The following is a 61,969-nucleotide window of genomic DNA, read 5'->3' as shown; positions in this document are numbered from 1 at the left end:
AGTTCCTATTGTAAGTCTACCATGACCATTTTTTTTTTCTTTTTCTTGCCTTTTGTCTTTTTTGGCATCTTCTGCTGCTGACAGTATCTCACTCCTTACCTGATTGTCTCCACCTGCTCTGCTCCGTCACTTTCTTTCAAACTCTTTTTTTTCCTCATGTCTTTAGACTGTCTCATTGATTTTTAAATGTTCTTGATCACTAAACCACCCAAGGCCAGGGTTCAATTGTGCTTTGTGTAGTTTTTTTTTTTTCATATTCAGTGATGTCACATATACACACAGCACTAGCATTGGTGACCCACCACCAAAAATACTAATACCATGAATCCAGTATTTTATTTTATTTTCTCTTGGCTTTGCCCTTTATTGCTGGGATGAAGAGCCATATTTTGCTAGCTTGAATTTTTCATTATTTTGTCAGTCTATCATATTAGATAATATTGACTTAATGCACGTTCTTTAGTGGCATGGAAAAGCCCTGTGCCTTCAGATTTTTAATTTAAAAAAGTAATTTCAGCAGTGGAACACAGCCATGGTGTTTCAGATAAAGAAAACTTTTATATATGTCTACAAGTATGCCTTTAAAAAACACAAAAACTAAAATACAATGTAATTTATCTGTCAAAACACAAGACAATGTCATATGAAAAGCAAGCTGAACGTGTGATTTCCGCTGTGTGTGTGAGACACTGATAAATGATTGACTATTACACTCTCTATTTTGCATGTTAGACACACTATTTTGCAGTGTGCACACACTTCAGCTTCAGCACCATGACATCTTTACCACTTCCTCTCTGCTTTGTTATCTCATCTGAACCAATTTCAGTTATTCCCGCACTGCTGCTAGATGCATTATTTTTCTATTTTGTCATTTGTGTGCAGAGCTAAATAATGATTCCATGTCATGCCTTAATCCACTTCGAAATATCTACTGGGGCAAAATACGGTTAATTTAACACAAATTTGTTATCATTTGTGGTGCATAAAAAATAAGTTGATAATGAACTCAGCGTAACATTTGATAACATGTTTACATTATCTCTGTATGTTATCTCCTCAGGATAGCATGTGCAAGTGTTTGCACCTCAACGTGTCAGAGGTAAGTGGAGAATGTTTTCGTATGTGAGATGATTATCGTTAATAACGTAATGGAAGAAAAATTTTTGCCCGCTAGTCAGGAATGGAAAACAATCCTGATACTGGGTGCTTATATATTCCATAGCGTAGGGTTAAAATGTTTTTTTGTTCCCCAAACGTGTTAACTGTGTGACATTTCATAAAAGCTTACCCACAATCAGATGAGCAGATGGATTGTTTTGGTTATTCTAACAAAGCTAAAGGTAAACTAACAAAGGTATCAGTTCCTGCTACTGAAGATTGTGTGATATAACAACATGTTTTCACTCCCAGCTCATCAAATTTGGCAGCTTTTGTCAGTGGCTAGGCTTCAAAGGGTAAAAAAATTTCTACATTTATAAATGTATAAATTCATAGATTTATGAAAGGATAATGGTTTTGCACAAAAATAAATAGGTTAGTTACATAATTTAACACAAGTTAACATATGTAATGATGGTCAGGTTTAAGAAAAGATAATGGTTTGGGGTAAAAAAACAAACATTTTAGTCAGTGTAATTTAATGTAATGTTACTTATTTAAGCAGCATTTTCCATGAAGTAACACCAAAGTTTGTGTATTTTAAATGCCATTTTTGTCCAAAGTTGAAGTTTGACTCAACTGTTGGAGTGGCTGAACTGCACAGCTGCTTCCCAGCTTCCTCAACACTGTCGTCAAAAGTAACGTTACATTAAAAGTACACATAAAATTAGAAAATTGTAAACTTCTTATGACGACTCGCATTCATTCGCGCTCATATTGTAGGGAGATGCCGCTGCAGCAATGGCAGCTTTATAACTTCTGGTACTACAGTGGTATATACAGTGTCATAGTTCGAAGCATAGGGGTGTTGACCAAGCTGCTGTATTTGATGCACTGGGAGTGAGAACAGATTGGACACAATCGAAAGTCCAGAAACTTTTTTAACTTTTGAGCGTTAAAAACAGTAGACGAACAGTTTATTTGCACTAGGCTAAACACAGCGGACAGTATCAAGGTTTTGTTTTTTCTTTTTTTTCCCCTTTTTTTCCCCCATACTGCACTCATTAAGTTAAAGCCCCACCCTCACATATTTTTATTTGAGTCGAGTCTGTCCAGAAACAAAACTGTTATCAGCTAAATGACACTGTACATGCGGGATTGTGTCTTTTTAAATAAAACCACACAGTAACCAAATGGTATTATCAGTGAAATACTTCTGCCATTCCTAAAGTGTATTAGTGTGTGCTAACTTTGTTATTTCTGTCCCTCGTCAGACATGCAACTTTCCTAAGTATTTCATAGATGGCCTGAACTCCCTGCCCGAAAGTACTTCAAGTCAGACGCAAATCCAAAAACTGTTGATGAGGTTGAAGGCAATGAAGACAATGAAGATCTGTGTGGTAAGTGATTGTGTTTGTGTGTAAATATAATAAAGACGACTGTGTTGTTGGCATTGAACTGTGGTTACAGTTTTTTGTCAGTTCATCTAGTATATCAGAGACTGAATGAGGCTGTAGTTATTAATTGGCAAAAGGCAGTTGCAGACATTATAACATATTGTTATAGGTCTGTATTATTAATACTCTGTAAATTCAGCTGAAACATCCAACTGATGTCTCAATTTCACGTTTTTCAAGTTGCTCTGGTGCCCACAAAAACATTGAAATGTTTTTTTCAGGAGGAATTAGTAAAAAGTATTAGAATCAACATGTCGTCATACCTAAACAGAATAGCTTGATTGCCAATGAATTCTGAAATTACATAAAATTATGTTTGGAGACAGGCGTACCGGACCTCACAGTGGCGGACTCAGAGTGTCTGAGCCGCAGGGGCGAAAATATTGAAAGGCTACCAGTGCGCCAAAAGTAGTGATGCATTTATGGTGAAACAGTTCCACCTTAGAGGGCACGTCATCACATTTTGTCCATTTAATGGGTTAACAATGTGCAACGGCAGCGGTTTGGTCAGGTCTAAGCACCAAAACTACTTGGTTAGGATTAGGTAAAGATCATGGTTTGGGTTAAAGTACGTTATGTGTGTCATAATGTCAAGTGCATAACATAAGTAGCTTAAAACACTGACCATTGGTTTCACATGGAACTCAAATACTGGTCTCCTGGGTGAAAGTCCTGTGTTTGTTATCCATCAGCTCCTGCCTAACAATAAATGTAAATATTTAAGCTGCTTGTACAGGCAACCTTTACACCCGTGGGCTTGTTTCTATGTGGGCACCTGACCAGTAACACAGGACCTTCGCACAAGCTTCTAGCGTTCGGTTCTCATGTGAGACAAATAGTCAGTGTTGATTGTTTTAAAGGAAATAGGAGGTTTGGTGCTTTAACCTAACCAAGCTGTGCACGTCACCTGAAATGTCTCTTCATTGTATTATTGGTAACCTGACCGCAAAATGAGCACAACGGTGGATAATACATTAGTTAGAGAGTTGTACTGAGTGTCATGAAAAACATGAAAGATTTTGGGAGCAGCTTGACTGTATGTGCAACACTGATGTCCGTGTGTTTCTCCCTTTAGAACATCAGCTGTTCGCTGACTTTGACGTACGACCCCGTCATTTCACCGAAAAACTTCTCCAAGAAACTGGTACTCCTGAAAGAGCAGATCAACAATCGAATGAACAGCTAACCGTGAACTTGCATCAACAACATGTTTTCGGCAATGCTTCAAATCATATGTCTCATTTCTTGTCATTATTTTGAAATGTGTGAGAAAATTTTGTAGGCTTTATCAGGAATGAGACTCGACAATTCTGAAATGTTTAGTGGATTTTCATTCACAGAAAGACTAATTTTGACATTGGAAGTAAAGACAGACTGTAGTTTCTTTTTAAAAAGTCAGAAAAAGGGAATCAGCTAATCACTTTCCACTTGAATTTTGTTTTCCTGGGACGGTCCTTGGTCAGTTTTTCAAATGACTTATAAGAATGAGCTATGAACAGTTTGCCAGAATATCTTAACTTGCGGTCCATTCACTAGCGTTTTCCTGGCAAACATAAAAAATAAATAGGAGGAGACATTGTGTCAACAAAGGATAGAGAAAGAAAAAACATGAACAATCAAAACCAACAAAAACAAAAGGTTGCTGGCCCTTTGGCTGATGATATCTTCAATACAATGATTTTACTTCTAAAGGGAGACTAACAAACAAACAAAAAAAAAAAAAAACTGAATCACTGCTAGACTTGAAAGATTTTTGGATATTTAGTCAAGTTAAATGAATAAATAAATGAAATATCTTCAGAAATCATATGTTTTATCAATAATCACTGGTAGATGCACTATATTATCAATAATCAAATACATCAGTCAGACCAATCAGTAGTTATTGAAACCCAAAAATAAAAGCTATCACTTAATATGGTATGTTGTATTTATATGTTTGACAGAAGATGATTTGGTAACGATAGTATTGATGCTCAACTTGAAACAGATGTATGTTTACTGATGTATTGTTTTAGACCTATTATTTATTTTATTTATTACTAAATGTATTAATTTATCATTTTGTTAAGGATGAATGTTAACTGATTTACCTATTCAGTATTATTTGTCTTCATATGAGTGTTGAACGATGCATCATGTACAGTATTTAATAATGATAACTGGTGAATAAAGACTCAACAGTTATGTATACTGATCGGATTCTGCTGCGATCTGAAGACTGGTTTGTCTTTGTTTACTCTTCTGTGACCGTAACTCTGTTTCACTTTGTCAACTCTTCTTACTGCCACACAAATAAAATTTTACTTCTTGTTGATCCAGTTTGTTGGTTTTATAATTTCTTGCCTTAACAAGCATGTTAAAGCCAATCTCAGAATGCATTGATTAATATCACCATTTTGTGGAGCAAAAAAAAATCCTCAGATTAAAGCTACTACATGAGCATGTTAATGAAATTATTCAGGTTTTAACAATGATGTTCATTCTGATGGTTCATGATGGTGTGAACTGTCAGTTTTTCAAATTGCTCACATAATTTGGAGGCTGACAATAAACTCACCATTTTGAGCAGGATGATATGGTACACATGTATTTGACAGAAAATATCAATTTTAAAATTATTTTAAGGGGTTTGGCAGTGGTGACCTGCTCGCTGTACATGATCCTGATAGTTACATGGTTATCTACCAAATAAAATCAATAATTTGCCACAAAATATACATTTTAAAATGATTTTAGCGATTTAACAATGATTTTATTGCTCCTGTAGAGTCTATGATCAGAACTGTGTCCATAGCAACAGTCTGTCCTTCATAACAACAGTTTGTTATACATAACAGCGTTCTATTATACAGAAATAACAGATCTTATAAAGCTGTAAGTGACCTATCAGAATCAAGCATTTAACAAAGCCATGTAATAAAATGAAAATATCACATACTCCTAAAATCTATACTCATGTAAAAGTACAAGTAGTCTGGTGATTTTTTTTCTTTCACCAGACTACTTGTACTTTTACTCAAGTAAAAGTTTTTAAAAAAATGACATTTGAGGAATGTACTTGATAAATTACCCAAAGCATCTTTCCACTGAATAGAACAGCTTGAATTGACTCTACTTGCTTTTAGTGCTTCTACGTTGTATTTCCACTGCAAATACACTATAAAACCAAATTAATTAAAAATTAATTAATTAATTGTACTAAGTACTAAACTTTTTCTAATTTTTTTTCTACTAACTTAAAAATGTAGAGGTGCGAAAGAATTTTCCTTCCTTTATGTTTATCAAATGCATAATCTTCCGAACATGAAATAATGGATTTTTATACTTAAAATTGTTAAGTTCTGCCAACTTATTGCAATAAGAGGGATGAATGAAAGTTGCATTCACTGAAAATATTCAAGTTGGGTTAATCAATAATTTCAGTTTAAAGGCAGAGTCAGTAGGATTTGTCTGAGCTGTCTGTAAACTCATCAGGACATTAAACAGTAACGTTTTGGTTTGGAGAAACGTCCTGAGCCGGGCAAAAAAATGAGAAAAAATATGGAAATACAGGCCAAGGGAAGGGTGTATACAGATACAGTGACCACCACAGACTATAGTATAATATAATATAATATAATAGAATTATATATACATAAATAAATGTTACAGATTACAGCTTTAACTGTAATCAGATAGCACATCACTGCAAATATTTAAGCTCTGATAACCTCAAACTTTCAAATTTATGAACTTAAAAAAAAAAAAAAAATGTGGCCACTGATTACACCAATGTTTTTGAGCACTGCTAACTTATTTGGTTTTACAGTGTACTTTTCCCTCAGGATAACTGATCGTCATTTCAACGCTGCTCCAGCGGTTGGTAAACAAGACACACGTGAGTCTTGATGTTGAGAAGCTGCAGCAGTACGTTTACTGCCAGACTGACAACTTCTCTGCTTCCTCTGTTATGCTGCATTCAAATGAAGGGATGATGTTCTTGATGCATCTGCACATCTGCACCCTGTGGTTTTGTGGGCTGCAAAAAATTGTGGTTGTTATTGATGGTAGCTTGGATATTTTAAAATGCTGATTGTTTCGGCATCCAGATCTGAAACTCATGGGTTGAGTACACTTTTAGCAAGATGATACCATGGTTTAAGGCTGCTAAACACTAGAACAGCCAAGGCAGTCGCTTTGATCATTTACAAATTTATTTGTGCAATGACCCAACTTGTTAAAAAATAAAATTCTGCGGGTCCTGACTTTTTTTTTTTTTAATGTGTCTGTATTTTCATTTTTTATATAAATTACACAAAAGGCAAAGAAAATGTGATCATTTTGATCACATGGAAACTGATGTTATATTGTTACTTTTTGCACAGGTGGAGATGCATGTTGGTTGCCTAGCAACTATCATCGTCTCTGTCAATAAAACTTCACTACTGGTCTTGATTTTCAACTGCATGATTTTTAAGGCCTTATTAGTTACTGTAGAGAGTTTTATATTTAAAATTTATGATAACTTATTTTTTTCTTGGACCTATTTGATTAAATGTATGTGGTTTGGATTTCACAAACATAAATTTGATCATGTTTATTTAACATATTCAGGTCTCATTTGGCCTCTCCAGTTATGGAGGGTAACTCTGGCAGCTGAAATAAAGCTTGTTGGGGCAAAGGCTGGTTTAGAAATCACAATCTGTCCCCCAAAAGACAAAGTTGAATTGATTCAGACACAGGGATGCCTAACCACTCTTGTATTGTTTTAATAATCTCTCGCCAGAAAGGCAGAACTAGAGGGCAGGCCCACACTGCATGAATAAAAGAAGCTTCATGCTTCCAGCAAAAATTATTTTCAAGTAAACGAGAGATTATTTTTACCCAAGAGCCTTTGTCAGTGTATGAATTCAAATCCCTCTGCCAGAAAAGTCTGAGGTTCTCACAGTGGCCATATACTGCTGAAGCTGAATGACAATTAATTTCAAATAGAGCTGTACAAAATTATCCCCCCTTGCAGTTGCTTAATTACACTCCCCAAGCTACTGCTTGTTTGCAAATGCTTCCAATAATCTTATCTTTTATCTCTTATCTTTCAGGTTAAACAATATTGTAGTGTGCTTAAAAACCCATTGATAATTTTGTCCCACGTGGGGCATGTGATGGGTCGCAGACTGACAACAACTACCTATTTAAGATGGCTTCTCACTGACACAAACTGTTCGCCTGATGAAGGTCTAGCACCAAAACACCACAAATAAATGTTACATTGCAAGTTAGACAGTGTGCGAGAGTCCCTTTGCAACTTTTCGGCCTACTCGCCCCTCTCTTACTCACCTGTCTTATATAATATATCTGCAAAGTGTTCCTTTGTTCTAGTTTCCCAACAACAAATAATCAGTTAATGAGACTCAATTAAAAAAATAAAGTAGGGGAGGCCGGGGACAGCTGTAACACTTTTTGTCTCAGCACCTTTAACTCACTGAATTTTTGTGTTAAAGCTCTCAAATTTTGAAACAAAGTACTGTTACTTATTACAAATATCAGTGTTTTTTGGTTTTATTTTGTACTCGTTGTGATGGTTTTAGGTGGAAATTTGTCATTTTTAATGTTAAAATAACATGTTTCTAATCTTATACAATACATTTTCGGAGTAACTCTAGATTAATCTAAATTTGACAAATTATTCGAAAATGAAAATGATGAAATGAAAATAATCATTACAGGAAAGACTTGAAAAATCACAAATGTGATTGTGACAGGATTAATTAATTGATTCATTGTTTTTGTCCTTTTAAAAATAAACAAATAAAAAGATTCTCTGATTTCAGCTTCTTAAATGTTAACATTTTCTGTTCTTTACTCCTCTCTGAGAGTAAACTGAACATCTTTGAGCTGTGGACAAAACAAGATGTTTGAGGACGTCATTTTGGATGTTTTTCACCATTTTCCGGCATTTTATGGACCTAACAGGTAATCTATTAATTGAGAAAATATCGATTAATCAATGATGAAAATAGTATGACCAAATAATAACAAATAATTATTAGTTGCAGCCCTAAAAACTCTATATTAGGCTAAACAGTTTCACCAAATTTTATACTGACGTGACCCAAAAGTAACAGAAAGTAATCAAGTTACATTACTTTGATACTTGGATTACATTACTGACTACATTTTTTTAACAGGTAATGAGTAACCGTATCGATAAGACTATATAAATGTATGTACACGTTATCACATTTGATTATTTTTGGTTAAAGTAGCCTAGTAACGTAATAATGAATAAGTAGCCTCTGAAAGAAAACATAAACAGATCTTAACAGCAGTGTTTTCACATTATAAAACATGATTAGTTTGTGCATTTTGCACAATAAAGAAACAACACGTATAAATTTTCATCATTGATTAATCGGTCAATTATTTTCTCAGTTAATCAAAACGTCAGAAAACGGAGTAAAATGTTGATCAAAGTCCAAGACGACGTCCTCAGGTGTCTTGTTTTGTCCGCAACTCAAAAATAGAGAAGAACAGAAAACCAGAAAATATTAACATGTAAGAAGCTGAAATCAGACAGTTTTGACTTTTTTTTTTTTTTAATTAAAAACCGATCCTCAAAATAGATGCACATAAATTTAATAGATGATTAATAATACAAGTGTTTTATGTTCATTGTTTGGTTGATTGATTGATTTAAATACAAAAAATGTTGAAATTTCCACCCAGTAAAGTATGTATTCACCACAGGTCATGATAATCATGTGCACCCTGTGCTTGTTCTGTTCAAGACAAGGTGGTGCTTAATTTTTTTTTTTTAATTTTTGGTTTCTTTCTTTTTGAACTTGTGATCTGTTTGTTTGTTGTTTAAAGACTCTGCTGCCCTCTGCAGGGTGTCTTCAGGACAGCACCACTGAGGGACAGAGAGAGAGAGAGAGAGAGAGAGGGAGACAGAGGGAGAGAGGTACAGAGAGAGAGAGAGAGGGGGACGTACAGAGAGTTGCACATGTGCGTACAGTGTGTGAGCATATTGAGGAAGTAGGAACTAACACAATAACAGAAACAATAACGGATACTATCAGCATCAAGCCATGCAGCCACCACCCAGAAAGGTACGGTAACACAGGGAAAAGAGTTGACATTGATTAAAAGATTGTGTTACTGCTCACTCACACTTTGTGTCTGTTACTCCACTGCTGTAAAATAGTTTTTAAGCCAACGTGGCATTTCAAATTAAAATTTATAGATCATGTCAGTACAAATGGACCCAGGTGAGGTAGGTTTATACAGCATTTATTTTATTATTTATTTTGAATTATGCATTTTCTTAATTCTGTGTTATAGTCTGCCAGCACTAAAAATGCAATATGGCTCATTGTGAGAATGCAATTCATACTTTTCCTCATAAATGTACAGTACAAGATCATTTAGTGTGTATATTGTAAGCTATGTGAGACTCTTGAGACATCACATCTTGTACTGCAGTCAAAGTTGGACTTTAAATCATTCCTTTAAGATCAAGCCTTTTCCATCACTCATTTTACATTTTATTGTTATGACTGGAAAACATTTGTCATTTAGCTGCAAAGTGTTTGATTCTGTGGGACAGTCAGAAATTCAAAGCTGGCAGTCCACCTGGTCGTGTTACTGGTGACCAGTTTCAGTCTCAGCTCAGGCAGATGTCAACTTTTCACAACTTCAGCAGCTGGAATCCTCCAAACTTTTTGCATACACCTTTTTTTTTGCAATGCATCCTGGAATTTAGGTTTTTAAATATGATATAACTGTTATGTTGTACGTCTGGCAGGTTTTTATAGTGCTCAGTCAATCAAGACATTTAACTCATGGTGCCACATACTTGATATCATTCACCAACTAAACAACATTACAGTAGGGCAAAATAAGTTGCACATATACAAGCTAATAGTGTATTGATTCATACCTGTCACATTTCTAAAGTAAGTTCAAACAAGGATTAATGAACGATTTGATGTTCAAAGATGTCCAAAGTATGTCCACGTGGAATTTTAGGTTATTGCAATTATGAACGTGCGCAAAATAAAAGCAGAGAGGTTTGCTGGTGAGATGTTAAGACAGCAAATGAGCGAGAAAGGAGCAATGGAGTACAAACACAAAACCGTGTTTCAGGAGCAAAAATTAAACCAAGCAGATGAGACAGAAAAAGCAGCTTCATAAAGTTTCTGTCAGTGCTGTAAGTAGAGCCTGTTCATTTGACAAAAAATCAATCTGCACACTGTTGTTTTTGCACAGGTAGGATAATGCCTTCCTGCAGACATGAATAATGTTGTCAGTGTGAAGGTGCGCTGTCACAATTACATTTTCATCAGTGTTTAGATGTACTGTAACCTCACTGTATTTTCATTAGTGAGCAGGTCTGATGTCACCAGTTAGTTTTTATACGTGTGATGGTGTCACCGATTATGTTTTTATCTGTTATGGTTCTCCAACACCACATTTTGTCGGCTAAATTAATAGAGTAGTTTGGCACTATCTTGGCCTTGATATTATGTAATGTAACATAACTTTCACTTCTTCCATCCATTGCTGACATTAGATCGTACAGCGCTGACTGTGATGGTCAGGACTTGGTTTGAAAATCTTTCACTGGGGGCCTGGCGCCTCGTTACGCCATTGTCTCAATCTATAGTTTCGTCCCAGTTCTCAAGAATGAGTGATGTTTTGTATCATAAATTATAAATGCATATATTGAACTGTCTCTGTGTGTCTGTGTGTGTGTTTCTGTGTGCAGGTGAAGGAGAGTCAGCAGGTGAAACTGGTGTTCTCAGAGCAGCTCAGCAGACTACAGACCAAACAACACCAGGACACTGAACTGCTGGAGGAGATCAGGTATAGGACCCTCTGTGCGCCTCACCAGACTGCAGACAGCTGCAGGAACGTATATGTTCCCAGTCTCCTGAGAGCACATATGTAGAACTGGGGAATACTGTAGGACCCCGGGAGCATGTTCTATGAGCAGGGTTCTTATGGGTGCTGAAAATCCTTGAAAACACTTGAGTTCAACTTTTGAAAAGTTTTTGAATTTTGGATAAAGTGCTTGAAACTGCTTGAAATTGTAATCACATTGCTTTCAAAATAAATTGCTCTCTGACTGCTTTTTAAAATTAAAAATATATAAGCCAGAGAGCCTAATTTTCTATAATTTTTCTTTGAAACATGAAACTTTGTTGTGTTTTCCTTTAATATGTCACCCCTCTGTAGAAGTCTATCACAAAACATTATTTTGGTTCTTTATATACTGTAAAAGTTGAGACAAGTCGGCACCTTGTTTCAATACATTTTTGAGTTTTGAAATAAACTAAACTTTCCATTATTCCCTTTCACTTCAGTGAATTCACTCAATAATTTTTGACAAACAACTTTTTGGCAGTTTATCTAAAGAAGAAAAGTAAATTATACAAAAAAGATTATTAGTTGGTAAAACTTTTTTTGTTTTGAGACCATGTCTGCATGAAATCCTCCCCTTGGATTCAGAGAGACGGAGGGTGAGACAGGGGGTCAGAGGTTGAGGGGCAGAGAGTTCAACACAGACACGCAGAGTGAAATCTTGTAAAATCACACGTCTGTTCATGTTATTGATGTCGTGCGTCTCTGTGTTCCCCAAGGTCCTTCAGTAAGCAGCGAGCAGCTATAGAGAAAGAGTACGCTCAGGTGAGTACACACAAGCTATTCTGGTCCACTACCAGACCTCTTACTGGAACCTTCAGTTTTTACTGGAATGGCTCATCCTTTATTGATTTGAGGTCACATATCAGCACCTGAGTGCTGTGCTGTTGTTGTTTGCTGCCTCCTGTCACCCTGTGTGTACAGTATGTGTGTGTGTCAGTGTGTTTAAACACACTGTTACAATCAGGCTTGGACAGTAACACATACATGGACACAAAACAAATGGTAACTGTAACATTAGTTACAGATAAAGAGATGTACATTTAGTACACATGTAGTAAAAAATGGGGATTATTAGTAGGATTACAATTTAAAAATAAAAAAAAAAGGTAACAGCAGGTAATCAGTAACTGTATCCAAGTACATTTTTAAAGTAACCCTCCCAAACATGGTTATAATACGGTTTTAAGTGGCCTCTCTCTCACCACATGTTTGAGTTTCCACCTTTTCGTGAAATCTCCGGAGAGATCTTTATGTGTTTTTTGCACCATGGTGGAGAATGTATCACGTATATGTGTCCACACTGACGCTGACAAATGCATTTATAGGAGAGGAATAAGGAAGGGACGGAAAAATATCATGGCGTTTCCTGAAAAACTGTATTTAATTATTGTGTTGGTTGGTACTGAAATCCTTGTTATCACATCATTGTGACCTAAATTAGCTCCTTTCGTGAAGAAGCTCAGTGAGTGTGTTGTTTATCACACTAGTCATTAGCAGAGATGGACAGCCACAGAGTACAAGTACTTAGTTACTATACTTAAGTAGATTTTTCAGGTATTCACTTGAATATTTCATTTGCTGACAACCTTTTACCCTGCTCCCTACATTTAAACACAAATATCTGTAGTTTCTGCTCCTTACACTTTCAAAACTGGTTTGTAACTTTAGTATTAATGCATTTAAGGGGAATCATTGATTATTTTTATTTTGCATCATTGTGTGCCGCATCCAACATCAAGACTGATTACAACAACTTAAAGAGATTATACACATAACAAGACAAAATGACTTAAAAGACATAACAAGACAAAAACAATGGAAAAGACAAAACCAGACAAACACAGCAGAAGACAAAACTACACAACAGAACAACAAAAACAGTATAAAGGGCATCACAAGATGAAAACAATACAAGACTAAACAGACAGAGAGGGACACTTTTCACTTTTAGTACACTGAGTGCATTTCAGAGTCTGAACTTTTTCACTTTTTCTTGAGTAAAGAAGTTGAATCAGTCCTTCTACTGCTACTACTTCTATTCTCAGTCTAAGCACCGTAACTGCGTCTTCAGCAAACTACCTTTGACTGCCTTTTCTTGGGGTTGTAATCTTGTTAATGTGCATTTTCAGGCTCTTCAGAGGTTAGCCATCCAGTACCAGAAGAGAGACTGGCAAAGAGGAAATACAGATGCTATCACTTCTGGGTAACTATTCACACATGTTCTATCTACCTTTTTTATCAAGCAACCACTGGACCACAGCTGAAGTCCGTCTCCAGCAGACTTTCTAATGTTTCCATCTGATACATATTAAAACAAGAATCCTGTGAAAACGTATTAATGTAAAGTTACTTAACAGCCGCAAACATAAGATAATGTCATTGCCAAAAGACTGAAGCTAAACCTAATTTACATCTCAGCAAACACTGGACAGACGGGGAAATATGACAAGTACGTATATGTATGTGATGGACAACAAGCTGGCTAACCTGGACTTAAGGGAACAAGCCAGAGATGCATCGTTGTCAGTCCACGTTGAGTTTGGCTGATACATTACTGCAGCTAGTAAGTGAGTGTTAGTTAGCAGGACATGCTAACATTCACTGCAAACAGTTGAGCAGTTAAAGACAAAGTTTAATCCATTCCACCTGTGCTCTTGTGTTTTGCATTTTTTGAAAGACTACAAAAAACACCACTGTCCATCTTCATGAAACAGAGTATCACTCTCTTTATGGCCTCATGCTCACCGCCTCAACATGTATAGATATGCAAAGTTTGACAGTCCTGCAGTGCCTTAATTATGGTTGCTAATCTATGATTGGACAGTTACTGTTCACAGGAGGTTCTCAGTCACTTGTGTGTGTGTGTTTTCAGGAGTGTGTTTGGCGTGTGGCGGTCAGTGGTAGATGCTACGGCTCAGTCTGCCGCATCACGACTTGCTGCTGCAGAGGAATACCGCCGACTGATTGGACAGGCCTCCAAAATTCTTCGCAACGCAAAGGACATCCGAACCAAGAAAGTGAGAGAGCTGCACACAGCACACACTCACACACACACCGTGAAATATCTACCACGGGACACTGAGGGATGAATGAATCATTTTCAGGGCTTGGAGCAGCTCCAGAGGGTCCAGGGGGAGGTGGTGGACGCTCTGCGGGAGCTGCACAGGATCAAGAAGAGCTACCACCAACTCAGTCACATCGCCAATGTTGCCAGAGAGAAAGCTGCTGATGCACAGACCAGGTCAGGGTGTGTGTGTGTGTGTGTGTGAGACAGAAGAAACAAACACACAAATTAAAAAATGATGACGCTCAACCATAAAAAAGATCAATGGCTTAATGAAGAGGAACATCTTACAAACTGCATATACAAGCAATATTTGAGCCGATATGTCTGTCTGTTGAATAAATCTTCAGGGAGCGTTAAAGAGGTCTGGTGTTTGGCGTTATTCTCTCTGTCTTTTGCTATTTTATGTCTTGAATGTTATCAATTTTTTAAAATTTTGTCTTCCAGAGCCAGAAAGAGTGAACATGGGATTTTCCACTTTAAAGCAGGACTACATAAGATGGCCACTAAGGTATGAATCAAATTAAACTACACTAGGTTATAATAGATCGTATAATAACATTTCCCACGTAATGGACATTGGCTGTTGATACACAGCAAAGTAAGAAATCATGTTTTTTGGACATTTGTCCTCTTTTTTCCTGTTAATCTGGGAGAAGCATACAGAAGGGGAAACTAGGGAACTCGATAGCTTGGCTCTGTTGCTAACAGGACAATTAGGTTCATTTTATTCAATAGACGTATTTTTACAGTTTTGAGCAGTTTTTGTCCAACAGAGGAGGTTAAATGAAAGCAAATGATGCTAAAATGCTACGATTCCTTACTCCATTTTGGACACTCCCTCAAACATCTCCACTGTCAAGACTGCTGTTAGTCAAGGGTGCAAATTTGTAGCCCTTTTTACACAGAGATCTTACAATATCACCACAACAAGGGCTCGCCTTGAAGCAGCGGCAACACAAAGTCGCCCCAGTGTGTCCTTACGGGTCACACGGGTCAACGAGTGATTCTGCTCGTTAATAATCACACACAGAGTTGATAACCTCATGGATTCATAACATGAAACTTTTTTATATGTTCCTGGATAAATGTTACCACACTTCCTCTGCTACAGATAAGTTTCAAAGTGTAATGATCGTTTTGTTCGTAATTTAAAGAACACAGTCACAAACAGCAGTGAACTCGACAGCGTCCTGACCCGCCGTGCCGGCTTATCCTTTAACACAGACATCGATCTGCTCTGTTACTACGTCCCTTGGCAGATCAGAGGCAGAAAACACACTGTAACAACAAAAAAGTTAAGCAAACTCAAAATTACAAGGTTACTTACTGCAATACATTTTTGAGTTTTGAGAACAACTCAAATTTTTTTTCAAAGTTTTGAAAAAGTTTTATGAACTAAATCTTTTGTTGAGATAATTTACTTTATTTCTTTAGAAGAACTTGACTTGAAAAAACAGTTGCACTTCAAAAACAGATTGCATTGTTTAACTGAATTTGTCATTATTTGTGTGCCTGAAAATTAAATGGTTTTAATTGAAAATATTAAAATACTGACAATTATTTACTCTCACTTCAATGACTTTACTAAATTGTTTAAATGCATTTTTAAGGAAGTTTCTCAAAGGTTCAAGTTTATGTAAACAAGACAAGTAAATTATCTCATTAAAAGATTTTGTGGGTAAAACTTTCAAAACAAAGTCACTAATTGAAGTGAAAGTGAATAATGGTTTTATTGTTTTCAGTTAATTGGATTTTTAGGCATCTGAATAATGACACATATACTTCACAGCTCACTGTGACCAGCTTTTGAAATACCATTCCTTTTTTGAGTTTCTAAAACTCAAAGATTCAAATCCATCTAAAGAAGAAAAGTAAATTTTCTTACCTATGGATTATAGGTCTGCAATATAAAATCCTGGTGTGTCCTGGCCTTTAAAGGTCCAGTGTGTCAGATTTAGTGGAATCTATTGACAGAATGTGGCAGAATTGTAATCTGTAAAACGTTCAGAGACAACTACGTTTAAATTCTGGTTATTTATCTTAGCGTAGCATATTTTTTCCATCATCAATAATCTTAAACCAAGACTCAGGACTTCAGTAACCTTAAGTCATTAATACAGTTTAAAGAAAGACTGTTTAGTTTAGTTTCAGTGGTTTAAACTTGTCTACAATATATTAAAAAACTAAATATTTGTTCATTTTCTTTTTTCGTCTTAAAGTTTGTGGTGTCACTTGAGCTAAAACATAATTTTCTGTGTGTGTGTGTGTGTGTGCAGCTCAGCGCCAGGTTGAGAGAGTGTGAGGACCGTTTGACTGAAGTTCGTAATGAGTATCTGCTGGCGTTAGCAGCAGTCAACGCCCACCACCAACACTACTACACAAATGACTTACCACAAATTATGGAGGTAAGCTTACACCTGCCGCGTTCTTAAACGAATCTATTTCTTTTAATAATTTTATTGGCTTCCATGTCCCCGTTACACTTATTAAAAGTGCTGCCTTCTTAACTAAACCTTAGGGAGGCTGGTCCCCACAATGAGTGTGTAACCAGACGTATGTTGCCACACCTTGAACACAAAAACCACGTGAAACGTACTGACACACGCAAACTGGGGAAAAGGAAGCTAAAAAACATAGTTGTGATAACACACTGACCTCATCATTTCCTGATGTACTGCAGGCTCTCGCTCTGTCGAGTTTGCTCTGCAAAGTGCACAGAAAGTCTACGTTCCTCTTTTACACTCAGTCTGTGAAGTTATGTTGCAAAAATATAATTCCTGTCATCATCACCACCTGCTTGATGTTAAATTTACCAAAAAGGAAGGAAGAAAGAGAAAAGAAATGCCCACCCCATCCTCTGGTTTCGTGAAAAGCTCAGGAGCTGACTGATGTTGATTCAGTCTAACTCCAAAGGGAAATTCACTTGCAGTTAGCAGGTTTACCAAACTTTTGAGAGTTCTGGTCTAAATGGCAACACAGACAATAAAAACAACACTATGGAAAATGCAATAAAAAAAACCACCCAGAGGTGTTAAAGGACTAGATCCAATTGCAAAGTTTAGCCATTTCAACTCCTGATTCCATTCACTTGGAAAATTCCATTTGTTTTTTCATAGTTCAGTCTTTTGGTTTCTGCTTTTGTTGTAAGGATTGTGTTTGTTTGAGTCAGCTTACTAAACCCAGACTTCAGACTGTTCACTGTTTCCACTGAAAGCTGAACTAAAAGTTCAAAACAAACCTAAAGCAAACCTGAATTTTCTACGTGAGATACTGGAAAGGGGAGCCTTGAAACAGCTAGAGACTGTTTTCGCATGACAGTGATATATATATATATAAAAAATTTCCGTCTGGGTTCAGAAGTTCAGAGAATGAGCACGAAGAAAAAAAGAAAGTTTCTGTTCTTGTTCTTCTCGATTTAAGTTCTGTGTTCGATAACACTGACTGTGAGATACTTTTAAACAGACTGGAAAGCCTATTGGAAAACCCACCTCACTAATAGAAACTGCTTTGTCAGTCTCGGTGCGTTTGTCTCTTAGAAGCGTTGCTTTCTCCGTGGTCTTCCTCAGGGCTCGACCCTTACTCCTTTGTTGCTCTCCTTGTACATGTTCCCACTTGGAGAAACCATACATGACCACAGTGTTCATTTTTAACTGCTTTGCTGATGACACCCAGATGTAAATTGCATTTCTAGTATTGTGCAGTGGATGAGTGGCGGCCTCCTCTAATTAAATAACGACAAAAGTGAAGTCCTTATCATTAGCACAGACGTCCAAACAAGAGATGGAACAATAAGTTGACTCAGAAATCTGGCCCCACAGGTTAGATTAAAAGTGAAAAACCTGGGTGTTGGATTGATTTTGATCTCAATTTTGAGATTTATGTAGCATTAGTATATTGATACATCTCATTAGAACATGCAGATGTTTCATTTTTGGCATCAGGGAGCTGCCGCTGTAACTTTCCTCCGTTTTCTCTCTCCTCCTGCCTCTGCCTCTGCCTGCACCGCTCTCGCTGGACATCTGTTACTGCGCTCACACAAAACAAGCGCCCCCTCCTCCCTCTCCTGTGTCTCCTCTTCATTTCCTCAAAACAGACCGCGCTAAAAACAATGACAGAAGTGACATTATACCACGTTGCACCACCAAACTCTCATAACACGCAAGTTTAAGGAATAAGTTTTGGGTTTTATAAGAAAGATGAGAAACACTGCTGCAAATTATTTATGCAAAACGTGTCTGACTGCAGAGTACAGAGAGACAAATGAAAAGTGAGAAGTTTGGTGATGCAGCCAGTGATGGCCATTTGATGGAGTAACTTTTTGTGGTCACGGACCCTCACGCCTTGGTTTCAGGTGGAACCTTGTAGAGAATATACGTAGTCGACTGAGGTCTGCAGGTGGAGGATAAGAAATTAGGGGTTCAGTAGGGGTGTCAAATATCTCCATCCAGTCACGCACAGTTTGAACTAATGAAAAGTGACTCTTGTGCTCTTTTCCCCCCCTCAGCAAATGGACGGGGATGTTTATGAGGATCTGAAAAGCCATTTTATCGTGCTGTGTGGGACAGAGATGGACGCCTGTCTGTCCACACACAAACAGTACAGCAGGATATGGGAGAGTGTTGCTAAGGTATGTGTGTACATTCTGTTGTGTTGTGTATACATTATATAGATTTTTACAGAGGTGGCAAAAGTACACACATTCTTACATTTTCATCTTGTTACATCGCCTTTGTGTAGTTCAGGCTTGTTATGTTGGTTACGTCTTGTTGCATTTTTTTGTCTTGTTACAGCCTATTTGTCTTTAGTATTTTACATTGTTTTGATTTTGTTATATCCTTTACGTATTGTTACGTCTTTTACGTCGTTTGTTTTGTTTTCTTCATACATCATTTTTGTCTTGTTACATTGTTTTTATCTTGTTACCTCCTCCAAAGATATTAGATTGGAGACAGACCTTTAAAAATCAATGTCTATCCAAACTTTTTTATTTAGTATCTGAGTTTTATACATGCAAAGTATCCCAGAGTGGTTCCTAAGAGAGCAGACATAAGACATTTCTCACCTTGTTTCTAGAACGGGGGGCAGAGGGGTTACAGGGAGGTCAGCAGACGGAGAGACAGCAGGAATGCTGAATGTACAAAATTAAGAAACATATTAGAAAAAAAGGAAGAATAAGAAGACCATGTTTGACAGCAAAGGATACCCAAAATATACTTTTAGAATAGGAAGAGACTGGGGACAAAAGTAAAAATACGTACTGGTAAAACTACTGCAGGTTTGAGAGTGAGCAGAAGTTTACTAATGGGCTTTCAACGCAGAGACAAAATGTCTGAACTAAAGTCACAACTGAGTGAAATCTGAAGGGAGACACTGCAGGAGTTGTTCCCTGCCAAATGTGAGTTTGTAGAAAACATTTTAACACCTGAGTCTGCATCTTTTGTGTTGATGCAAGACTGGCACAGGGGAAAGCACTAGGTTTGAATGGACTCTAAGTGCAGGTGTTAATGCACCCAAGATGCATTGAGATCTGATGACTCAGACCACTTTTGGAGATGATCTGACCACATTGTGTTCTCTGTGCTGTTAAGCCACCGGTTAAAACCAACAACTAACCCTAACCCTGCTTTAGTGCCTTCAGGAGGACGTCTCCCTATATTGCCCAAGCACACATTTCCAACCCTCTCAGTTTTTTCTTGATTCTGTGTTTTTTGTTCTTCTTTGTTCACTGATTGGTTGCTGCATTGTCAGGTGACCAGAGAGAGAAATGTTCTGCAGTTTCTTCAAGAATCTGTCTCCTTCAGCAAAACACCTGAGTTCATCTTCCAGCCTGCTCCACGAGACAAGGTGGGTTTGTGGGTTTGTGCAGGAGCCAGTCATTTCACGGATAAAAACATTTTAAGTCAGTAACTAAAAACTGAAGGAAAAGCTGAGAAGACAAAAGCCAAAACAAGAAATAGGCATGCTTGCATGTGCAGGGGAGCACATAGTAACACTAATAATATAACCCTATAATATAATGTAGTCCAGTGCCAAAGCCTTAAACTGCAGCTTCTGCAGCTGTATGAAGAATTATGCTGATGTGTAGAAGAGACATAATGTAACTTGATTACTATATGTTATTTTTGGATTACCACAGTATAACATTCAGTGAAATTTTTTAGCCTAATATTGTGTTTTTAGAGCTGCAACTCGTGATTATTTTCATCATTAATTAACTGGTTCAATTAAATCAAAGAATTTTGACTTTTTTAAATTTAAAAAAATGACAGTTTGACAATTTAATAGTCGATTAATAATGGATCAGTCATTGCAGTGCAGTGTTTTATGTGCATTGTTAGGTTCATTAGTTTGTCCAACTGTCTTTTCCTCTGTTGTGTGTAATTTATTTATTTAAAGACAAAAAATGCTGAAATTTGGCTAGCTGTGTGCACTGTGCATGGTAGTATATCATTCTTTATTTTAAAATGGTAATCCTACTAATAATCTCCATTTTTACTAAATGTATCTGTAATCTGATTACGTTTTTTTCTTTAATCTGTAACTCTAATGGAATACATTTCGCGTTTTTTTGTACTCAGATTACGTAATCCCATACCATGTAATCTGTAACTCCCCGAGGCTGGAGAGGTCAGAACTGAAGAACAGAGGGATGTTTGTCTGTCTTCTGTGCAGGTGTCTGCTCTGCAGGAGGTCTGTGCTTCAGAAGCAGAGGGATGTCTCGTTAAGGAGGCCAAGAAATGGGCTGCAAAAGCTGCTAAAGACTATAAGATCATCACCCACGGAGAGAGGGTGAGACTTACTGATACTCCTGAACCAAGGAATTCTTGACGCAGTGAAAATGTTAACACTGGTTGGCAATTTTGATTGTGTTACTTTACTTCTGAATCTTGAAAGGCATGAAATAGTTAGCAGCAACGCCGAGTGTCGATTTGGATAAATTAGCACCTCTGCATTATTGTTGATGCAGTTTGCTGATGTGTTGCTGCAGCATTTAGGGTCAGTTGCACCAACAAGGATTAATTTTTAAACCCGTTTAAATCTTGGCTTGACTTTACCTTCTTAAAACTACGAAAGATTGAATTTAAACCTCTCTTTTAACCTCAGTTTTGTTTTTACTCTAAACCTAGATTAAATTTAAGCCTGCTTTAAATCGTTAATTCTTCTGGTATTGACTTTAAATGCACACTTGAGGAGGTTAAACCTTTTAAAATGGCTGCCTTTTTGAGGTGGATTTAGTAAAATAATCAAGTTCCTCAAAGAAAGTGAATGAACAAACTTAACCCAACTGAGTTTTATGATGCATCTTTTCTTTCTGACAGTCTGTCGGTTGCTGCCAGTCAGGATTTTTTCACTTTTAGAACAAATTTTTGATTGTTTTTTAGCGCATCCCAGTTCTACAAATTTCACAACCGATGAAATATTTAGAATTCTGTTCAGACTTTGTATGTTTATGTGTTTTATGAATGGATCAGATAAAACTATAAACTGTGGAATACACATTTGTTTTGTTTTTCCTATTCAGCCATACTAGCAACAAAAGTATCTATTAACATTATTTGAAGTAAGTGATAAAAGTGTTGTTTCAGCTGCCACTCTAGTAAGGAATGTATTGTGTATCTCTGTCCATGTTTCTTCCTTCAGGGCCTGCAGACATTAGAGAGTCGGTTGAAGCTGTTGTCAGGAGAGACGGGGCTCAGTGTGATGCAGAAGGTAGCTGAGGTGCAGGACAGCGTGAGGAAAGCCAAGGTACTTGTGTTTGATTGGTTTTTAAACATATTCTCTCTCTCCGTCTTTCATTTCTAGAAAATGTATCACATAACAATATAAACAACATAACGAGGCATAACTAGACAAAGATGATGTAATCTTAAAAAATGACGTAACAAGACTTTAAAGACTCATCAAGACGAAAATTACGTAAAAGATATAATGATGAAACAGACAAGAGAGGGAAGCTCAGAAGGCTTAGCTTCAGTTTTGCAGCTTTGCACAGAAACAGCTGGTAGAAATGTCATTCAGAGGGCGAGTTTTTTATTTTTATACTTCGAATACATTTCAGAGCCTGTACTTTTTCACTTTTACTTGAATAAAGAAGTGGAATCAGTACTTTTACTTTTACCAGAGTCTGTTTTTACTCAAGTATCTGTACTTCTGCTTGAGTACCGAATATGTGTTCAGTCTGCCAATCATATCAATGTAACTTCCTGCAACATGTTTGACACAGCAACATTTGGTCAAATAAAGAGTGCCTGTTATCTATCATTAACACAGTGAGAGAAAGGATAAAAAATCTACTGGTGGTACGTATGAGGACTCGTGATTCTTCTTTAGGTCAAATTGCGTTTGTCCTAGTTTACTGAAAGGCCACATTCAGATTTGGAATTAATTAAATGACAAAAATCAACACCACAAACTAATATTGAGAACAAAACCCAGCTGCTGTTTGTCTGTCTGTCCGTGTGTCTTGTTTCCCTTCGCTCTCAGCTCAGCAGGGTGAAGGCTGAGGCCCGTCTGACTCTGCTGTCGGACAGCGTCACCGGAGTCAAACCGTGGCTGCACGACGCCATGAAGCAGGCAGAGGAGGAGCTGGAGAGAGACAGACGCCTCAGCGAACAGAGGAGGTCTACTGAGGACTTCTCAGTATGTATACGTGCACACACACACACACACACACACGCCACACACAGCTGACATGGTTGTTCATACACTGTACAGTTAGAGGAGCTCCAGTGGGACACTGATGGCCCAGTAATGTACAAAGGAGCTGAGATGAGGAGCTCTCCTGCCTGCCAACTTTGTCTTGACTCTCAGTCTAATGAGAGGCATAAACTCAGATTTTCAGAAAAATGGGTCAGATGTGATCAGACTGATATATTGAACTGATGTTATCACCCCAATATTGTCCTATTACAGTTATATCAGTCTAAAGAGAGCCTACGTCAGATCTGATCCTGTCTAAAACTGAGACAGATAACATTTAAAGGATTAACCATATTAATAAGACTCATATTGTATTTTTTCTTTAGATATACTTATGTCACACCACTGTGTTTATTGTCCTTTTTTTTAGGAGGATGAGTTTGAGCTGACTGACTTTGAGGACTATGATGATGAGAATGGAGACATCTTTGCGGATCCAGTGTCAGCATCAGGAGTGTGTGTTTACCCTGCAGCCTGCAGAGTCGTCTACAGCTATCAGGTAAGATGTTTCGCTGTCGTCAGTCAAAGTGTTACGGCATGTGTGAACATCTCGACTTGACGCCTCTCTGACAGCTGCGGTCGTGACAGTTTTGGGAAGTAAAGTGAAGTCACAGACCAGAACATGTTGAGAAACCACACTGACAAACCAACAAGGAGGAAGAGGAAGGAGATAAAATCCTGTTTTTCTGTGTAAATAAATGATCTAGATTAGTGATTGTCAAAGTGTGAACCCCAGCCCACTGGTGGGCCTTGGAGGCCCTATAGGGGGGCCTTGAGAGGTCATGAAAACTCGAATAAATAAGTTTTTTTATTTTAAATTTTCTAAGTTTGAAGTTACCATGAAATAGTTGATTAATTTAAAAAAGTGATCTGACTAATGCAGGGGTCTGCAACCTTTATGATCAAAAGAGCCATTCTGGCCAAAGAAAGAAAAATAAATCTGTCTGGAGATGCAACTATTAAAATCTCTCTTTTCCCTGGAAACTTTTTCTTTAGTTTGACATAAAGCTAGCTAATGACGACTCAATAAGACATGGCAACAGTAAAATATTACAGGAAAAGGCACTGAGCTATAGATGCAGGCAGTAACACATTTTAGACATTTCTTTTTGTTTTTTTAAATTTGGTGTATAGGCTGCATATTTTTATGGCTAAAGAAGAAAGGTAAATTATCGCAACCAAAGTTTAATAGTTGGTAAAACTTTTTCAAAACTTAAGAATTTGATTTGGGCTCAAAACTAAAAAAGTCTTTTGTAGGTTGTTGCCTTGAAAGTTTGAGTTTTTTCATAGACCCACAACAATGAGAGCTGAAAATTAAAATGTTAAAAATAATAACCATTATTAATTTCTATATAATATTTTGCCAAAGACTGGAGAGGAGCTAAAGAGCCGCAGGTTGCAGACCCCCAGAATAATGAAACAGGTTGCCGACCTACGAAACTGATGAAACAAAGCCGTGGGATTTCCATCACGTGTTATTTTTCATTTATCTGACCCAGTTTAACAGGTGTTACACAATATTTGGTGACCTGACACATTAACGCTGGAAGGTATCTTATATCTTCTTACTGATTCGATTTCTCTTGCGTGTTGATCAGAGTTGTGATTAAAGGTTTGTGAGGGCATCAGCAGATTTTCAGATTTCAAAGTGGTCTATGGCATTCTGAGGTGTGGAAATGGCTGATCTAGATAACTAGATGAAGTATTTCCAATGTGGTTAATGCATGTTTAAAGTCACACTTATGCCACACAGTAATTATGAACAGTAATTTTCCGCTATTATTCAGAATATAACAGTATTTAAATTTGATACAGCTCAACTAAATGGCATATTCAGTTTGTATATTCTGACATAGGCCTCATTCTGAATGAAGCATTTTATGATTAAAACACTCTCATTTGGCCACCTTTTCAAGAGTTTGTCACGATAACAAAAGCACATTACTTCCTGTAGGCCAGCCAATCAGACGAGCTGTCTATCATGGAAGGGGAGGAGCTTCAGGTGATCGAGGATGGAGACATGGAGGACTGGCTGAAGGTAACAGCTGCTCTGCTATTTGTTCGCACACAGTGTCAGAACAATATGAGCCTTTAAGAAAAGTGTGTGTGTTCTCTAGTGTCTCATCTGCATCTGCGTCCACCTGTCTCCGTCTGTGTCCAGGTGTGTAACTCGTGTGGTCAGGTGGGGTACGTTCCTGAGCGGTATGTGCAGTTCCTGTGTCTCCCAGCAGAGGACAGCACTCAGCTGGACAGTTCATTCAGCTCCACCTCATCCACTGGGAACCAAGAGAGGACAGCGAGCAGAGGTCAGCAGTGTGTGCATGTGTGTGAGTGTTATTTACAGTACAGCTGAATACATCAATACTTACATTCAGTCACATGTAAACATGTAATGTGTGTGTACAAAGTAAGGTGGTGATGTGGTGTTAATAATGAGTCTGTGTCAGGTGTAGCCAGAGCTCTGTACTCCTACCAGGCCCAGAGTGCAGAGGAGCTGTCCTTCCAGGAGGGGGCGCTGATCCACCTGATACGCTGTCGTCACGGAGAGGTGTGTGCGTGTGTTTTGTGGACCAATTTAGGGGATGAAGCCTAATATCTGTACTTTCTACTCCATACAGGCTCGTTACTTTACTTTTAATGCATTTGGGAATTACCGATTACTTTTATTTTGCATCAACAAAACAGATGTAATAAGATGAAAAATACATAAGTCAAAAAACAACTTACTTAAGTAAATACGTTCAATGTGTACTCAGCCAATGCAGAGCCAGGAGCAAAACCTAGCAGGAAAACCACCTTGGTATTATATTCCCTGCAGAACTGACCACTGTTGGTCTCAGAGGCTGTGTTCAGCCTCGGAAGGGTCAGGCCATGTTCTCTCAGATCTCCAAGTCTAGCCAGAGTCAGCTCCCTAGCTGAATGCCGGGGGATCAGTATGGAGCATGTGCAAATATCAACAGAGATGAGAAGGAAGCAACATGTCCTGCATGTTCCCTACTTACATCATCAGCTCTGGAAAAGTGTTGAAATGTACTAAATTCAGATAGTTTTTTTCTTTTTAATTTTATCATCTTCTTGATGCAGTCTGTTTTTTTTTTCTATAAAGCCTTAATCAAGTCATGGATGATCTAAAACAGCAACATGTTTCCCCCAGGGCACTTTGTAAAAGACCCTTGAAGGTATTCAAAGAGGGGAGTGCTTATAAGGTTATGGTATTCTGCAGCTCGTTCCATGCCCAGTGCATAAAAGGAGAAAGCAGTTTGACGAAGTTTTGAGTGCCCCCCCTGGGGACATTTAGACAAATTCCATTAGTAGATCTAGTACTATTGTAGCTGGTATGAATGGCTGGAGATATAAGCACGCAACCAAACAAAGTGTGTGTTTTTCTCCTCTGGCAAAGAGACGATCATCCTAAAGATTCAAAGAAATTTGCTCCACCAGCAGATGTGGTCTGCTCTCAGGTGTCATGGAATTCATTCAGTTGTCATCAAATGACAGAAGTATCACAGCTGAGTAAACTGATCGCTGATGTGGTTATGGTGAGATGTGGTTGAAAGCCTAGACCTGTGTCCTCAGCAATATAGCTGCCAAGTATGAAGTCGATCAGATGAACAGTTCTCGAGATATGGGAAGAACAGTCATACTCACATACATATTGTACATACAGACTTACAGATTCCTTCCTTAATAGTTAGATGATGTTGCTACAGCACCACCTGTTGGCCAGATGGCACCAAATCATTCAAGGTCATGTCATGGCAGTTGAAGAAACTCTGACAGCCAGCTCAATTGGAAAATGCAAATTGCCATGGCTTATATATTTCTCCCAAAATCCAGAAGAAAAAAAGATTCTGATACTTAAAAAAGTCATGGTTAATAAGTCATAGTCAAACTTAATAAGCACTATTTCCACTTTAGATCTTGTACCCCCAAATGCATCGTTAACTGTTAGTAAGTGCATAATAAAGGCTTAATTAACCTGCATAGGAATTGTTCACGTTTTAGATATGATCCCCCAAATGCATAGTTTACTGTTAGTAAGTGCATAATAAGGGATTAATTAATCTTAATCAGAACTGTTCACACTTTTGATCCATTAGCCCCAAGTTCATAGTTAAGTGTTATTAGGTCCATAATAAAGGGTTAATAAATCTTCATAAACACTTTAACTCTGGTGCCCCTAAATGCATAGTTAACTGTTAATAAGTGCATAATAATGGATTAATTAACCTTAATAAGCATTGTTCACACTTAAGATTCGGTACACCCAAAATGCATAGTTAACTGCTAATAAATGCATAATTTAGGATGTAGAAATCTTAATAAAGCAACACCAAAACCTTGGCAAAGGTTTAACAATGACTTAAGTAGTAATGCTATCATAAATAATTATAAGAATCTCACAAGGCTTTTATTATTCTTAAGCAGTGTATGAACTGTTGATCATCTGATTTTTTCTTACTTTTTAATTTCATGTTAATTTCTTTACATTGTCTATGTGGTTGTGTTGTCTCGCAGGTGGACGATGGTTTTTGGGAGGGGGAGCTGAATGGACGGATCGGTTTCTTCCCGTCGCTGGTGGTAGAGCTCGTACATGATGAAGGGGAGGAGGAGGAAGAGGAAGAGGAGGTGAGATTACATTCTACACACAAGACGCTTAAACCCTCATCGAACCTACCCTCTGATGTCTGTCCAGCTCATCCTTTTGGTTGTTTTCTGACTGACTTTGTTGCTCCTCTGATATTTATTTTTTCTCCAGCCTCTCCCCACTCCAACCATGCCTCCGTTCTCTCCCCCAATCCCAGTCCCTTCCGATCCTGGCTGTGGTTCAGCGGTCAGTGCTGCTACTCCCCCCGGCTGCGTGGAGGACAAACCGCTGGTCTTTCCTCCAAGGCTGACAGATGACACAGCAGGCGAGTGGTGTCAAACTTTACTTCAGCATTTTTGTCTTATCTATTTCATTTTGTAATTTGCTTTTTTCCTACATGAAATGTGTTAGTTAAAGGGATAGATTGTATGAGGTATGTATCCAGAGTCAGTGTTTTAGTTACAGTAGATGGCAGTTGACACACCCCCAGTTTGGAAAAGCAGCAGGAGTACTGGTGTAGGAAGCTAAGCAATGTTCTGCTGTGGACAGACAAATATATTTTCTTAATAAATCAGTATCAGTTAAACAGGTTTTATGGCAGTCCTATCTGAATTATATTGGACCTGACCTCTCCTCTGCAACAAGTGAATAATTTTAAGATGTGACTGAATGTTATTTATGACCTTGTATCTAAAATCCCTACGTATTTAAGATTTTTAAAGGCCTAAAATTAAAATTTTTAAATCTAAGATTGTGCAAAAAAAAAAAAAAAACAGTTACATCAGAAAATGACAACAGCTGTCCTTTTTGTTTTTGATTGCATTTCTATGCTGAAGTTTTTATAGGTGTTTCTATAGGCTTTGTGTAGCAGAGTGGTTCTACAAGCAAGTCAGTGCATCATTAGATGGTTTCAGAGAGTTACAAGCTTCTGTAAATGCATCATGAAAACAATACAGCAAGTATTGATATTAAAAAAAGTACTGTACGTCTACTTGAGTACAAAATGTGTGGACTTTTTCCACCTCTGCCACCAACTCCAATGTTCTGCAAGGTAAAATTACTTGTCTTGTCAAAGCAGTCTGATTTCCTTGGAGAGCGTGATATACCAGCTTCAGTCTCCCTTCAGAAAAGGCTGTCTGACAGCAAGGTAAAGTGATGAAAACATTTTGAAAATACAGCATACACTTAAACTGACATTGATCTTTTCAGGTGTTTAAAATATATTTTGCTGCTGACCCTGTCCACAGCAGTACATTGCTTTGCTTCCCACGTCGGTCCTCCTGCTGCTTCTCTAAGCAGGAGGTGGGTCGGCCGCCATCTACTGTAGCTAATACAATGACCATAAATACCTCATACAACCACTTCAAACACCTGAACTATCCGTTTAAGGTGATAATGGTTGTCTGTGTGTCTGTTGTCCCATCAGAGACTGCAAACAGCAGCCACAATTCTCCAGATCTCTCCACCGGTCGACTAAGACCAGTACGTGATGTTTTCTGTATTTCTGACCATATTTTAGGGAATAATATAATTTGGTCTTAGTGAACCAAGAGGGATCAGTGATAACGAACGCATGTCTCTCCTTCCTCTGGACTGTTTCAGTGTCGGGCACCTCCTCCTCCTCCAACACAGAAGGCTTCACCTCAGCCATGAGATGAAGACTGGAGTCCACTTGTTAGGACTAAAGAGTGCTGCTTTTTGTGCCTTTTATTGTAGCATGGAACAAAGAACTTGTATTTATCAAACCTGCGAACTCAGAAGAGATGAAAAAGGTGGCATGTTGGTAAACCAGTCCCCTGTAGGGGGTCTAGGGGCATCCTTCCCCAGAAGAAACGTTTTTTGATTTTAACATGTAAACAAAAAAATCTGGTGCATCCTCTGTTTGTGTTTTCTGCAGACATTATTACTTTTACTTTTAGTTACTTGAAGTATTTTTTACTGTGTGGCAGGATCTGAGTACATTTTCTATCGCTGCAGGTCACAGAATCTGACGGGTCACCAAATACAATGTAACACCGTCAGGAGCACTTCCACTCATTTTGCTGAGTCACCAGTTAACACGGTCACTCATTAAACCGGAACACCAGTATGTTTTTTTTTTTGTTTTCATTACATTTGTTTTTATTTCCCTTGTATCTAATGACAATGATGGACATTATAATGGGATAACCATACGGATGCAGTGGGCGTTAGCCTTAACTCTGCAAAATTTGGTGGTTATTTCACATGCTCTTGTGCCAATGAGCCTCAACTTTACTGGCAACTGAGGTTTTATTATGTTAGCTTGTTTTGTTACACATGATACCACAGACAGTTTATTGTGCAGGTAGATTACCGGTCAAAGTAAACACAGTACTGTACAGTACAGTGTGAGAATATATTTTATTTATATTCAGTCTCTACAGAGATAGAAGTATTATTTTGAATTTTAGTCAAAGTTAACTGTATTTAATCATTTGCAAAAAATTATTTAATTTTGTCCCAGTTTTGTGTAACTGTTGTTGTACTGTACTATCATTATGGTTTTAATTAAATTAATTAGATGGGGGTTCAGTATCAGGGTTGGAGGGTTATTTTAAAAGAGTGTTCTGATATAGTCAGTAATTACCTATTAAAAAATGTAGTCAGTAACGTAATCCAAGTATCACAATATTAAAGTAATGTAAGTTGATTCATTTCCATTTTTTTATTACTTCAGTATAACATGGTAAAATTGTTTAGCCTAGTAAAGTGTTTTATGGCTGCAACTAACAATTATTTTCATCACCAATCATTATTCGGTTGATTAGTTTCTCAATTAATTGATGAGTTGTTTTGTTCATGAAATGGCAGAAAATGGAGAAAAATGTTGATAAAGTTGAAGATCACGTCCTCAAGTGTTCTGTTTTGTCCACAACTAAAAAATATTCAGTTTACTGTCAGAGAGGAGTAAAGAAACCAGAAAAAATGACTTGGAACAATTAATCATTTTTCGCAATAAATGCAGATTAATTTTAGAGTTGATTAATAATTGATTAATTGTTGCAGCTGTAAGTATTTATGTTCATTGTTAGGTTTATTAGTTTGTTTAGTTGTTCCTTCCTTTGTAGTGTGCCATTTATTGATTGTTTGATTGATTTTCAAGCAAAAAATGGTGAAACATTTTTTCACTAGAGGCCATGATAAAGAATTGACAGCTGTGTGTGCATTGTGCATGGTTGTGTATGTTCTTTATTTTAAAATGACCCTTTTTTGTATCCAGATTACATAACCCTAACCTGCATTATACCAATTTTATGGCTGCTTGTTACTATGAGTCACTGACTGATGTCATGTTGTGATGTCATCAAGCTCAACAAGGGAAAAAAAAACCACAGGGACAGGTTTGAAAAGCGTAGTTATTTTACTTTATTTCATTAGAGTCAATTATGATACATCTGTACATTTACAAGTGAGTTGATCACACTGATCAGCTCTGAGGACTTATAGTAATTATTTCGAATAATGAGTTTAGAGGCTTTTTAGCGTTTGTTGTCTCCGTGGTGCTTCAGTAAGTGTAGTTCAGTAGCTGCTGACGTGTGTAATGTTTGATGTCTCACACAAATTTATTGCAATTATAATAAACTATTTCTTTACATCATGGGGCAGCAACATGGTGCACAGGTAGCAAGCTGTATTTATTACTGGTCCCACTATCAAAATAAAACAACACAAAACATCAAGTATTTTCATGGACCACACAGAGTGTTGGTGTTTATATGTGTGTGTGTGTGTGTGTGTGTGTGTGTGTGTGTAGAAATGAAAACAAGCAAGTGAATCTGTACAGAAAACAGCACACTGAGCTGTCCTTGTTAATATTCATTGATTTATTCTGCTGCTGGTGAGTAAACCTTTGGGCTGATTGTGACTTTAAGAGGCAGTTTTCCTGCAAAAGACAGTTTTGAAATACTGTCAATAACATTCAGATACTAAACTTCCATTTGATTTCCACCCGTATACATTTAGCTGATAAATACGGAGTCATATAAGTGCCATAAAAAGAATAACTCTGAAAAAGAATAAGAAAATAAGTGAGGAAATCTAACTGGCAACCCCAAGTTCCACCCCATTATCATCATCCTCAAGTATGATTGGTTGTCTGTTCAGTGAGAGGCAGGACCTTAGTTTAAACTGTTTGAGTATTTTCGAATGTGAGTTGTTTAGCCCACTTACTAAATAATTTAAATACTAAATGATAAGAATAAAAGTAGTTTCCATGATGAAACACGGAGGTTGACTTTTTTGTGCATGCCACCCCTGCATAGGTCAGTGCCCCTGTCAAAACAAGCTTTTTTTATGGCACTTTTATGACTCCATGTCTCCACTTTGCTTTATTTTTGTAACTCAAGCGCCTCCTATTGAGTACTAATATCTCCTGACTCCTGGACCCCAATTCCCTTCAAAGGACATAATTTATTTCTGAGACAGCTGTGCTGTTGTTTTACACTCGAATTATCAGACGCAGTGTCATAACTCTTCTGTGTCCGCATCAGGCATGTTAGTTTATTGATCGTCCTTGGTTTAAGTTGATTTACAATCACATAATAATCTAGCATTGTATCTTAAAATGTTGTCTTCCTTTAAAAACAAGTTTTAACATAAATACATATTTTTTTCCACTGCAAATCAGCTTGTATCAAACATTTTCTTAAACCAAACGACTGAAACATCTTGATCCATACGTTCTTCCATACACACATTGAGAAAATGCCTTCAGGAACAAAATGACTAGATGGATATTTTGCAGCGCAGTCACCAGTTTCGTTTTACATTTACAGGCTTATTACTTGATGTGGATAGTTGCTTTGTGTTTTGGTGACTGTGTGCAACAGGCAGGACGACCTCTGACCTCAACTGTTTAAATGAATTCAATGCAAACTGCTGTTTAGTGGAAGAAAGAGAATCAACGCACAGACCGTCACAGTGTTCACTGTGTTGAATAATATGTCTGCTGATAGCCGCACCATTAAGACACTTCATATATTTTTACACACAACTCTATATTTGCAGTGCATTGTACATATATGACACAGTTAGTTAGTTGTTGATATAGTGCATAAGTCCAAAACAAAGAAAACAACATGGTCCTCTTTATACATACTTCTTTTTAGCGGTGTAATTTACAAGATTTTTATGTATAACTTTTCAACAGTTTAACAGCCTGTTGTCAATAGAATAAATATGATGAGGATGACACAGCAGCTATGGAGCATATTTACTGAAGTGACGAAGAAATACACTTCGTCGTGTGTGATGTGTTTAGTGACCAGCAGAGGGTGATACACAATCGTGAACACACTTCACAATAAGAACACATTAACAGATCATGAAAGAAATGGTCTGGATAAAGATACAGGGTTCTCACACATGCTGAAGATCCTTGAAAACATTTGAATTTTAATGTAGGAGGTTGAACTGCTTGAAATTGTAACTGCATTCCTTCCACAATAGTTGAAATCAGAGAATATGGACCTTTTTTCTTGAAGAATTACTCACACAAACTGTTCAATTATCAAAAATAGCTGACAATAAATGTAATAATTGATTAATAACAGATTAATGGATTAACTCTTGTAGTTCTAATAAGATTAGATTAAGATAAGAAGCTTTGTTTTCCTTTAAATTGTCCCCTTTCTGTAGAATTCTGTCATGAAACATCATTTTGTTTGTTTATAGCACAGTAACATCTGATTGAAACATTTTGAGCATGTATATGTATATAAATATGTAATTTACCACAGCTGTAAGTTGCTTGAAAAACTTGAAAATGCACCTTGAAAATGCTGGAAAAGTGAATCAATTTGACTTTGGAAAAGGTGGAGGTACCCTGAAGATATTTTCAACTTGAACAGTTTTAGATTTCTTTGGATGAAGACATTTTGTCCACTTGTCAGTTTGAGAAAAAGAAAAAAAAAAAGGGCACACAGCCAAACAGAAGATTCTTTGGGGCCAAAAGAAAGACACAGAGCGAGAGGAAAACTGGGCCAGCAGACTAAAGGCGTACTGGTTGGTTTCCCATAAAGTCCAGGAAATGATGCTGAGCTCTGACCTGAACTTTGAACTTTGTCTGGTAAACTCCCTCTGCTCCAACCAGAGCGAGTCTCCAGAGCCAGAGGCTCTGATGATAACTGGGCTGAAAGCCAGGAAACAAAAATCCTAACAAATAAAAAAAGAATGCATAAAATCCAAACTATGTGTAAGTGATACATCAGAGTTTATATTTTTTGTTTTGAATGGCCAAACAAACCTTTTAAACAGGATTTTAAGATCCACACAGCAGTATAGAGCTGCTCTTAGGAATAAAAACATTTTAAGAATGATCTTTGTTTTGCAATTTTAATCACCATTCCTATGATAGATTTTATTATTTAGATGAGTGACCAGTCAATCATACAGGCTTTAAACAAAAACAAATTTTTGTGAAACAGGGTTCATTCATTTGTTCATTTTTTCAGAAAAAAAAAATACATTCCCTTCAGCTACTGTGAAAGTAATACCATTACAATTTCAAGCAGTTTCAAGCACTTTATCCAAAATTAAAGCACTTTTCAAACCTTGAAAAATATGCAAGCATTTTCAAGGATTTCCAGCACCTAAAAACACAGTTTGTGCAATTAACAAATCTGTCTCCAGGTTTTATCATTTCAGTCTGTGATCAGTCCGGTCTTATCATTGTAGTAGTTTTGTATTAAGAGACTATAGTGAAATACTGTACAGTAAAGGTGAAAGGTGAAGTTATGTAAATATTCTTTATGTTTAACATCATAAACCCGTAACTATGATAGAAACCACAGCTCTTACTGCCTAAAACTAGGCTGCTCCAATTGTGGAATTAGTAGACGTTTAAAAATCCTTCAGAATGAAGTTTTACAGGCAGGACAGACACTAATGTTGTGTCAGTTCTACTGTATAATCAAATGACTATAGTCACCAATATACAATCACCTGTCTTTTATCTGATGTGGAAGCTCTACAAGTTAGACTTTAAAATACTCCATTATATTTCAAAATACACATCATACTTCAAAATACATTGTTTCTAAGTTTCACAGCTTTAAAGACTGCAGACTTTATTTTCATGTCTCTGTAGTCTGAGAGCTTATTTCACGTATGGGACTTTCTCATGCCTCATGGCATGTACTGCTTGATAATACAATAATCAGCACAAAGTCTATGGCTTCACTCGTCATCATAGTTGCTTTTCTGTACATTCTCCATAAACATTAAATTTATGTTGAGCACATGATGAAACAACATGAGCAGGAAGAACTATTGTGAATAACAAGACTTGTAAAAAAAAAAAAAAAAAGCCAACATTTTATTAGAAACATGTTAACACTGCAGTTCGAGAAAACTAAAACGACAGTCTGGGGGTGGAGTGGCTGGTTAACAGGAAATGTAGTCTATTTACCAGAGGAAGTGACTGTTGGCACTGTGTTTAGAAGTGCCAAGAAAAAACATGCACTTACCAAAAGCAACTACAGTTTAGGATAGGGTCAAATCCAAGAAGTTGTTGCAGATTCACTAAATAGATAACATCTCCATTGGGCAGGCTGCCCAACAGAGCAATCAAGTTTTGCTCCTCTGTGCTTGTGCTGTTTATCTTGATTCACAATCAGGATTGTGCAGATTGATGCGATTAGTGGTTGCCAGCCCTTAGCACCTTTTTACGTCAATTAATAATTATGACAAATCAATAAATTAATCAGACATCTTGGGTTAAAGACACAAATGTAATTAGTCTGTTTGCTAGTCAACACCTAGACGTTATCTAATCAGTCAGACAGCCAAACACATCAGTCATTTAGTCAAAGGAAAAACTCCACCCTGCATTCAAATCATGACTACAGTTTTACCAACTATTTGCAGAATGTATTCTATAGTTTTAGATTTTAACGATGTGTTTTGGCAAGCAACCATTTGTTTCCATTCATTTCCATGTGGACTTTGTTTTGGTCTGAGATGCTGGTGCTCTACAGCGAACTCTCGAGTAAATGTCATATGCAGCATCTTTGAAATGAACATGAAACCCCACTAACATCTGTTTCTTGTCTTCAGTGGGAAAGGGTACAACTGGCATTCATTCTTGGGTTGAATGATGCTGCAGTAGTCATGGGTATTTATCAGCTACAGCTCATGGAAACACAACACCCTGCTGCATGACCAACTTTGTGCCCCTTTTCCAGCACGCTGCTATGAAGGCAGTCGCATATTTCATCCATCTCATTTCAAACAGCTGCAGATTAGTCGGGTTGAGTTTGAAAGACAAACTGAAGTAAAAGACAGATAAAACTAACCACAAAGGCCTCCATGCAGCAATTAATAGGTTCTCATTTTTTTCTCTCATCAGCAAAACAATATACACCTTTAAATGCTTTATAAAAGGTGTACTGCAGATATAAATCTTACATTTGAATGAATGAAACCTTTATTGATCCCACAACGGGGAAATTCCATTCGGTTTGAAGAATTTCTTCCATAGTCTTTTATTTATCTGGGGACCCAAATAAAATCTACAGTGACACAACTGTGGGTCCTGTCTCAGTGTTTGGGAATGACTGCCCAATTGTTATCATGTAATTCATTAAACCTGCATATATGTGGTAATTTTGGTGTAAAACCTGTGCTATTATACTGTGTAAATAAATGGAAACCAACGCCTGCCTTAAAAATCTTAAGCACAAAAGCATGGTTTGCAAGTTGGTTAGTCATGATGTAAAATATATATGATTTGTGATGAAAGGGCTTCAACATGTAACATCCATATCATCCTTTAATTCTAGCATTGGAAGAGTATGTGATGATTTTCCAGTAGTCAGTTAACCAGCCAGTCCAGTCCCGCTGCAACATATTTACTGCTGTGATTAAATGATTAAAGGCATGTTCATAATTACCTAATTTGATTATTACTACATTTCCTTTCCTCTAAACTTCTTTCTTTGGATTATCAGGACAGTTTGAACTCTCAACCATCTTGATATGAGACTTCACCTCTTTCATTTAGTCATGTTTCGACTAAATGTTCTCCTCATCCACCCTCTCTGCTTCTTCCACCTGTGTCACTTTGCAGTCCCTAATATCTTCCATCTCCACCATATCATCCTTCTCTTGGCTCACCGTTGGCCTAACCTCTGCTCCAGAAGTCTCCCTGCTTTGACTCTCAGGTTGTCCAACACCTGAAACAGAAACCTTTCCTCCCTGACCAACTGCTGGACTAATCCCCACTTCTTCTGAGTCAATCCCAAGATCAGAGGTCTCTGCTTTCTGGTCTTTTGCTGAACCAGAGGATTCTCCTTCCTCCACCATAGTGACAACAGAAAACTCTCGCTTGCTGTCAGGGCTGGCTTTGACAACGGTCACACTACTTACTCTGCTCCCTAAAGGTGAGGAGGGGGACAGTGGACTGGACGGGGACAGAGGCAAACTGCTCAGTCGAGTAGAAAGCTGATCAGTGGGGGAGGACAGGACAGAAGCTTTAGAATATCCTTCCAATTGTGAGAGTTTAGATGTTTTGAGAATCCCAGCCCTCTTTATTTCTGCCTTTTCTTCAGTCTTTGGGATTCTGGCTCCCTCTAGCTCCTGTTCCTTCAGAGATAATGGACTTGAAACCACATCCCCTTTGGTCACAGATGTCACAGACGCGACACTTCCTGACTTCAAAGTCAGACGAGGTGAACCTCCAAAGGGCGGCGTTTGGTCAGCTGGAGAAGAGGAGGGCGTTTGTGGTGATGCTGGCATGGTGTCAGGTTTGGGGATAGCAGTAAGAGCAGGTGAGGGGGTTCGCCCTTGTGATGGACTAGCACTTCTTCCAAAGGATGAAGATGGAATAGGTGATTGGCTAGGTGTCACTCGGCCTGATGGGAGTTTTGGGCTCGGAGTGAGGGCAGGGGAAAAGCCAGTTTTAGTAGCCTCTGATGGCGTATTTCTTGAACTTAGTTTGGGACTTGGCGTGAGCACCAGGGGTGAGGTAGGAGTCTTTAATGAAGAGACCGAAGATTGGGTCTTGATTTGGATTGACGATGGGGGGGATGAACCTAAGCTTATTAAAGCTAGGCTAGCACCAAAGCCTGGTTCCAAATCTGGGCTGGAGCTTGGGTCAGGAGGTGTTTGGATAACTGGAAATCCTGTGCTCGGAGAGGGTTTGGGCTGATTAGTAGGAATAACAGGAGTAAAGCCAAGAATGGACCCATGCATGGGGTCAATGGGGGTAGAGGTCTGTAACGGCCCAGGATCATATGCGTCCTCATTCTTAAACCCTTTCGCCTCAACACCTCCTTGTTCCTCCGTTGTCTTAAAAGTCTGTCCAGTTGAAGCAGGAGATGGAATGGGTAGAGAGCTAGGGGCAGAAGCTGCCACATTCCCAATGGAAGGTTTGATCATAAGGTTTGTAGAAGGTTTGGGACTTGGCCCATCCTCAGGAACAGAGCTAGAGTCCTTGGCCTGAATCTTACTTTGGGAAGAGGGAGAAATACTAGAACCTGAAGTTTTAGCCTCACGTTGAGGTGAAGCAGGCATTTGATTCTTTGAGGGCTCTGTTATAGGTTTGATAGCAGGTTTAGTGCCGCGTTCAGAGGCGACTCCAATACTCTCTGTTTGTGACAGTTCCTCTGGCACTACAGGTTGTTGCAGAATAGCGAATCTAACACCTCCAGTTTCCCTACCTGTCCCTTCCCCTGCTTTAATGCCGACAGGGTCACTGCCTCGCCTCAGCCCGAATATGGTTACACTCTTTCTGCGTTTTCCTACGACTGGAGCGACCCCATTGGAAGTCTCTGAAGGTGGTTGGGCATCCTTGAACATGCTTTTCAGGTTGTACCCAACTTCTTTCTGTTCCATGCTGTCCTGGGATTGGTCAAGCTGGTCCCCTGAACTGGCCATTGGATTAGGACCTTGGGACTTCTTATTATGTGTCACCCGGAACCTGAATGGATTAAGGAACATTTAGGATGAAATATTTCTGTTACGATATCCCAGCATGCACTCTTCACAAGTGGTTGAATGTGTCCTTACCTGCCAACAGAAAACACAGTCTGCTCTCCAGGTCGTTGTTTGGAGCGGGGCGTTCGGCTTGGTCGTCGACCCTTTTTAGATCGCACCTGGGCACAGAGGTGGCAGGTGTTGTGGTCGGTGCCTGAGTGGACTGTGTGGTGATGGGGAGGAATACCGCCAATGGACTCCTTACGCATCCTGAACATCAACATTATGATTATTACTACCACATATAAATAAAATAATTCTTATCATGTTTATATGTGCATAAAAAGTAATATGTCTAGTCTAAACCAAGCAGCAAATCTATGGTGCTGAAAAATGAAGCCAACGCTGAAGTTCCAAAAACCACAGTTCTTCCAATCTCCATTGGAGGCTGACAGAAAAAGCGACTCGGTCCCCAAAGATTGATTGTCCAACTTAACAGCATGAACAAATCACCCATCACCCCAATTTTTTATATTGGTGCATTATGGTAAACATATACACCGATACCAATATATCCTCTATAGCAGTCATTCCTAAAGACTAGGTCAGGACCAACAGGTGGGCCACAGGAGATTTTACTGGGATTCCCCAAATTAAAAAGACTATGGAAAAAGTTCTGCAAATTTAAGATTTATATCTACAGTAAATGTTTTATACAGAATTTAAAATGTGTATATTGTATAACTGATGACAGGAAAAAATGAGAGCCTGACAATTCTGCCAAAATGCACTTATTTTTTTCTCATTTAGTATTAGGCCAAAAATGTCCTATACTGCCTTCCTGATGAAAGGGAATAAAAACAATGAGATGGTTTATTTGTCATTTCTCAAGTTTTAACATATATGTTTTCAGTAATGTGTCAAGATAATATAAGGTGATTCAGAAATGGCAGTAAAAATGGCCTGGAAATTTAATTTATGTACCATGGAACTCTTCCTTGAATTTATTGATAAGGCTGATTGTGAATTGGGTCACGATGGCTTTCAATTCTAAAAAGTGGTTCCCCAGAAAAGAAGTTTGGGAAACACTGCTCTGTAGACCCATATCAGTCCAATAGCAGGCTAATATATGGGCTTATAGATTGGACTCTGGTCGATACCGCAAACGGAAACCAGAACACTTCTGATACCAAAATTTTGTCCCTTGCCTACAGATTCTACATTCTTATGCTGATATCTTTTTATGGACATTACAAGTGAATTAAAACTATGTTAAGTCAGCAGAGAGTACAAGTGTCACACTAACAGAGAGTCTGTTGGATGAGCTTACCTGGGGTCATGGCGCACACAGACATTTTGGTTTCCCAACAACTCATTGAAGGCTTCCATGTTAGCTAGAGGTGACGACAAGAAGAACCCATTTTAGAGTAGAATTACTCAAGTACTGTTGGACGGATTTACTAATCCATACTAGTCTATCACCTCATACCATCATCACATCACATCATCAGCTCTCATTCAAAAATGAATCCATCATGTGTGATGTGTCCTGACAGTACAGCTGAGAACGGTGAAATGAAACACATGAAGGAGGAAAATAAACTAAGAGATAAACAATTAAATCCAGTTTACCTTCATTTTCAATAATGCATTTGAGGATCTGCTCCACTGTGTCCTGGTTCTCTTCGTCATCATCTGAAAAACAGCAGGACAACAAATGGATTCAATCCACAGCTTTGAAATATTGTAGTCCTTCCAATCAAACACAAACTATCTGCTGACCAACACTGGTTGAAGGTTGGTTCAAAGAATTATAAAAAAAAAACAACGAGAGTTTTGAGAGAACAATGTGGATAAATGGAACATTTTTAATCAACAGTAACACGTCTTTGTTACTGTGACAAATTCACAGACCATGCAGTTCTGTGTGGCTGACAAGTCAAGAACATCCAACTGCATGAACCATTATGTTCATGTTTTTGTTTTCCTTCTTGTTTTACACTAAAGAGTGTTTTAAATGAATGAATCAATGCTTTAAAAAGAAACTCATCCAGAAAGCAATACGAAGGCCAGTAATAGTTCAAGCTCAAGGGTGGATCAATACAAGCTGTCCGTGACCCGACTTCAAACTCAGAAGGTTTGCCATGTTTTATATTTATGTCATACTGTTTATTTCATATGTTAAAAAATAAGAAATAAAAAAAAAAATCTGCCTTTTTTATTTCTTTCTTCTTTTCTCTCCTGCACTTTTTTTCAGCCACAACACTCCTGCAGAAATACACAAACACTCACAAACTGACGTGGTCTTCTTTGAAGTCTGTATCATAAGTATCCACACACACAAAGTCATTCAAACAAACACTCACTTTAATACATAACCTATCTGTGCACACGTCCGGTCATTCACACACTTACACACACATACTCACAGTAGAAGTTGGACAGGCATAATACATCTGAAAGAACAACCTTTGTCTGATGTCCACCTCTGCAAATTATATGCTTTAAGTGGACACCTCTGCTGCTGGATTGAGATGATTACCAATCACAATTATATATATATATATATATATCTATATATATACACACATATATATATATATAAAAAAACAAGAAATGAACGTGAACTAGTTCATTTTAATCTCTGTGAACTGCACAACACTGATAACATCGCCTGGGTTATTTTTCATCTTATAAAACTCCATCAGAGCCCTGAAAACATTTCACAATTGTTTCAACAGGCTGAATTGAGACTAGTAGTCTCACGTATGTTTATGTATCTTCAGAAGTATTTCTAACGTCCTCGTCTATTCTACTTTTGTTCTCAACCTACCGTCTGCATTTCCTCCAAGCTTCCCCTCCTCCTCTTCATCATCCATGTCTCCGGTGCGGCAGTGGTAGCCCTTCTTCTTCAGCAGGTGGCAGATGAGGAAGCCGAGCAGTCCAGTGAGGAAGAAGAGGAAGACCACCACAAAGATCATGTAGGGTGGGGGGCTATCCCCCACCACCTCCGAGGCTTCTAATTCAGTCATAACGTGGGTTCAACCTGAGTCACAGAGAGAAAGAAAGATTAGATTTAAACATTCGCAGGTACCTTCAGGATTTTTTGGTACAATTTATGTGAGAAAATATTGTTGATGTGAGACCATGAGAACACAGGACTCTTGGAGAGCACATATGCAGAACTGGGGATCATAAGACATGAAGAACATAGGACCCAGGTAACATTGGACCGTAGGAGCACAAGACCATGGGAACATAGAAACATGGGAACATGTAGAACTGGGGAACATAAGACCTTAAGAACATAGGACCCTGGGAACATACGACCCTTGGACAGCGCATATGAAGAACTGGACAACATTAGATGACAGAAACATAGAACCCTAGGAACATAAAACCATGGGAATGTATGGCCTTTGGGGAACACATATGTAGAACTGAGGAATATAAGACCCAAGGCACATAGGACCCTAGTAACACAAGACCTTAGGAAAACAGGACCATGACCATGGGAGCGCACGACCCCTGGAGGGAACCGGGTAACGTAAGACCCTAAGAACATAGGAACATAGGGACAAAGGTCCTGGGAGCATAGGACCATGGAAACGTACTATCCTTGGACAGCACCAAAGAGGGAAGAACTGGACCCTAGGAACTGCAGTCCTTAGGAACATAGGACCTCAGTAACATAGGACCATGGGAACAAAGGACCCTAGGAACTGGGCCCTGGGAACATAGGACCCTGGGAATACAGGACCATGGGAACATAGGACCCTTTGAACATAAGACTCTTGAAGAGCACATACATAGAATTGGGAACATAGGATCCTAGGAACATAGGACCCTGGGAATGACCCTGTCAGTGTGTTTTTTATTTGGTCCTCACTCCTTTAAGAAACCTTTAAGGATAAGGTTAGAATTAGGTTTGGGTAAAGAAAACACTGAGACTGAAATCTTTTCAGTGGACGTATTAATTAGAGTGAAAAATACACCTATGTAACTGTTTTGTCTTATCTATTTGTGTTTTATTTCCCATAATGCTATGTTATTTAGCTCTAATTTATAAATGGTGAGAATGACAGCGACTCACGCTATACAGCATCACATATTACAGCCATGTTATAATTACTGAGATACAAAAAATGGGAAGTGTGCCAGATTTCTAAAAAACAGAAAAAAGCTACGGAGTAATAATTAATGTTTAGTGTGAGGAAAAAGTGGAGAGCTTTTTAAGAATGGTGAGGAATGTTTAAGCCATATTTAGTTGCTTATATATACAGTAACATCTCCCACCCCCAACCACAACCAAAAGAGTCAGAAATACAGTGTGAGTTAAAAAAAAAAAAACCTACAGGCTTTCTGATTGGCTCTAATCATCTTCACAACTTCTGTTGCAGACTGGTCAACATCGGGAGTCAGTCTGTAGGAAACAGAAAGAAAGGAAGAGCTCTCAGTCAGATTATCAGAATCTACCTTATAAATCAATATGAATTAACTCAAACCTATCACTTTACACTCTCAGATACTTTAAAGAGACTCGGATAGAGAGAGACAGAGAGAGGGTTGCATTTGAACAAGAGTCACCATCACAAGAAGAGCACTAGAAGAAATAGAAAGAGGAAGAGCACAAGTGTAATAGAGCTCAACAGTGACTGTCAAAGATGCATGACTGCGTACTGTGATAGTTATTTTAAGACAAAGGAACTACCCATCCCATAAACCATTGCAAATGATACACAATGCTCCTGGAGCTTTTCTCTCTTTTCTTGCTACTGCTCTCTTTACTTCCTCCTAGAATTTTATTCTCATGAATACCACTTTGTTCAATTAAGAATTTAGAGAGGGAAACTAAAACTCTCTCTGAGCTAACAAGCTCACTGCCAGTCAATCAAACTCATTAGTGTTTTAGCTTAGCTAACACAGTTTTGTATTTCATACCTGTCTGTAAACATAGACAATGGTGCAAATTTTAATTAATTAATTTGTTACAAACAACCAACCAACTCCAACATTGGTTACCATGACTACAATGCTAGCAGTTGCTAGTTATTACAGATTCATGATCTGCTGACAAGCAAACAAGGTGACAGCTTCTCAGTCAAAAATATGTTAATAATATTTATGTCAATACTTCACAATACTGTTGAATAGAGTGTTATTTATAGATTGCTGAGTTTAGTTTTTTGTTTGCTTGTTTACAAAATATACATAAGCCAAACTAAACAAAGATTTTGACATTAACAACAACAACAACGGCAGCTTTTAATCTACTTAAAAAAAGGAAACAGAGAAAATAAAAGTAACCAAGACTGTGTCCAGCATCTCCAGACACCACAACATGAAACAACAATTCCTGAACACATCTGCAGACATCTGAACCATATTTGACCTCTAATTTCATATTTTTCATTCAACATAATTTTTGTTATTAATCTTCTTTTTGCAATAATAATTTTAAATATGAGTTAAACATAAATATGGATATATAGTCCAGTTACCCCTAACCTCATCTTATCTGATGTTCTTACTTGAGAGACTGCTTTTTCTTTGGCATCTGTGCAACTTTTTTCAATCCATAATCTCTCCTACAAATGCATGAGCCTTGTGAAATACAGCATCCTTGTAACATGTGTCTTTATGGCTGATAGCTGACAAAAAGATAGTTCTTACCATTTTGCTGGCTGTCAACAGTAGACATATCCCAACATATGAAAGTTAGCATGGTTGATTTTACGTGTGCCAGCAAGAACACAGAAAACAGCTGTTGACATGTGGCTGATAAACAGGGTGAGAACGCGTGTGTTGGATAAGAAGCTAAAACCAGCGGCCAGCGTGTGCCCCTCCTGTACAGAAACCCTGAGGGTTCCCCTTCACCCCACCCTCTCTGTCTATCTGCAGAGAGAGGAGGAGGCACAGAACATATATGAGAAAGAAAAGAGAAAACGAGGGAACCTCATTGTCAATGAAAAAACATGTTAACTATAAACATTACACTTATTTACACCTGTTATACATTTTCTGCTTTACATGCAGATACTGTGTTCTGTATACTGTATAATTCACAATATATGTTCATATATATAAGCTATATGTGTATATAATAATGTATATATGTCACATAAGATTCAACTGTAAATATACAAACCGTATATATATATATATGTACACACATACTGTAAAATACGTAACATATAGCACTTATCAGTGTTGCCCTGCTGCTGGCTTATCAGTGTCCATTAACGCCCCTCACACACACACACACACACACACACACACACACACACACACACACACACACACACACACACACACACACACACACACACACACACACACACACACACACACACACACACCACATGCACACACTTATCAGCATGTGGTCCCTCTAAAACGTTTTTAAGGTGGTTAAGCGTTGATAGCGCATACCACTCCACTAAACATCTTCAAAACAGCATTTTTTTTTTTTTTACTTAGCCATCTTTTTGTTTTAAAGATTTTAATGCTTTAAATATGTGGTAATAATTCACAGTGTAAATGTAGATTTATGCCCTTAATGTACAGTACAATGTCTGTATCATTAAAGTTGTGTCCCAACATGGTACACAACTTAAACTGATATTAATAAATATAAAAAAAAATGTAAATATTTTTGACACTTATTTCACAGATCTGAAAATAACAATTATTTTCACTGTCAGTTTATCTTGCCACAATCTTGTCAGTTGAAAAACGGGCCCAAACATGTGGAGCACATGGACATATGCAGTAGTGCACTGAAAAAGAGGAAAAACAACATAACAAGATGAGAAAGAAGTAACAAGGCAAAAAACGCTGTAAGAGATGTAACAAGACATAACAATGAAAAACATGAAAAAGACGTTACAAAAAGAAAAACTGCGACAAGACAAAAAACAAGAAAAAAACACATAAGACAAAAAGATGAAATTAAGATGAAAAACGTGGTAAAAGATATAACAAAACATCATCGATGTAACAAGCCAAAGAAACCCTCTAATGTGACAAGACAAAAAAACGAAATGAAAGATGTAACAAGACAACAAACAACATCAAATGAAGTAGAAAAAAGCGACCTAACAAGATGAAAAGCAACGTGAAAAGATGAAAAATGCAGTAACAAGACATGCATGATGAAAAACCACAAAAAAGACACAATGAAAAAGACATAAGAAGACCAAAACTGACAAAACAAGACATGAAAAGTGACGTAACGGATGGAACAAGATGTGACGATGAAAGAAGACACGGAGACGAACGTCCATGTGCTCCACATGCCTGGACCTATTTTCCTTTGCTGTAATGATTTTTCTTGACTGATCCGTAAAATTCTACTTCCTGTATATAATGTGTTCAAACACACATTTAAGGAATCTGTATCCACAGATATTATCTGTTTTTTTTTTTTAAATCCTCTTTCCTCTCCCAAGCTCCAGTTTTAGTAACCATGTAATCTCTGTTCCACCCGTCTTACTCCCCCTCTCATGTAAGGTTATTTTATGTTTGTACCCGAGGGAGTACAAGCATACATGAGAGCAAGAATGAGAGAGCGACTCAAAACCCTCCTAGTTTTTCTGTTTCCTTATCTAATTTATCATATCACTGACACGATTGTTTCTTATGTTCTTGAAAAAAAGGTGAAATTAGCATATTTAAAATGCAATTAAAAACATGATAAAGGTCTTTTATCCCAACATAAACATATATATATATATATAGAGAGAGAAAAGACTATAAATGGAAGATAAATTGTGGTAGTTTGACATTAATTAGTACAGTGGAAAGTTCCCAAGAGTGGAGATATATTTACCCTGAAGTACAAACCAAGTCTCAACTCATGAGGACAAGTTTTCTGCAGTTTGAATCTTCTTATCTGACCATGACCAAAACCTTCACCTTTTCTGATTTATGTTGTTTTAACCTCGTTTGCTCGGGTTCACTGTCACCATGTCTCAGTCACATGATTTTCATCTCAGAGGAGTCTAGTGTACACAGGCCTACTACATGCAATATAAATGCTTGTGGATTTTAGGACTAGACATTCATGTAACCCTGTTGCCACGACAGTAAAACCATTTCCTGTTTTGTTTAAGAGACTAGAGGGTCACTCACATCCACACACCCACTCACACAAACAGCCATATGACTAAGCTGCTCTCAGCGTAAGAAATAAGTGACTGAGCCTTTATGATGAAGGTACTGCCAGTGTTATTGTTTTAGGGTGGTGTGTGGGGGGGGGGGGAGTCTGCCTCCCCTGCAGGACCAAACACCCCCCTTGAACCAAACCAAATATTTCGTGTTGTGAATTATTCTCACAGACTTTTATTTTGAAATTTTATTTTGAAAGTGCATGCTTGTTTCTCTCCTTTCTTCCTGACGCTACACTGTGTGTTTTGTTTCTGCTCTTTCTAGAAGCCACAGTCCATGTGCTGTCAGGTATATGCAGCACAATGACTGGGTCTGAATTATAGGTGTTCAAATTTTCAGGTTTCAGTTGATTAATCATTTTTAGTCATCTTTTTAAATTAAAAAAATCTCTGAAATCTCTGATTTTAGCTTCTTAAATGTGAATATTTTCTGGTTTCTTCCTACCTGACTGAAGATTTCTGAGCTGTGGACGAGACAAGACATTTAAGGATGTCATCTTGGGTTTTGATCAACATTTTTTCAACATTTTCTGACTGATTAATCAATGATGAAAATAATTATTAGCTGCACGAAGGTATGAAAAAATAAACACTGCCCAAACCTAGTGCTCATACAAACTGAGCATTTCCTTCTGCTGCTGCGTCACATTAAAATCATGTAGTTGTTCATCAAAAATGCATCTACAAAAGGAAACCATATAAAACATGAAACATTTTGTGCTGACAGCAGATCAGTTTAAAATATTGTAGGGGGTACTGGACCTAGGAAGGGCAGCCACAGTGAGCTGTGACTCCAATCTTAGTCACTACTGCGCAAACTCTGGCTCCAAATGACAAAACCAATCCATATAAACAAAATGAAACTGATTAATCATTAATCTGACAGCAGATCCATTGGAAATATTGTAGGGAAGCAGCCAGAGTCAGCTGACTTAATTTTTGGGCAGTGGGAGTAAGTAGAGACACAGTTCATCTATACACTCACTCTGTAAGTACAGGTGTCACCAAATCAACCAGGACTGAAATCTCTGAGACTGACTTAAGTTACTTTATACAATAATACTTGAATAAATGTGTATTAGCCAGCAGTGTCTCCAACAGCTGAGTGATTCATGGCATACACTGTTCTCAATTTGAACAGCACTAACGCCTTGTCCACACCAGCTGTGAAGAAAAAGCAGCACAACAGCAGCAGCTACAATCCTGTCAATGTCACACTGGCTCTGTTTAGCTGCAGTACCGTTGTGTGTTTTACAGAGCTTCAACTGTGCTCACAAAGTTTGAAGAAAGTGCATGCAATTACAAATACATTCAGGCTGCCTATTAGCTGCTATGGCAGTTGGACAGATTAAGACAGCAACCTGCCCATGCCTGAATTTTAAGCACTGGAGCAATTATCTGTGCATGATAAGGCCTTCACACTTTCACACACACCACAGCAAAGCGTGAAAAAAATAAAAATAAATAAAAAATTCAATGAGACAGCACAGCAGATGTGCCAAAAGCAGAAGGCTCCAGCAAAAATACATTAATGTAACCCAACTATACAGCAGCCTGGTACAAAACCCTCCCCCCCAAAAAAACGGTTTTGGTCTCCATAGCTTATTTCTTCATATAGGACAAATGGGGTGAATTTTTATTTGAATCAACTAATTCAATTAAATTGTAATTTAACTGCAGTTGTATTATATTAAATCTTAAGATTTTATTATTACAGTTCAGAATCATTTTGCTGAGTTAACGCTAACTCCCACAGCATCCGGATTGTTATCCCATGTTAATGTCCGTCTGTTGTAAGCCATGAGGGAAATTAAAACAAACACGTGATGAAAACAAGACCCGCAGATGTTCTGGTTTAATGAGAGACCGTGTTAACTGGTGACTCAGCAAAATATGTCATGACCCTCAGATTCTGTGACCTGCAATCATGGAAAAAGTACTCAGATCCTATACTCAAGTAAAAGTATTAATACCACAAAAAATACTTAATTACAAGTGAAAATCCTGCATTTAAAGTCTGGCAGTACTAAAGTAAAAGTGCTAAGTAACATACTTTTTACTGTAGTACTTAGTACAGGGGACTGGTTTACAAGCACCTTTCACCTCTCTTGAGTTTACAGGTCTGTTAACTACTGACATTTCTTATAATCAACTGATGTCTGTGTGAAAATATAAATATTCAGAAAAGGTCTGACAGTGAGAGGAAGGTAGCTGACAGTCTCACACAGTCTCTCTCCTGTAATACACAAACTCAGAGGCAAAGAGCTGAAAGAAGCAGAGAGATGACTCAGCACCATTATGACCTCGACAGAATTGTCTCCCAGTGACGCCTGCGTGCGTGTTTGGTGCTTTCTCACCGCATGACGTTGCTCAATATACAGCTTCATCAAGTGAAAGAAAGACACGGTGAAGGAGAGGTGTGTATGTGTGCTGTGTGTGTGTACTGTGTATGTGTGTGTGTGTGTGTGTGTGAAGAGATGGGTGTGTTTGGGTGCAGGCATGACGTCAGAGGACTCTGACATCACAGGGATCTGGAATAGTTTGCATGCGTCATGACAGAGAGTGGGGGTGGCTGGATTTTTTACAGTAACCACTGATTGAAGTGATGCAGTAAAATACCATAGTGAATGTAAATGCTCAAATTTAAATTAAAATCAAAAGCTTCATATGCTTCATTACACCATTCACTTCAATATGGGTTCAGTTCAAAATATGAAAGCATGAGATTAAATTTACAAAAGTAATCTATACTGTAGAACTGCTGGATTTTATGAAATTATAAGATGTTGCTTTTTCATTTTCCCGTGTGTGCAATAAACTATGAATAGTACATGGCTATTAATAGGAAGGTCATGCAATTCAACAGTATTGATTGGTTTACACAGGTGGACTGTTGAGTCAGCTGTCATGCGTGCAGGCTGTAAGTTCTTTCTCTGTATTGTGGAAACAGGAAAAAACACAAAAGGACTCCAAAAATGTAAATGTATTACACCGAATCCAGTAATATGAAGGGTAAATGAGAACCCCAATTTGCAACTTGTCACCGTGTGGGTGGCTGTTCTTAGTTTCTGTTGTTGTTATCGGTCAGTGTAACAAACCAAAGCGATGCTAAATTTGTGCAAAACAAGTGATGTAATTCACTGAAACTACGACAAACTTAAACTTTCTTGACTTGTTAAGCATTTTTAAAATTGACAAACATATGTGTAATTCATGGCACAGTTCAAACAGGATAAATAAAATATTTGTCTCTCGCCATTAGCTACCGTTCATATTTCTTCCCACAATAAGGCCCTACAGTGGTCCACAGGAGGTGATGTGACCTTGACTCTCTATAGAAACAAGTCAAAAAAGTCACAGTTTTGTCTAAAACTGTTAAAGTATCAGACTATGAAGATATATTTTTAGTGAGACTACACACCCAGAAGTTGCATAAGTGACATCATGACTGTCTCTCTCTACAAGCTTACATTAACTGCTGAAGCCATGATATCTGTGTGTTTTCGTACTGGCAGGTAGTCACACAAGCAACGGGTCTTGCTCGATCTTTATCTTCATGGCTGACAAAAGAACCAGAAGTAGCTGTGCCATCGGCACAAATCAAGCAGTGGGTCTTTGGGTCCTCGCCCATGAGATTCTGAGTGTCAAACATTTTATTTCCTGCATTCTGGTGAATTTTTACACACCAACTTGTGCTTTTTATGCATCAATTTTAACGCCCTCTTCTGCTCTGAGCATGAATGTAAAGTAAATAAGCACAGCACAGTTGCATCAATCATATTATGGATTTAAACATCAGATCAGAGATACTGGACAAAATGTTCGGTCTGTCAATATAACTCCACTCTGGGCCTCTGCTCTTGTACTTGTTCCAAGTTGGACAGTCCACCACAAATGATAGAAAACACTCTTTGACAAACTGGACACTTTGCCTTTTACTCACTCCCACTGACAAGACTGATATACTCGTGGTCTGTCTGCCATTTAGATCTATATTTGGACGAGGTATTCTACTTGTTCACACCTGACAGGACTTAGTGAACAGCGGCTGCAGTCCACAGGTGCACTCTGGGAGTTTGTTTCAGTTTTAGATTTACTGTTAAACAATTTTAAGGACAGTTGCCAACGTCCCTGCAGTCATTATTTGACGACATCGAGGACGAGTCTCTAGCTGATAACGACGGCGCGACCAAGAAAAGGGGTAAGCTTTGGCAAACTCCTTGAACTCTGTGTTGTGTTGGCTCTTTTTATCAAATCGCTTGTGTTGAAGCGGCTACTTTTCATGGCGTAGACTGGGTGTGGTGGTAGTAGTTTTATTAGTATGAGTATGAGCATATGAAGACAGTATTGGACCAACACCAGAGATGTAACTAAGTACAAATACTTACTTAGTTTACTTAAATAGATTTTTCGGGTATCTGTACTTTACTTGACTATTTATTTTTCTGATAACTTTTTACTTTTACTCCGTACATTTTCAAAACAGACTTGTTACCTTAGCTTACCCTTGCAAGACAAAACCATCATCCAGATGCTACAACAAGTGCCAACAACAACTTCCCTTCAGCATCCCTGTTATTTCCACATTACCACTTAACAGGTTTGAAGAACGACTTTGCAACTTTGCAATGGAACCATCTGAGGAGCGTTTGAAGACCACATACATCTTCTTGAATGGCACATGATTTATGAGTTCATTGAAGGTAGCCTATCTTTTGTATCTTTGGCAAGCATCTAGTGGTAATGGTCTCTGAAAGCAACGTCTCAGAGCAAGGCTAGCTTTTTCAGGCGTGCTGATATGGAAAACAATTAACTAAGTGGAGAGCCTTTTATGTTTGTAGACTTCACACTCGACTTTGCTTGATGGAAATCTTTGACTGTCTTGCCTATTCTGCAGGACACTAGAGATGACCACTGCATGTATGAATCTTTGATGCCGAATTTGCAAAGTGAATTGGCTGCACTGAATCACCATTGTCACTGACTGAATCTGTAGCCTTTAGCAGTGATTGAAAATGCTGGTGATTACTTACTTCCTTAAAAGCTCATTAAAAGATGACCATGAAACCCACTTAATAATCACAAACACTCTCTCATTAATGATGGGCCGCTGTCTGCGTCTAAATAGTGATGCTAGTTGCTAGTTCTCTGAAGAATTACCAAGACGGTGTGATGAATCAAATATCTTTACTTCATGCAGCATGGAGATAAGACTCAAGCACAGTGTTTTCTGAAGGTCTTTCACAGTGTCATATACAAAAAAACAGTTGCTGATTTCATGCAAAATGTTGATTCAATCGTTTCTTTTTCAGATGTTAACAATGTGTAAGCACAGTAACCTTTCTGAGTACAATGTCCCATTGATTTTACACTCAACCTTACAGTTATCTTCATTCCTCACAACTTAGAGACAATCCTGTAATAAAAACACTGAATATTCATCAGAATTGTTCATCTTCCACACCGCTGAGCTGTGTGCAATGTACTGCACTGTATAAATGTGTTTTGTACTCAACTGAATGTGACAACTTGGACCAGAAACAAACTGAATGTACTGCTGAACTGAAGGCAGTCAAAACCAGTGCTGAACGTTGCACTGGTATGAACCGTTACAGGAAAGCCTTGTAAAATAGGTCTAAACATGTGGACCTGTTTTATCAAGTGACAAAACTGTGACAGGATTAACAAATCAATTAATCAAGAAAATAACCAACAGATTAATCGACAATTAAAATAATCACCCTACAAGATTTCTTTGTCTATTAAGAACGCTTTATTTCAGAAAAAGTTCTTTGAGGATTGTTGAGGTCCTTGAAGAACTTTTTTGTTAAGGGTTCTTTGTGCCATAATATAAAAGGTTCTCTGTAGAAACCCCCAGATGGGTTGTAGATAAAACCTTTGGAGTATGAAAATGTTCTCAGCAGAACCCCCTATGGTTTTAGATAAAAACAGTGGAATAAAAAATGTTCTATGTAGCATCCCCTGATTGGGTTCTAGATAAAACCTTGGTTTCTTGAATGGTTCTTGATAGTAACCCCAGTGATGGTTCTGGGTGAAACCATTACACCACAGAAAAAATTGTGGGAACCTTTCACAGCTGTACTCGTAGGCTGCTTCAAAGTCCTTAAAAACCATTTGAACACACCAACCAAGATGAGAGGTGCGGTTTGTTTTGACAGAAGAAATATTTCTAAAGTTTAATACACTGACATCAGCGGATATTGGAGGAACAAATCACGCCGAATTTATCAGTCGACTCCACACGTTCCTAAAATATCTTTGGTTGTGTGTTATTCTGCAGGTCTACCTCCTGACAAGACAGAAAACGTTAAAGTGCGAGAATTTTAAATGGAGTTTGGTGGGTCATTTTTCATGCAGGACACAGGACGACGAATGAGGTCTATACTACACCATCACCCCCAGTAACGCTGATTCACTGCATCATGCTCCACACCCAGTCAATAACAGCCACACTACACCGTCATCTTCATCTCTGTGGGAACATGCGGTCCTTCCAGTGAGCCCACACTGAGCACACACTGAAACCTTATCTGCATCCTGAAGGTTAAATACTTAATGAGTCAGTACAGCGAGACCACTGGTCCCCGAGCACCGCAAAACAGACGTATCTAGCTGGGATACTCACCTTCAGGCAGGCAGGGATACAGCCCGGTCCTCTCCGGTGCTCCTGCTGCTGGTGCAGAGACGCTGTCCCATGGCTGCAGCGGCTCCTCCGTGTCCTCTGGCCAGGGGCAGGAGCAGGAGGATGCGACTGCGGGCTGAGGAGGGCAGGACGACAGGAAGCAGGGAGGCATCTGTCTGTCTGCGCCAGAGGCTACTCCTGCTGCTGCAAGTTTTAGTTTAACCTCTGTTTATCCAGGGAGAGTCAGCTGATCAACGCAGCTTCACAGTGACTGAAATCTGCTGTGCCTGCCTGATTTATTTATAGCTTTCTACCTCCACCCATCCAAGAATGTATCCAGCTCAGACACTACTTTACTATAGGCTTTGAATTATAAAATTAAATTATTATCTATATGGTGTAAGGTTCTACCATAAAAATTACCATTCTATAGCCACAGTCTCACTGAAGTAGTTCATTGTTGTGTGTTTTGGGCTGGTAAGTGCCCTGTGCACAACAAAATAATGAAAAATACAGGTAGAGGGCAGGGTATCTGCAGATACAGCTACCATCACACACTTCTACTGTGTCATAAGTGATGACTGAGATGGATTATGTTCTTTTAGGACAGTATTGCACACTGTGGCTTTAATAAAAACTAAGAAAAGCTATTTTAAGGAAGTACACCCTTAATCCAAAACTCTCTCATGGGGTCAGTGATTGAATACACAGTTATTTCAAAGACACACAGGGGACACTGAGAGCCCTTCAGCCATTTGAGGCAACAAATCATCACGTCTGATAAGAGCACTATCAGAGGATCTACTGAAATGCTTTAGCTTGAATCTGTCGCCACTGTGTGGCCGCGCCAGCTCACTGTATCCTTTTGTATTACACTGCACTCTGTCCTGAAATGATTATTATTGACATGCACTCTCAGGAAACCCTGAAATTACTCATTTTATACAATTACCTCAGATTTCATCATTTGCTTTCAGCCTTGTAAGGCTGATGGCTAGAGGGTAAAATCAGCTAAATTTGGCCTTGTTTTGGTTAACCGCTTGGGACACTAACATAAAAACCATGTAAAATATTTAACTGTGTTCTGGTGATTAATAAGGACTGTACTTATTTTTGTATTGCATTGATTAATAAAATATAACTGTTCAGACCCTACAGCTCGTGAAATAACAGCTGTCCCACATTTTTGTTTACTGTAATACATCATATTGTAGATACATGTTGACATGACGTCCTTACTTTGTCATTTTATAATAATAATAATAATAATAATAATAATAATAATAATAATAATAACAACAACAACGACGACAACGACAACAACAATAATAATAATAATGATAATTTCCATCATTAGCCTTGGTTGGTAAAAAATAACATCTGTGAAGTCATTTCCAAAATAATGTAGATGTGGAGTGGTACTTTTATTTTGAAAAGCCGCACCGGAAGTGCTATTTAAGTTCTGCCACAGGTAGCGTTAGCAAACTGTCTAGTTTGTTGTTGCTTCAGCAACAGCTGCCAAATGAGCTGTTTTTGTCGGGTTTGACACGTCGGTGACTAGTCGTGGGATGGTGTCCGGCTCTGGGACTGAGCTAAAACGAAGCCCGACAGCCTGAAACTTAACGTGCACTGACGTTTATTTGCTGGTTAAATCTGCAACCTCGCCCATTAGCATAGCTAGCTGTTAACCTTGATAGACAGACATCCCCACTGTGCAGCTAGCTAGCTCAATCAGTAGCACCTTTACCAGTTCAATTGAAGTGATGCACTCAAGGTATGTTGTCATTTAATGTATCCGTCAGTTCAAATATATCTATTTATACTCTTTTATTACGGGTTTATTGAGGATGCTAATAGGAATACAGCCTTAGCCGAGGGAGGTTATTTCACTTCCGCTTTCGTCTTAACGGTTTCTATATGCATGTACTAGATGGCAGAAAAAAACATAATATGTCACCCGTTTTGAATGCAGTAGATTTGTATATGTTTGAAGTCTGTATCCGTGTGAAGAGATGTGTAAATTCTGTGGGCGGGGGTTAAACAGTGAAGCTTCTGTGTGTAGGATGTAAACAGCTGACCTGTCACTGTTAGCAGCGACTCTGCTCAGCTAACCCAGTGCTAACCTTCTTCAAGTCTTGTGACCTGCGAGCTGTTTTCCACACAGGCTCCGTCTGTTTATACTGGAGGAATATTATGCCAAGAAAGTGATTTAAAAAAACACCATGATCTGTTTTGTTCCCGGAATGCAGAAACAGATACACCGTAGAATATCGATGGAAATTCGTTCTTGCTCATTGAAAGGAAAAATTGACCCCTCAAAACATAATTTACAAAACATGAGCATAACTTTCCTCTTTGCCATAATGCTATTTAACCATCTAGACAGTTTGAGTTGAGTTGAGAGTTTTGGAGATATTGGCCACAGAGATACCTGCCTTTTCTCCAGTTTAAGGGAACCAGATGATACCCATCTTGGGGTGCTCAAAGCAGCAAGCAAATATGTCTGAAACAGTAATAGTAACTATGACCCAGTTACTCAGGTAATCAGCAGATCTTGTTGTGAGCAGTTTCATGTAGGAACTACTTTCTTTCTACTGACACTCACCAGCCATTTCACTGTGCAGCAGGAGGTATGTCTGGGCAATATGTTAAAATTTTCCCACTGGGCCACTGTTGGCTCAGCAACTGGCAATAGCTGATATATTTGCACATGTGTGTTTGTCTTTTAAATTAGCAAAATAAAACGACAAAAAAGACACAAGTGGTGGGCTCAGTCAGTAGCCAGTGTATTCATGCATAGGGCTGGGCAATATATCGATATTATATCTTATCATGATATGAGACTAGATATCATGATAGATTTTGGATATCGTTACATAGTGATATGTCATAAATGTTGTCTTTTTCCGGTTTTAAATGTATATTTTTCTATAACTTTATATTTCTGCATGACTTTGTTAGGACCGGGACTGTGAGAAACAAAATTCCATTCCCATATACTCTGTATCTGATAAATGACAAATACACACAACTTGATTCTTGAATGTTGAATTTTCTGAAATTATCAGACTCTTCTAGCTGTTTTATTATTTGTTTTTACCCACATTTCCAATGATTATTTATCAAAAAATAAGAAAAGCACCAATAATCCCTACAATATTGTCACAATGGGGGTATTGAGGTATCTGAGCAAAAAATATGGCGATATTTGATTACAGTAGCCCAGAACTGACAAACCAAGTACTGGCTGTAGAGTTTCTTGGCCACCGTAGGTTCTCCTACACACCAAGAAGTGGAGAATTGCGATCTGCTGTATCACTGCCAGATTTAATTAAATTTTACACACTGGGCCTTTAAAATATATGATAACCCTGGTTTATTAGGATATTTTTTTACACAATGAAAATCTAAGAGAATTTGTTTTCTTTAAAATAGCGTTTTAATTGCAGTGATGTTGTTCTGTCTTGTGCAGGTAGATCCATTACTGAACCATCATAATGGCAGGTTCCCAGTGGGAGCTTCCTCCGGAGCTATGTTGTCGACCCATGGCCTTTGTGGCTTTGACTGGCCTGGATGTGGTGTACAATGCTGTGCACCGGGCCATATGGGATGCCTTTTGCGCCAACCGGCGAGCTGACAGAGTTCCCATCTCTTTCAAAGTCCTCCCAGGAGACCACGAGTACCCCAAATGTCGCACTAAGGTGAGCAGCGGTTCGAGAGATTTTCAAGTTTATCAACAAACAAGAAGAATGTAATATCCCAACAAACCCAACCTATGGCATGAAATGGGAACACATTTTCAGTTTGCATTTGCTTACTTGCACATTATTGCATTGGTGGTAAACTATGGAAAAACAACAGAGGTAAAGAATTGTGAAGTCACTGACTGTTCTCTCTGTCTGGCTGTGTAGCGGACATCCTATGAGTGGTACATCCCTAAAGGCATCCTGAAAACAGGTTGGATGAATAAACATCTGAACCTGGTGCCGGCTCTGGTTGTTCTCTTCTACGAGCTTGACTGGGACGACCCTCAGTGGAAAGAGAAACAGTCTGAATGTGCAACTAAAGTGGAGATTGTCAGGTAGGTCTACAGCGAGTTTGCCTTTAGAAAGGATTTAATGGGTGACTGGCTGTGAGAGAGCCTGTCAATGTATCAGAGATTTGTTTTTTTCAAGCTCGATTGATACATTTTACTAACCTGTTGTTACTATATATGTGTGGGTCTCTTCTACACACAAAGGAAACCTTGATGGGTTTCATTGCTGCTGGTTGTTTTTTGTCATCAGATATGACTTGGTAACATGGATTCCCAGCATCCCACCTTGAGAAAACAGTAACTTAGGTCATGCATCTCTTGAGAAGTCTGTCATTGTAACAGAGTAAAACATGCTCCTTATTCTGTTTTCCGAATTTTGTTCAAGTATTCAGTGACTTCAGATCATGCCGATCAGCTCTGGACAGCCCCGGTTGAAACATAACTGCTGTAAATTTCATCTGCAGTCATGTATGTTGTGTTTGTCTGTTTTTAGGACCAGTCTTCAGGGCAGGAACACCAAGGTGGCTGTGGTTCTAATCCAGAAGAAAACTCCTCTACCTCCAGGTAAACATCCCTCCTCAATCATATTAATTTCTGCACACATGTTCTATCCCACCCATGTATGTTTCACTGGGTATCTACAGTATATCAGCATATTTGCCAACCCTCCCAGTTTTCCTGGGAGACTCACACTTTTCAGAGGAGGCCTGCTTGTGCCCACTGTATGGCTATATCCAGTTCACCTTAATACATCCATGCTTGTGCCTTGTCCTCCTCCATCTCCTCAGTAAGCCAGGGTTGTGCCTAGAGGGGAACCCTTGATTTGCAAAACTGTAGTGAGATTTATAGGCGATGTGTCTTTATTCCTTCTGTTTTGACAATGATATGGTTAAAAGCTGGGTAATTTTAGGGACAAAAAAAGAATTGTTTAGGGTTAGAGAAAGATCATGGTTTGGTGACCACTACCCCGAGATTTGGCTGGTCCGGAGTTCCTTTCTGGACACAACTGTGAGTGAGAGATGGTGAGAGAACGACAGAAATCTTTTCAGACATCCTAGAAAGAATTCTTGGTCATACAGAAAGTTTTAAAGGAAAGGTGCACATTTTTTAAAGAGCAGCCTAACTGACATACCCTTAGAAAATCATTTGTATTTGGTACTTGTATTTGAAATTGGATCAGCTAAGCCTAAATGTTGTGGTCCCATTTGTTTTACCAGCTAATAATTGTCAGTTAAAGGTCATTTGCAGGCATCTGTTTGCAAATATGTAGTTATTTTTATTCTTTGAAAGTTATTAGAATCGAAGAAACAAAGTTTATGCAACTCAGTTTTTCTGAGGAGCCACCTCTTTGTTTGCAAAATCTGCTTTTGAGGACTCAAGGGTGGCAAGTATGTGTATCAGTATCAGAGTAATTGTCAGCCAGTAACCTAAAGCCAAACAAGATTTACAAATTAGGCAGAAATTTTAGATGTACTATTTAACACAACTGCAGCAATCTGTTCTTTCTGTTTCCAGTTTCTATTCCCTGCCATGACATCACTTATCTTGTTGTTTGTACAGGAGAGGACCTGGTAGCATCAGAGAGAGCAGCAGCTCTTTGTAACGCCTGCGATCTGTCTGGGAAGAGTCTCTTCGTCCTGCCACATACTGATCACTTAGTGGGCTACATAATACGGTAGTTACCACTTCACTGATACTAAACAGATAAATTGTTTTCATACTTTCATCCCTAGAATTCTTGAAAAAATCTTTGCACAGCAGGTCCATGAGGTCATTGAAAGATCTTGTCCTGGCTGTCATATTGGAAGTTTCAGGTTGTCACAGATAGCTTTGTGTCCTCAAGTGCCCTGATACTTTGTGGAGTTCTGCAAGGAGCTCTGCAGTTCTCACTTTACATGTTACCTCTATGCCAGTTCAGTTGCCCCTTTTATGTCTTTGATGAATTGATTTTGCTCACATTTGCTACATTTTGATATAAATTGATATTGGCGATCTGAACTTAATCAAATGCAGTTACTTCAGATAAATCTCCTCCAAACATTGTGTGTTTATTAACTTGGATTCTTCTTTGTGATTCTGTAGGTTGGAGAATGCTTTTTACGAGCATGCTCAAACATACTACTACACTGAGATCCGCCGAGTCAAATCACATAAAGAATTCCTCAACAAGACAACACATCAGGTAGGAAATACAAATAAAGCTGCTTTGGAATAAAAGGTAAACATCAGAGTAGCCTGACATTACTCCTAAAGTACTTTGCAATGCACCCTCCTCAAGCTCCCTTTTACTTGTGGTAGTGTGCCCAGTGGATGACAAACATGACATCATATCCTTCCAGAAGGTGTTGCGGGGCTTGGTATTGCACCTCTGAATTTTTGTAACAAGTTGGCCTCAGTGCAAGCTGCGCCTCTCATTTCAACATGAAGAGAGACTGGGTACGCAGGATCGCCTGGACAGATGTCATATGTAACGAGCAGTGTGTGTAGACTCTATGATGAAGCTCCGAAAGATTTACAGATGTCTGCACTCATATATTCAACATAGAAAGCTTTTTAGCTGTTAAGGCAGCTGTAGCTTTATTTACTTAATGATGTGACTATATTTGTCTCTCTGCATGTAAGTGAAGGAAGAACATGTCCTCTTGCATTGCCTTTGTGGTTTTTAAATAGTTATAAGCAGATCAATTCTTCTCAGCAGTGGCGAGTTCCATGGTCAGCAGGAGCAGCCATGCTGTATAACGATGTTTCTCTGATTATTCACAGTATATTTTGTCTGTACACCATCTGGCATTTCAGGGAATACTGCAAAGAGCAACACGTTGAGCATAAATGCCAACTTCTAGGTTGCACGCAACAGGCAAACAAGGCTTCCCACTATCCTCCTCTTAATCTTTTCTCTGTTTTGTGATTCTGTTCCCAGCTGCTGTTTGTCAGACACCAGTTTAAAATTGCCTTCTTCAGTGAGCTGAAACAGGACACCCAGAATGCTCTCAAGTAAGTGATCCAATATATTGATGATGGAAAAAAGATTTTTGTTTGTTGTGAACAGCTCATGTTAGGATTTTATGAGATATTTTCAGCTCATTATTCAAAATTCAAAATTGAAAGTCAAAAGTCTTGAATACCATTTTAAAAGTTACTTGTAGCATACAAACATGTAGACTATATGTTGTACTCGTTCTTTTTATTTATTTAAGTTTGTTTGTTGTTTGTCTGAAGGTATTACAGAACTGCATACAGTCTTGTTCATGAGCTGAGAGCCCATGAGACCAACATGTTGGAGATCAAAACTATGGCTGGATTCATCAACTATAAGGTACAGTTCTATCTGTTTGTTTGTAATTGTTACATGGAAATGTTCGTCTGATCAGTACTTCGGTCAGTGGTAAGGTATCTCAAAAACTAATGTAGGTATTGATTGAGGAGGAGAGAAAGAGTGGGTGGTGCATTTGTCAGTGGGGACCAAAATTAGCACCATCTACCAGCCAAATTCTGGTAAATATGTAAGTAGCTGGTTTTCTTCACTCATCAGCCAAAAAAAAAAAAAAATTGTCTGTTGGTCAAAAAAGTTAATTTTGGAAAGAAGTTAATTGCTTTGTTAACTCATCATAAAACATACTTAACTGAGGCTCAACAGAAAGTAAATATAACTCACTAAAATTGTTGTGGCTTGTCTTTCCACTGCTCCAACAAACACCAACTCTGGTTTTGTTGAAATAAATCCTTAATTTACAGACTTAGATGTGAAAATATTCTGGCAGCCAGTCGCCGATAGCTGATATATTTGCCCAATCGCCCAAGCCTAATTTACATTAGTTTTTTGGTTGGGTCATTTTGAGGCAAGACTCTGTTTGTAAAAGTTTACAGACAACAGATGCAGTTAAAAACAAGGTGCAGTGATTTCACTGAAAAAAAATATGATTCATCTCTGGGGCCTCTGGACGGATGATTCGAATCTTTAAGGTTTAGGAGGCAGCCTGAACCAGATGGAAGTCTGCAGTTCCCGACCATTTACCAATTTGTCTTTTTTTTGTCTTTGCAGATCTGTCGTCTGTGTTTCCAGCATAACACTCCTCTAGATGCCATAGCCCAGTTCAGGAAACACATTGACCTGTGCAAGAAGAAGATCGGCAGTGCTGAACTGGCCTTCGAGCATGCCGCGTGGATGTCTAAACAGTGAGATACACACTGTTTATGAATACACATAAAATCGCACATATACACTGTGTAGTCATAGATACAGTGTTCCCACAGGTAGTGGGAATCTTTGAAAATGCTTGAATTTTAATGTAGTTTTTTTTCAAGGTTTGAAAAGTGTTTGGATTTTGGATGAAACACACGTCTGTGTGCTCTACATTGTTTGGATC

At 38.3% G+C, this 61,969-nt stretch overlaps 3 protein-coding genes across 5 annotated transcripts in view; 2 read left to right on the top strand and 1 right to left on the bottom strand.

The window, feature by feature from the left end:
- Window positions 1-9,513: 9,513 nt before the first annotated feature.
- Window positions 9,514-29,558, top strand: LOC146326581 (F-BAR and double SH3 domains protein 1-like). 2 transcript variants are annotated; one of them, XM_084718367.1, is made up of 22 exons: window positions 9,514-9,649; window positions 11,308-11,405; window positions 12,182-12,227; window positions 13,595-13,668; window positions 14,338-14,482; window positions 14,570-14,706; window positions 14,977-15,040; window positions 16,809-16,937; window positions 19,037-19,159; window positions 20,281-20,376; window positions 21,205-21,321; window positions 22,174-22,278; window positions 23,017-23,172; window positions 23,603-23,731; window positions 25,187-25,270; window positions 25,394-25,538; window positions 25,680-25,780; window positions 27,751-27,861; window positions 27,992-28,149; window position 28,266; window positions 29,210-29,302; window positions 29,423-29,558. In XM_084718367.1, the coding sequence occupies exons 1-22, from the start codon at window positions 9,629-9,631 to the stop codon at window positions 29,471-29,473; spliced, it is 2,184 nt and encodes a 727-aa protein (XP_084574493.1). In that variant the 5' UTR covers window positions 9,514-9,628; the 3' UTR covers window positions 29,474-29,558. The 2 variants fall into 2 exon arrangements, with proteins under 2 accessions (XP_084574493.1, XP_084574492.1); XM_084718366.1 differs by lacking the exons at window position 28,266; window positions 29,210-29,302; window positions 29,423-29,558 and having other exon boundaries at window positions 28,038-28,198.
- Window positions 29,559-36,305: 6,747 nt separating this feature from the next.
- rell2 (RELT like 2) lies at window positions 36,306-53,731 on the bottom strand. Of its 2 annotated transcripts, none has more exons than XM_084718846.1 (7): window positions 53,570-53,731; window positions 43,111-43,178; window positions 41,589-41,801; window positions 40,388-40,450; window positions 40,086-40,149; window positions 38,849-39,025; window positions 36,306-38,759 (listed from the first exon to the last, which is right to left on the bottom strand). In XM_084718846.1, exons 3-7 carry the CDS (start codon window positions 41,785-41,787, stop codon window positions 36,854-36,856), a joined length of 2,409 nt encoding a protein of 802 aa, XP_084574972.1. In that variant the 5' UTR covers window positions 41,788-41,801; window positions 43,111-43,178; window positions 53,570-53,731; the 3' UTR covers window positions 36,306-36,853. The 2 variants fall into 2 exon arrangements, with proteins under 2 accessions (XP_084574972.1, XP_084574971.1); XM_084718845.1 differs by lacking the exon at window positions 53,570-53,731 and adding an exon at window positions 44,429-44,648.
- A 3,308-nt stretch (window positions 53,732-57,039) lies between these two features.
- The window catches only part of trappc11 (trafficking protein particle complex subunit 11), a 15,871-nt gene continuing 10,941 nt past the window's right edge, over window positions 57,040-61,969 (top strand). The window contains exons 1-8 of the mRNA XM_084718844.1: window positions 57,040-57,267; window positions 57,478-57,647; window positions 58,096-58,166; window positions 59,163-59,277; window positions 59,685-59,784; window positions 60,523-60,596; window positions 60,822-60,918; window positions 61,645-61,778. Of these exons, the coding sequence (XP_084574970.1) occupies window positions 57,064-57,267; window positions 57,478-57,647; window positions 58,096-58,166; window positions 59,163-59,277; window positions 59,685-59,784; window positions 60,523-60,596; window positions 60,822-60,918; window positions 61,645-61,778 (965 nt within the window). The 5' untranslated portion in view covers window positions 57,040-57,063. The remainder of the gene's footprint in view (window positions 57,268-57,477; window positions 57,648-58,095; window positions 58,167-59,162; window positions 59,278-59,684; window positions 59,785-60,522; window positions 60,597-60,821; window positions 60,919-61,644; window positions 61,779-61,969) is intronic.

Source organism: Lutjanus erythropterus, chromosome 5 (assembly GCF_056507025.1).
Source record: "Lutjanus erythropterus isolate fLutEry1 chromosome 5, fLutEry1.hap2, whole genome shotgun sequence".
Lineage (NCBI taxonomy): Eukaryota > Metazoa > Chordata > Actinopteri > Lutjaniformes > Lutjanidae > Lutjanus > Lutjanus erythropterus.
Note: the sequence above shows the minus strand (reverse complement) of the source record. Positions and strands in the feature narration are given on the sequence as shown.

Bases quoted from the DNA above. Each gene is read 5' to 3' on its own strand.
- LOC146326581 (XM_084718367.1), top strand. From the start codon at position 9,629: ATGCAGCCACCACCCAGAAAG. The intron at 25,271-25,393 runs GTAACAGCTGCT...GTCTGTGTCCAG, and splicing joins ACATGGAGGACTGGCTGAAG to GTGTGTAACTCGTGTGGTCA. The intron at 25,539-25,679 runs GTCAGCAGTGTG...AGTCTGTGTCAG, and splicing joins AGAGAGGACAGCGAGCAGAG to GTGTAGCCAGAGCTCTGTAC.
- rell2 (XM_084718846.1), bottom strand. From the start codon at position 41,787: ATGACTGAATTAGAAGCCTCGGAGGTGGTGGGGGATAGCCCCCCACCC. The intron at 40,451-41,588 runs GTAGGTTGAGAA...GCTGTTTTTCAG, and splicing joins GCTTGGAGGAAATGCAGACG to ATGATGACGAAGAGAACCAG. The intron at 40,150-40,387 runs GTAAACTGGATT...CGTCACCTCTAG, and splicing joins ATGCATTATTGAAAATGAAG to CTAACATGGAAGCCTTCAAT.